A 72,089-nucleotide genomic window follows, 5' to 3' on the forward strand; every position below is an offset into this window, starting at 1 on the left:
AACCTTCTTGGAAACTGGAAAAGGATCCATCTTCTTCCTTAATAAATGAATTCCCGTAGTCTCCTCCCGTGGAGTGGAAATTCATGATCTCGTTCATATTGTTCACACTCGAATTTTGATTGAATTGGGGCATGTTTATGCACGAAGTTTCCGATTGTTGAAACCAACTGTGGATATCTTCTGGAGGTGTGTAAGAAGCAGAAAGTCTTTCATTGTGTCGACGATCGTTGCTAGTATAGTTTGAACAACTTGAACCGTTGAGTACACTTTCAGCTGCTTGAGCTTTTAAATAGGCTAGTTGGGACCGTAAACTAACTACCTGTTCAACAATAAAAACATTAATTATAAATTTATAATGAAAGCAAGCTAGCTAGCTATACAATAAAGATTAGGGTTTTGTTTTGATATAGTTAGAACCAAATTGTACCTGTTGTTGTAGCGCGAAAATATGTGAAACGCAGCCGTAAATAGGATCTTGAAGCCTTGCTTGAGCTTCATACGCGATGGTAATGGCTGCTTCGCAGCGACCGCTAACAGGTAGGTGTGCAAGAAGTTTAGAGACATTGCTTGCACCAAAGACCCTATGAATGGCTGCAAAATGAGCAGCACCTTGTTCATGGCAGAAATAAGGAGCAAAAACACAACCCTTTACACATTTTCTTCTCAAGAACTTGCAAGCACCACAAGGAGAACCTGATCCAGTCATGTTTAGTTTAATGTTTTGGGTTTAATTTTCAAGGAAAATGGTTTGATGATGAGCTAATTGTGTTTGTTCTGATAATGATGCAAATAATCATCATGTTTATAAACACAAGAGGGTGAGGGGTGGATCATATTGTAGTGAATATTTTAACCACAAATGGTTCCCTTATTGGCCTACAGTTGCTAGTATTTAATTTGTATTAAGAAAAAAATAATAAAAAATAAAAAACTTTTGTGCAATTGCACCCCACACTCAACCCCACCTCCCTTCACTGTTTCCTTGATTTTAAATCTAAATAATAACTTCTAATACTCAATTCCCCTATAAGATTCCATTTCAAAATCCTTAAAAGAACACAAGAGTCGCTACAAAGAAGCCCTCCCTCTAAGGCTGAGGGATGTGGGGGTTTTAATGGGGGCTCCAACCAATAATATTATGACGTGTGGCAGAGAGAGAAACTGGATAAGGGGGGTGCTGGAGCCCCCGTTGGAGCCCTTGGTCCTGGTGTGGAGGGGCTCCAGCAGGGGCTCCAGCGAATTTTTTTTTTAATTTTTTTTATAAATATATTCAAACAACTTATTATTAAAAAAACTCATAAATTATTAAAAAAACACACATTAATAAAAAAACACATTAATATCTAAAAATAAAATAAAAATTAAAGTACTAAAAAAAAAACATTATTCTTATTCTTCGGCTTGGTCTTCTTCGATCAACCTCTTTCGGATACGTTCCTTTTGCTTTTCTATTAGCATTTGATCGACCGGATTTAGGTTACTGAAGTCTCTAGTAAGAAAGTCCAAATCTCTCATTCGACTTTTTTCTTTTTTGTCATAAGAGACCACCTCCATGGTTTTGTTGAATTTATTGAGGGATTCAACAAGATTGGCGATGTTTACGGCTTCCCCTCAGCCGGTTTTTTCCCCTTGGCGTCCCTTCCCAATGGCCACCTCCTCGGCGGTGAAGACGTTTCCTCCTCCGCAATGTTTAGGTCGAATCCAACGCGGCAATCTGACCCGGTTGAAGTGCTATACGCTCCAGACGAACTAGTTTTAGTCCGTTTCGGCCTTACTTCCGCATCAAAGTCCGGCGCCACCAGCTCAACCCACTTGGAACACCTTTTCAACCTCTCCCACAACTTTAAATCGTCCCACGTCTTCACCATCCCATACCTCTGCAAACACTCTTGCTTCCACTCTTCGATCGTGAAATTGTAAACCGCCAAATCATCACTGCCACTTGGTCTCATACGACCGCTGTTCCTGTTGAAAAGATTAGTAAACAAGCCGACAAATTTTCTAATTTCGGACCACCGACCCGAAATCATATCGGCGTTCCGCTCTGTACTCCCAACGAGCATGTAGAACGTCTCCCTAACCTTTGTCCAAAAAATCTTGCTCTTTTGGTAGTCGGCTGCAAAATGACTAAATAAATTAGATTTGTATTTAACTTTTTTATTTAACTTTTTTATTAAAAATCATTTTTAAAAACGTTAAAACAATTACCGCAACGCTGATCCTCAGAAATGACTATCCAAGCCCGACACAAGGCTTCCTTCTCATCCGATGACCACGGAGTGGCTTTCCGTTTCATCCTCGGAGTCGAAGCCGGTCCCGACCCGTCCGTTGCAACTTGTTTTTTCCGGTGGACGCGTCTTTTTGGTCCCGTAGCTTCACCGTGTGATTCTTGTGTCTCCGGAACAACAAAGTTAGGAGACGGTTGTGTGTTGGATGGTTGAAAGCCGGATGATTCTTGCGGCTCCGAATAAAACATCGGTTGGTGCGGTGACGACCATAAATCATCGTCAATATAATCTGAATCAAGGTTTGGCAACCAATTTCCAGCCATTTTTTTAAAAAAAGTTGAGAAGATGAATTGATTTTGGTTGAAGGTTTGAAGTTTTGGTATAAAAATGAGTGAAATGGGGTATAATTATATAGGAAAAATATTTTTTTTTTTTGGTTTGTTCGGCTCCCAACGGTCAAAAAACCATCAAAAGTTGTGCAGCCCTCTCTCTTCTCCCGCTAACCGGCTCACGCCTGCATCGTTTTTCGCGTTAGCGCCCTGATGGTGTGGTGTTAGCGTCTGGGGGCGCGAGCGGAGGGGCTCTAGCGCCTCCGTTGAAGCCCCACACCCCTCAGTCTAATAGTTTGATGACTGTAACTTTTCTAGATAACTAGCTAGATCAATAATTTCTTTAAACATACATGCATTTTGTTTTTTTATGTTTATCTTATTTTTTTGAGAAATGTTATTGTTTTTTTTTCTTGCCAGAAACTATGGATTGGTTTATTTAATCTATCTAAAAGCTACCATGACTATTAAACAGCTGTTCAATTGTGTTATAAATACAAAAGAAGTTTAATTTTGTTTTTTATTAGAAATATCAAGAACTGTTTCACAAAGAGAATAAAATTTCACTAAGGATATCTAAAATCAAACAACCAAAAGTCAAATCGTTCTGATTCACTGCATGCTAGTTTTCTCTCCAAAGTTATGAAGTTAGACACAGCATGTAACATCTATGGATTTTTCTTACAAAAACGCTAGTCTTTTGTGCTCGTATTTAATGAAGTTCTCGTATTTATTTCATTGTCTACATTTATTAGTGTTGAATTATGTGTCATTTATCGAATAGCATTATCTTTATATGCGTAATTATATGATTCTATGTTCATTTCATTATAATCGTGCTTAATCATTAATATGACACGTTGAACCGGAATGCCTAGATTAATATTTTATAGCATGTAGCAAAATATTTTGTTATTATTATTTTTATACTAATTATTTAAATTAATTATGTGATTTAAAAAGAAAACATTTTAAAACCTTCTATCTTAACTTTGTTTCTCAAGTTTTACATTATCTATTTAATTTGAAAATTAAAAGAAAAAAAAATTAACAAAAAGTGCCGTGCAATTTTGTTAGCCAAACTTCACATTTTTTTTTAAATTATTATTATTATTATCATTATTATTATTAACTTATCTCTTAAACTTTAAACCAATTTTATCTCTATCTTAATTGTATTCAAACCTTCCACCCTCTACTATAAATAGAGCCTATCATTCTCATTATTTTTTATACCAAATCCCATTCTCTCTTTTCTCTCTAAGCATAATCAAGAGTAAGTTTACATGTTTTCTTAGTTGTTCTTCATATATCTTTGATTTTGATCTTGTTCGTTTGAATTTCTTTTAGTTTGTTCTTATGTTCTTGAGTTTTGTTTTGAATCTTCATAGTTGTTCATATACTCTTATCATGATCATCATAAATTATTAATAAAACTCTTACCTTTTGCTTTAAAAACCTATGATGATCATGTTATTTCAAGGGATCACAATTATTTTCTTAAAATCTTAGATCAAAGTATAATTTTTTCATGAACAACTATTAATATTCTTATGATCTTCAAAAACTCATAAAGTTATCATAACTAAAAATTATATTTACATAATTGGTCCTTTTACTTTCATAAATGTCAATAGATATCCTAAATTATAATATTTATACTTTAAACCTTATACTTTCATAAATGTCAACAAACATCCTAAATTATAATATTTACAGTTTAAACCCTATACTTTCATAAATATCGATAAACATCCTAAACTATAATATATTACACTTTTATGGTTAGGAGGGAGATGTCCGTCTACTTTGGCAGAGTTTGTCGCGTCTGCTTCTCTTACACCGCTTTTAAAACCCGAGAACGGGATCCGACCTATTGCAGTGGGTACTATATGGAGGCGTTTGGTTTCTAAGGTGGCTATGAAAGGGGTTGGCAAAGAAATGACCAAATACCTTAATGATTTCCAGTTTGGGGTTGGTGTGTCGGGTGGTGCGGAGGCCATATTACATAGCGCCAACAGGGTATTGAGTGAGCGCCACACTGATGGGTCTCTTGCAATGCTTACAGTTGATTTTTCTAATGCATTTAATATGGTGGATAGATCAGCTTTACTTCATGAGGTAAGGATCAGATGCCCTTCTATTTCCTTGTGGGTGGAATTTTTATATGGGCAGCCATCAAGACTATATCTTGGGGATGATAATATTTGGTCCACCACAGGGGTTCAACAAGGAGACCCATTGGGACCACTCCTTTTTTTCCTTGGTTTTAACCCCCTTGTGCATCAGATTCGAGACAATTGCAAGCTTCTTCTTCATGCCTGGTATCTTGATGATGGGACAGTCATTGGAGATTCAATGGAGGTGGCTAAAGTGCTGGATATCATTAAGGTGACGGGTCCAACTTTGGGTCTTGAACTAAAGATTAAGAAAACTGAGCTATTTTGGCCTTCTTGTGATGGTACGAAGTCTCGTGATGGTTTATTCCCTGCTGACATTGGGAGACCATTATTAGGGGTGCAGCTTCTTGGGGGAGCTGTTAGTAAAGACACCGGGTTTATTAAGGGTTTGGCAAAGAAGAGAGCTACTAATGCTGTTGATTTGATGCGTCTTCTCCCAAAACTTGGTGACCCGCAGAGTGAGTTACTTTTGCTTCGATCATGTATGGGTATTGCTAAACTTTTCTTCGGTTTGAGAACATGCCAACCTGTACACATGATGGAGGCAGCGGTGTTTTTTGACAAGGGATTGCGTGAGGCGATCGAGGACATTGTAGTTTGTGGAGGTCCTTTCTTTGGAGACCTCCAATGGCGACTTGCTTCCTTACCCATTAAGAATGGGGGTTTGGGGTTGTATTCGGCAGTAGAGGCTTCCTCTTATGCGTTTGTGGCCTCGAGAGCCCAATCGTGGGTGCTTCAGGATCACATTTTGTGAGACAGTGGTATATGTGGGATGGATTCTGATTATTCTTGTGCTCTGGCTTGTCTTCGTGATATGATTCCAAGCTTCGATTTTAGCAGTTTCTTTAACAAAGAGACCGCCCCCTCTAAAGCCCAGCATGCATTGGCGAGCACTCTTTTTAGTAAAATTGTTCACGACATGGAGTCACACTTTAACATGACAAGCAAACAAAAAGCCATTTTTGAGTGTCTACAAGCACCACATGCTCAAGATTTTCTTCTTGCTATCCCTGTAGATGGGTTAGGCCAGCATATGTCTCCAGTGGAGTATCGTAGTATCCTTAAGTATCGCCTTATGATTCCTCTATTTCCGGTTGATGAGATATGTCCTGTTTGTCGTAAAGCGTGTTTAGACTCATATGGGGAGCACGCGGTGCACTGTAAAGAGCTCCTGGGGTTCAAGTACCGACACGATCTGGTTAGGGATGTGCTCTTTGATATATTCGGGCGAGCTGGAATTTCTGTTAAGAAAGAAGCACCTGTGAATTTCCTGACTGACCCGTCGGAGGGAAGATCATCTCTTCGACCGGCTGACATTTTGGTGTTTGGATGGATAGGAGGGAAACACGTGTGTGTGGATTTAACAGGGGTTTCTCCTTTGGTGGGCTTAGGGAGTAGTGGTTTCGCGGTCGGTCAAGCCGCATTAAAAACTGCTTCAGGTAAGGTGGCAAAACATGAAAAGGCGTGTCTTGACAACCAACATGTATTTATTCCTTTTGCTTTTGACACTTTTGGTTTCTTCGCGCCTGAAGCTGTGGAGCTACTTACCCGTGTTCAGCGGGTCATGCATAGTAATGTTATGACTCCAAGATCAGCAAATATAGTTTTTAAAAGATTAGGTTTTGCGATTCAAAAAGGAGTAGCGGCGCAGCTTGTTGCCCGCTTGCCTTCTGTTTCGATGTAATCCAATAAACAATCATATATATAGATGTATGTATATAAATGTACTTTATTATTTATCAAAACCATTCTAAAACATTTTGAGCTAGTATACAAATAGAGTATAAACCGGGTATGTATGCATCTGACAAGCAAACGGTTCTGTCGAAGGCAAGAGTGGCGTAAATAATCCCATTGGACCCGTGACTCTTACCTGGGAATCAACTTGCTGGAGGTCATGCTCTTGGTTTAGAACATTCTAGTATGCGACACAAATAATTTAAAAATCGAACTTAATCTAGGGCATCCCGTAACCGGTTCAACAAACTCTTGTTCGTGTTCGTGTTCATCCGTCAAGCAAGGTGAGTTCATAGCCCCTTTTCATGCTTTTAAACGTTTTATACTTCGGGGTGGAAACATGCAACTTATTTATTCTATGTTTTATAATTGCTATTTGATTTAAGCTTTATTTCATAATATTCGTTATGTGTGATCATTACAAGTGTATACATATATATTCGCATTGACAACCATTAACTAGTTAAGCCCGTGGTAGTATGATGATAGATCTATTGGCCCGACCCGCCCACACAAGCCTCGGGTAGAGGCCTGTGTGTTCAGAATCCGACGATCATTAAACATAATAGTCTAATCGTGGATTAGACGACTCGCTAAACGTGTCAGAGGTTTGGTTATAATCACTAAAGTATACAAAGTAACTAAACGCATATGGAATATTTTCAACATAAAAGTTATTTTTGAAACCTATGTTCTCACAAACTATTTTTAGTTGACACTCTCACATGTTTTTCAGGTGATGAAAATTAAGTTATGAAGATTTTTGAAGTTTTATATAGGGTATGAGTCAGACTTAGAAGTTTAATGAATAATTTGCTATATCATGTTTTCTATTTGGATTATGTTTGGTATGAACAATATGTTGGTTTATTTTAATATGAGTTTTTATATTTAATACCATGTGCATGATTTTAATCTACGCACGCCCTGCATTTCCGCGTTCGAGCGGGGGGGGGGGGGTGACAGATTGGTATTAGAGCCTTGGTCGTAGAGAGTTAGTAACCGACCTACGTCTAGGAATGTCACTTAGGTTGAAATTATGTGCAATTAAATGTCCTAACTTCTTATTTTTAGCATGTCTCTCGATTTCGTCAACTTTTTCATAAATTCCTACATCCCCTTGCCACCGTGGGATGAAGACTACATTGCTGTATCTTTCTTTTATAGCAAAGCATTTGCTTTATTATTCCTTACTCTTTTACTTATCCACCTTATATGATGATTTCTTAGAATGCCTCCTCGTCGCGATGCCTCAAATGACACCAATGACAACAACGACAATAACACCCCACTAGCAACTGTGCTCGCTCAAATGGTTACTCTTCTTCCCGCTATTGTCAATCAACTCAATGGCAACAATAACAATAACGGAAACAACAACAATAATGGCAACAACTACGATCAATCCTACCGAACCTTTGTTGCTTCAAAACCTACTGAGTTCACCGGCTCGGAAGGTGCCACCGGGTTGCTACAATGGTTCGAGAGCACGGAAGCCGCTTTAAGCATGTGCAATTGTCCGAAGAATCTAAAGGTGGAGTATGCTGCTAGCACCCTCAAGCTAGGGGCCTTGACTTGGTGGGGCACTCAAATCAGGACTCGAGGTCATGGGCCGGCCTTTGCCCTACCTTGGGCTGAATTCAAGGACAAACTGACCAGGAAATATTGTCACAAGAGCGAACTTCGAAAGATGGAAGCTGAACTTTGGGGTCATACCATGAAAGGAGCCGATCACCTTGGCTATACCAACCGTTTCCAAGAATTATCCCAGCTAGTACCCCACCTAGTCACTGCTGAGGAAAGAGCCATTGATCGCTATATAAATGGCTTACCTCCTTCAATGAGGAGCATGATCTTGACCGTTGATCCTAGAACCCTCCAAGATGCTATACACCTAGCCAGTACCTTAACCGATGAACTAATCAAACCGGAATTTTGGAAGGATTCGGGGAAGCAAAAAGAGAGAGTTCAAGAATAATAGCTACCAACCTAACAAGAAATCAAAAACCACCAACTAAGCCGCAGTCACCCCTGTTGTGCCCATCCAAGCTGTGGCTCCTACTAACCAAGCCCCGGTTAGGGCAAGGTACGCTGGACCTCACCCCCTATGCTCCACCTACAACTATCATCACCCACCAAGTTTCCAATGCCGAAAGTGTACCAATTGTGGTCGATTTGGTCATCTAGCCCCTCGATGCCGAACTGCCCCTGCTGCTGTTAATCAGGCCATGGTCACCAACCCTGCTCTACCAAACAATAACAATGCTCGTGCTTGCTTTCAATGCGGTGATTTGGACCATTTCAAGAACAACTGTCCCCAATTGGCTCCAAACAATAACCAAACCACTCGTGGTACAGCTTTCACTATTGGTGCTTCGGATGCACGTCAAGATCCCAATGTCATAACCAGTATGTTTCTCTTAAATAACCACTTTGCATCCATACTCTTTGATACGGGCGTGGAAAGAAGTTTTATATCACTTGATTTTGAACCCCTTGTAAAATGGAAACCGGTAAAACTAGACTCCCGTTACACCGTCGAGCTAGCCAATGGTAACACCTCCCAAGCCAATACTATTATGCGTGATTGCACCTTGACCTTTGATGATCACTCTTTTAATATCGATCTAATTCCCTTTAAGCTTGGTAGTTTTGACCTAGTTGTGGGAATGGATTGGTTATCCCGTGATCAAGCCAAAGATGCCTATGCCGAGAAGCTCATTCGTATCCCGTTAAAATCCGGTGAAACACTAATCATTCAAGAAGAAAAACCCGATTGTAACCTAAAAATCATCTCTTGCATGAAGGCCCGTAAACTTTTGAGGAAACAATGCTATGCCTTTTTAGCCAATGTTGTTGACAAGAAATCCGAAGTGAAAAAGATTCAAGACATTCCCGTTATCAAAGACTATCCCGAAGTTTTTCCCGATAACTTGCCAGGACTTCCTCCGTATCGACAAGTTGAATTTCGAATCGACCTTATACCCGGTGCAGCTCCCATTTCCAAATCTCCCTACCGTTTAGTCCCGTCCGAAATGCAAGAACTCTCTAGCCAACTTCAAGAACTTCACGACAAAGGATTCATTCGACCTAGTTTCTCACCTTGGGGAGCTCCTGTTCTTTTCGTCAAAAAGAAGGACGGATCTTTCCGCATGTGCATCGACTACCGAGAGTTAAATAAACTCACCATCAAGAATCGGTACCCACTACCGAGGATTGATGATCTCTTCGATCAGCTTCAAGGAGCCACTTGTTTTTCAAAAATTGATCTCCGCTCGGGTTATCACGAACTGCGAATTCTCTATGAATACATACCCAAAACCGCCTTTCGAACCCGCTATGGACACTATGAGTTCACGGTTATGCCCTTTGGCTTGACTAATGCACCTGCAGTGTTCGTGGACCTCATGAACCGAGTTTGTAAACCGTATCTCGAAAAATTCATCATCGTTTTTATTGACGATATTTTAATATATTCAAGAACCAAGACCGATCATGAGCAACACCTTCGTCTCACCTTGGAACTGTTGAAGAAAGAACAACTTTATGCTAAGTTTTCGAAATGTGAATTCTGGCTTCGCGAAGTTCAATTTTTGGGTCATGTTATCAACGATAAAGATATACACGTGGACCCCACAAAAATAAAAGCCATCAAAAATTGGGAAGCTCCGAAAACCCTATTAGAAATTCGTTCATTCTTTGGTCTAGCTGGTTATTATGTTCGTGGACCTCATGAACCGATTTTGTAAATCGTATCTCGAAAAATTCATCATCGTTTTTATTGACGATATTTTAATATATTCAAGAACCAAGACCGATCATGTGCAACACCTTCGTCTCACCTTGGAACTGTTGAAGAAAGAACAACTTTATGCTAAGTTTTCGAAATGTGAATTCTGGCTTCGCGAAGTTCAATTTTTGGGTCATGTTATCAACGATAAAGATATACACGTGGACCCCACAAAAATAAAAGCCATCAAAAATTGGGAAGCTCCGAAAACCCTATTAGAAATTCGTTCATTCTTTGGTCTAGCTGGTTATTATGTTCGTGGACCTCATGAACCGATTTTGTAAATCGTATCTCGAAAAATTCATCATCGTTTTTATTGACGATATTTTAATATATTCAAGAACCAAGACCGATCATGTGCAACACCTTCGTCTCACCTTGGAACTGTTGAATAAAGAACAACTTTATGCTAAGTTTTCGAAATGTGAATTCTGGCTTCATGAAGTTCAATTTTTGGGTCATGTTATCAACGATAAAGATATACACGTGGACCCCGCAAAAATCAAAGCCATCAAAAATTGGGAAGCTCCGAAAACCCCATTAGAAATTCGTTCATTTCTTGGTCTAGCTGGTTATTATCGTCGTTTCATCTCGAATTTCTCAAAAATAGCCCTACCACTCACCACCTTAACTCAAAAAGGCAATCCATTCATTTGGGAACAAGAGCAAGAAGACGCATTCCAAACCTTAAAGCAAAAGCTTTGTAACGCACCCATCTTAACCCTTCCCGATGGAAACGATGATTTCATTGTCTATTGTGATTCTTTAAATCAAGGTCTCGGTTGTGTACTCATGCCGCGAGGCAAAGTCATAGCTTATGCCTCTCGACAACTCAAGATCCACGAAAAGAATTACACCACTCACGATCTTGAGTTAGATGCGGTGATTTACGCTCTAAAAATTTGAAGACACTACCTTTATGGAACTAAATGTGTCATCTATACCGATCATAAAATCTTGCAACACATTCTCAAACAAAAAGAACTCAACATGAGGCAACGGCGTTGGGTCGAGCTACTCAATGATTACGATTGTGAAATTCGCTACCACCCCGGGAAAGCGAATGTCATAGCCGACGCCCTAAGCCGAAAGAAAAGAGTTAAACCCTCTCGTATTCGAGCCATGGAGATGATTGTTCACACTAGCCTTAAGGCCTGAATTCTTCAAGCTCAAGCCCAAGTGATAGCCCAAAACAATCTCAAGACCGAATTGGATTGTGGAGCCGAAAAGCAATTGGAAACTAAGTTTGATGGGGTTCTTTACTTCATGGGACGCACATGGGTTCCAAATTCTGAATACCTTCGAAATCTTATCCTTGACGAAGCCCACAAAACTCGATACTCGATCCATCCGGGAGCTGATAAAATGTGCTACGATCTTAGAGAATTCTATTGGTGGCTTGGGATGAAGAAGGAGATAGCCTCATATGTTGGGAAGTGTCTAACTTGCTCAAAAGTTAAAGCCGAACATCGAAAGCCCTCGGGTTTGCTTCAACAACCCGAGATTCCTCTATGGAAGTGGGACCAAATTTCCATGGATTTCATCACTAAACTACCAAGAACCACTCGTAAGCATTATTCTATTTGGGTTATAATCGATCGTCTCACCAAATTTGTTCACTTCATCCCTATTAGTGAAACCTACAAAATGGAGAGGTTGTCTCAAAATTACATCAAGTAAATCGTGACACGTCATGGTGTTCCCTTATCCATAATCTCCGACCGTGACAGCCGTTTTACCTCCAACTTTTGGCAATCCCTTCAAAAATCTTTAGGGACTCGTGTGGATCTTAGTAAAGCTTATCATCCCCAAACAGATGGTCAAACTGAGAGAACCATCCAAACCTTGGAAGACATGCTCCGTTCTTGCATAATCGAGTTTGGAGGAAATTGGGATGATCACCTACCTCTCATTGAATTTCCTATAACAACAGCTACCATACTTGCATCAAATGTGCTCCTTTTGAGGCTTTGTATGGTAGGAAATGTCGAACACCCGTATGTTGGACCGAGGTTGGTGACTCTCAAGTTATTAGTCCCGAAATCGTTCAAGCAACCTCCGACAGGATGCCATCATTCAAGAAAGACTTAAGGCCGCTTGTGACCGACAAAAGAGTTATGCCGACAATCGAAGGAAACCATTTGAGTTTCAAGTTGGCGATCGATTCTTACTCAAAGTTTCCCCCTGGAAAGGTGTTGTCCGATTTGGGAAAAAGGGAAAACTCGCTCCTAGGTATGTTAGACCTTTTGAGATTCTTGAAAGAATTGGTCCAGTGGCATACAAACTCAAACTACCTCAGGAATTGCGTGGTACTCATGACACGATGTTTCTAACCTCAAGAAATGCTTAGCCAATTACACTCAGCCTATTCCCTTTGATGATATTCGCATTGATGATAAACTTCACTTTGTTAAGGAACCTATCGAAATCGTGGATCGTGATGTCAAGAAACTCAAGCGAAGTCGAATCCGTCTGGTGAAAGTGAAGTGGAACTACAAGCAAGGACCCGAGTTTACTTGGGAACTTGAAGATCAAATGAAACAGAAATACCCTCATCTTTTTCAATCCAAAGCAGTTTCCACTATTTAATTTCGGGACTAAATTCCCTTAAGTGGGGGAGACTGTAACATTTATGGTTTTTTCTTGCAAAAACGCTAGTCTTTTGTGCTCGTATTTAATGAAGTTCTCATATTTATTTCATTGTCTACATTTATTAGTATTGAATTATGTGTCATTTATCAAATATCATTATCTTTATATGCGTAATTATATGATTCTATGTTCATTTCATCATAATCATGCTTAATCATTAATATGACACGTTGAACCGGAATGCCTAGATTAATATTTTATAGCATGTAACAAAATATTTTGTTATTATTATTTTTATCCTAAGTATTTAAATTAATCATGTGATTTAAAAAAGAACATTCTAGAACCTTCTATCTTAACCTTGTTTCTTTTTTTGAAAAATAAACTTCATTCAACAAAACAAACCACATGCCAGTCCTTAACTCAAGAATCGCATGGAAAACCAGAAATTACAACAATATAATAGGGGAATCGTACCAATCCTTCCATTCTATACATTTGAATTTAGATCTATTTCTAGTCCAAAAAAACGAACTAGCTTTAATCTTCGTGATAACTTCTACCACTTTAACTTTCTTCCTTTGAAAAACCATCTCATTTCTGGCAATCCAAATACACCATAAAGTCGTTAACACAATCCCGTGAACCGTCCTCGTCTCATGTTTCTGCAACTTCAACCCTTTTGTTAATAATAGTAAATCTCTAACCTCAAACGCATAGAGAGGAGGTAGACCACACCAGCTCGCAACCCGATCCCACACCTCCAATGCAAAAATACAAGCAGTAAATAAATGGGCCGATGATTCTGTATAATCGCCACACAACGGGCAATTTATATCTTATAAAATCATACCTTTCTTCGTCAATTCCGCCCTAGTTGGGAGTCTATCTAATTCCGCTCGCCATGCCAAGACATTTCACTTAAAAGGGATCTATCTATTCCATCTCATTTTATAAAAATAATTCTGATCCGAAATAAATAGTTGTTTAACCGCATATACCGTAAAATTAGCTAGGCCATCACCTACCCATTTCCACGAATCCACTCCCTGAGCCCAACCGTAATCATGGATTTGCTCCAACAGCCCAAAAAGTTCTCCAACCTCCTCAGCTGTCATCGATTCTCTTTGCATTTCAAACTTTTAACGGTGCTTCCAAGTCTTAACCTTGTTTCTAAAGTTTTACATTATCTAATTCATTTAATTTGAAAAAAAAAATTAACAAAATGTGCTGTGCACTATTGTTAGCCAAACTTCACATTTGTTTTTTTTTAAATTATTATTATTATTATCATTATTATTAACTTATCTCTTAAACTTTAAACCAATTTTATCTCTATCTCAATTGTATTCAAAACATCCACCCTCTACTATAAATAGAGCCTAACATTCTCATTATTTTTCACACCAAATCCTATTCTCTCTTTTCTCTCCAAGCATAATCAAATAAGTTTACATGTTTTCTTAGTTGTTCTTCATATGTCTTTGAATTTGATTTTGTTCTTTTGAATTTCTTTTAGTTTGTTCTTATGTTCTTGAGTTTTGTTTTGAATCTTCATAGTTGTTCATATACTCTCATCATGATCATCATAAATTATTAATAAAACTCTTACTTTTTGATTTAAAAGCCTATGATGATCATGTTATTCCAAGGGATCACAATTCTTTTCTCAAAATCATAGATCAAAATATAATTTTCCATGAACAACTACGAATATTCTTATGATCTTCAAAAACTCATAAAGTTATCATAACTAAAAATTATATTTACATAATTGGTCCTTTTACTTTCAAAAATGTCAATAAATATCCTAAATTATAATATTTACACTTTAAACCCTATACTTTCATAAATGTCAACAAACATCCTAAATTATAATATTTATAGTTTAAACCCTATTCTTTTATAAATATCGATAAACATCCTAAACTATAATATATTACACTTTTAACCTCGTACTTTATTATTTATCAAAACAATTCTAAAACATTTTGAGCTCTTATACAAATAGAGTATAAACCGGGTATGTATGCATCTGACAAGCAAACGGTTCTGTCGAAGGCAAGAGTGGCGTAAATAATCCCATTGGACCCGTGACTCTTACCTGGGAATCAACTTACTGGAGGTCATGCTCTTGGTTTAGAACATTCTAGTATGCGACACAAATAATTTAAAAATCAAACTTAATCTAGGGCATCCCGTAACCGGTTCAACAAACTCTTGCTCGTGTTCATGTTCATCCGTAAAGCAAGGTGAGTTCATAGCCCCTTTTCATGCTTTTAAACGTTTTATACTTCGGGTGGAAACATGCAACTTATTTATTCTATGTTTTATAAATGCTATTTGATTCAAGCTTTATTTCATAATATTCGTTATGTGTGATCATTACAAGTGTATACATATATATTCGCATTGACAACCATTAACTTGTTAAGCCTGTGGTAGTATGATGATAGATCTATTGGCCCGACACGCCCACACAGGCCTCGGGTAGAGGCCTGTGTGTTCAGAATCCGACGATCATTAAACATTAAACATAATAGTCTAATCGTGGATTAGACGACTCGCTAAACGTGTCAGAGGTTTGGTTGTGATCACTAAAGTATACAAAGTAACTTAACGCATATGGAATATTTTCAACATAAAAGTTATTTTTAAAACCTATGTTCTCACTAACTATTTTTAGTTGACAGTCTCGCATGTTTTTCAGGTGATGGAAATTAAATTATGAAGATTTTTGAAGTTTTATATAGGGGATGAGTCAGACTTAGAAGTTTAATGAATAATTTTCTATATCATGTTTTCTATTTGGATTATGTTTGGTATGAACAATATGTTGGTTTATTTTAATATGAGTTTTTACATTTAATACCATGTGCATGATTTCAATCTACGCATGCTCCGACGTTTCCGCCTTCGGCCGGGGGGGGGGGATGTGATACAACAATTGGTGAGCAAGATCTTCGAATATACAAACGCCAAAATCTGATCAGGACATCTTCACATGAGAATTTTAATTACTTTGTTTTAATGGGTCACACCAAACTCGAACGTACTTTCTTTTATCGGGTCACACCAAATTAAACTCTTGGTTAATCCTGTTTCATCCATGCGGACATCTTAACACGAAGATTATTGAGCACACAAATTCATGTTGGCCGGTCAACCAACAACGAATACTAAACATCATTTTGTAGAAATCAAAATCTATCATCAACCTATGGATCGGGAAGAGAACAACACGATGAAGGCTTTAACCCTACCATAAACTGGTTCTATAAAATTCTTGCTTAGGACGGTATGTTAAATATTAGATTAATATAACCTAGACTGTATTAGATTTGGAACTTAGGATTAAGGAGGATAACCGTCGCACCTTTTACCAAGGGACACATCGGTTAGAATTAGGTTATATATACCCATATATGTAAACATAGGTACTTCCTTTTGGTTGTATCACGAAGAAATACTAAATTAACCCTAGGTAGGCTTAACCTAACATCTCAACCTGGTGGGCTTAGCTTAGTGGTCCAACTGAGTATAAGTGTAGAGTAGATGCCATGAGTTCCGGCTGCCGTTACCTGTAAAACCAAACATCGTAAGCTCGTTACGAGAATCGGAATGGGGGTCTTCTTGTAATCACCCTCCGGCGTGAGAATTAGTATGGTAAGTGATGAGTAAATTCTTAGGGAGAATAAGATTGTGGATCCCTTTTACTGTTGGTTCTCTTCTGGTATTTATATTCGAATGGAAGGAGAAGGATTGGGCCAGCTGCCTCACTCAATATAACCTTCTAATTTTATGGTTGAGCATGATAACTATTTTTGATTGGTTGGAGAGTTGGCGTACGGAGATCGTTGTTGCAGGCATGTACACGCTGACCTTTTCTGATTCGTCCATCGTGCAGTCGTGGGCATTATAGGGATTCTGACCTGTGATTAGTCTTTCCCTTCCTTGTCACATGGTGTCTTGCCCTTTAGCACAACTTATCTTCCGCTGAACTCTTTGAGTTGCTAAGTATTAAGTATTTCTTACATTGAGGATATGTCTCTCTTCGTAGAAGATATTCCGCATGCGGATAGTTATCTCTGCCTTTATAGTATCTCCTCCATGGGGAGTGTATCCTCTCTGTGGGAGGTCTTCCGCGTATGCAAAGGGTTTGTCCTTGAGTTATGTGGGTTATTTGGTACCATACCTCCACAAGTCCCCCGAGTCCATTGTTTCTTCCGCGGTTCGTGTTCGCGGGTGGAATACTGGACTTGTTTTTGTAAGATTTTCTGGTTCTCATTCGTCATTTAGCTATGGCGGTTATTTATAAGGGTATTTAAGGAGATAGCTTTTGACTATTTGTCTGACAACTAGCTGTTATGATGCCATCGCACGTATGGTACTGCCATGTAATTACTCTGGGTGTCTTGTAAATGCTTCTGCAGGGCGGCGCATTAACTTCCCTACTTTCACATCACTTGTCGTCTTCTTATTGGTGCTTCCTATGTGCTGCATACAGATGTTATCTACCACATTTAATTTTAGGAGCATGAATAGGCACCGAGTTTCATTATTCTTCACAATTTTCTTTTTAGTATCTATTTTATGACACCTCGCACTTTCACATTAACATCGTTAACTCAAATCCGTTATATTACACGTCACACATAGCATTTACACGAGTCAGAAACAAGTTACACACATGAGTCCTATTGTACGCGTTGGTGATTAATGTCGAACCGGTTACGTTAATAACTTGTATGATTTAATTATTGCATGATAAATGATTATGTGTTAAATGCATTTCCATATTATAATTAGTTATTAAAATTTTAGTGTAAAAAAAAATTGAGGCGCGTTGGACGTCTCGTAGCCCGAGGCTTTAGCCTACGCGCGGCTCGGGGGACGACCAGGTCGGGAAAAATTGTTTAAAACTTATTTCTCAAGCCCTAATCACCCCATAACCCTTTCCATTCGTCATTGGACGGGAAACATGAGTTCTTGGGTAACTTTGGGAGCTTGTGGGTATTTAGGAAGATTAGGGTCATCATCATCATTGTTTGATCGTTAATTGTAAGTGTTTCATCGATAATCACTCGTTTACGTGCTTGTCTATTGTTCGTGTTGAAAAACCCTAATAAGATATGAATATTTCTGTAAGATGGAGGTTTTATGATAGTTGTGATGATGGTTGTTCGTTTATTGGTGTAGTAGAACATTAGGGTTATCATATACTATAACACCCGGTTTTATGATTAAATAAAAATATACAAAGAGTATATTTAAATATTGTTAAATGAGTAAGTTACAAGCGAAATAACTATTTGAGGTATGAGTTTTCTTAATGAACAATTAGTATTACGACATACACATAAAGTTTAATAACAATTATAATAACAATAATATATTATATAACAATATATAAAACATGAATGAAAAAGAGAAACTGGTGCACGTAGTGTGAAATAATAATAATAATAATAATAATAATAATAATAATTAGTTAAGATTAATAAGAAAATTCATGAGTTACAGTGCACGAGTGTGTGGAAGTAAAAGAAAACTTGAAGATAAGTTTATATATTAATATATTAATTTAATTCATAAAGATCAACATGCAAATTTAATCAATTAATTCTTGAGTCTTGGAGGGTACGAAAGTAAAGCGGACTCAACTTATATTTATAAATAGGTAACTAGAATTTACAATCTTAATACTAACATATTTCTCAATCGTCTCATTATTTCATACTGGTTCCACATAAGGTATGGTATTTTAATATTTAATTAATTAATTTTAGTTATAAAGCAAATACTTAAATATTATTTTATGTAGAGTAAGTTAGGGACCTCGGGTGTAATCCGTAAAGTACAAATTGTACCCGTTTAATATTTTAATGATAAATTACATGAAGACTTAAGGGTAGCCACCCATTATATTAGGTGGTATGACCTTTTCACAATATATTTAGTATGTGCACAACTGGCTTTGTGGTATGGTCTGACCACTTTGGTCATAAATGGTTAAGATGAACCATGAACTATAAACTAGTGGGTATGGTTGTTAACCATAATACTGTTTGGACTTGAATAATTGTGCACGATAATGACAGTTGTTGTGTGAAGGGCCCGTGAGTATTAGGATATTACTTTCCGAGCATGGATAAGTAAACTAGTATATTAAATCATGGATTCAAGTTGAATTGGAAGAGACAAAGTAACTAAAGAAAGTCTGCATAGGTGAGTTACTTAAACTATTTTCAAAACTGTGATACATGCTCATAAAAGCATTTGGACTGTGATTAACCATGTATTTGCGTGGCACATATGGTGTGGTACCCAAGGTGTTATATATATTATAATGATCATTATATTTTCCCGAGTGGACATGCACTTAATACAGCAGCAGATGTGCGCAAAGTCTGTATGTGCGAATATATAATGCTGACCCAGCTTTAACATGAAGCGGGCGGGTAATGATTATGGCATGAAATGCAATGAGCTCATACGTGATTAATAAAGTTATTTTTGTGTCCGGTATATTAAATATGTTAGTTTATGTGACTCACCGGCTTTGTGCTGGCGTATTTTTACACGAGCATGTATTACAGGTTAATGAAGTAAGGATTGTATATTAGCTGCTATGTGTTGGACAAGTTTAAATGCTTTACATTCTGTTGTTAATTGTAATCGTTAGACATGTAACAAAAGTCTTAGTAGTTTTTATATAATATTATGTTTTCGCTACAAGTATGTGCTGACCGGTCGCTGTTAGTGCCCCATCCTGGGTGGAGTGTGACAAGTTGGTATCAGAGCATAACGTTTTAGCAAATTAGGTACCTTTAGTACCTAAGCTTTAACCAGAATACCTTAGGGGCTAGAACGGTTAAGATTTGATTATAATGGAGTATGAATAAGGATTACTGGACCGAATTCAGCGTAAGGTTGTCCATAGAAAGAATACTAAATGTGTGTTGAACTTTGATTGAGGTACAATATGGTAGTTGGGAGTATCATGGTGTGTACCATAGATTGCTTTCATGCCTGGCCGGTATGAAGGTTAATGAATGGTACAACCATGATCACGTAAACGTCGTATTGCACTGAAATCAGCAGATATTAGGCAAGAAAAGGAAATTGGATGTATGAACATGTATATATAATGACCTTAGTTGAAATCCCAGTGTACTAAGAAGGGGCCAAATGATGTGAAGCCTAAATTAAATATCCTAGTTGTGCGAGGCAGGCAATCAAGTGATAACCTGAAATGTCTCCGGTTTACCTACAAAGGGGTCAACGCTGAGAGGCGAGAAAAGGCAGCTGTCGCAGATCAGTGTCTTCGCATGTGCACGGGATCGTAACAGAACAAGCCCCGAAGTCATCTAGAGACAGATTGTAGTACAAATAGGGAAGGCGTACTAAACCACTATTTCCTTTTTGTTGGCTAACTTATCAAATTCACTTTAGAGTTTAATCTAGAAGTACTAAAGTATATAAGTAGAGAAACCTTCCAAAAAAGTCAGTTATACATCAAGAATTGACATTAGATCAACCAAGTGCGCCTACAAAGACTTTGTGTTAAGCAGACCTTTATAGTCTAAAGGAAGTTGGATCCTTTAGAAAGTCAAAGGTAACTATCTTTGATGCATGCCATTGCATAATATTAAGGATACAAACCCAAGAATTACTTTATAATGGATTTTCTCGACGTAGTATCTCACCCTAGGGTGCACAGGTACTATTTATGAAAAAAAAAAATAGAAAGACGGTAGTTTTAGAATATGTATAGGCTGTTGTGTGTTGAATAAGTTAACTATCAAGAATAAGTAATTGTTTCTTAGGAGGATGATTTATTTATCTAGTTACAAGCAGCATGTGGGTTTTATAAAATTGTCCAGAGGTTAATATATCATCAGTTGACGATTAAGAATGAAGACATTCCAAAGATGATATTTCGTACTAAGTACATACATTATGAGCTCTTAGTCATGTCCATTGGGATAAAAAAAAAGATACACCGACTGTAATTATGGACATGATGAATTAGGTATGTAAGACAATGCTAGATAAATATGTAATCTTATTTATCGACGATATATTGGTTTAATCGAAGACACGAGATGAGCATACATGTCACTTATGGGAAGTTGTAGAACCTTTAGGAAGAATAAATTGCACGCCAAGTTTTCAAATTGTGAATTTTGGTTACAAGCTTTGCAATTCCTATGGCATGAAATAAATGCTAAAAGGATATAAATAAACCCCATGAATATAGAACCATTAAATAAATGGTAATAATCCCAGGCACCTACTTAAGAAATTAATTTCTATGGTCTGGATAGGTATTACTAGCGATTCATCTAATATTTTGCTAGGATAGTAGCACCCCTTACAAAGTGAACTAAAACGGATATTAAGTTTGTATGAGTGACAACAAAGAAAGATCTTTCTTCGAATTAAAGAAACGCCTAACTAAAACTAATACAAACCCTACCAGATGGAATTGAAAGTCAAATATACTCAGATATTAGTTACCAAAGATTAGGTTGTGTACTTATTCAACAAGGTCAGGTCATAGCTTAGACCTCTTAACAACTGAAATTCAGCAAGGCTAACTACCCTAATCATGAGCTAGAGCTAGAAACAGTGGTCTTTGTTATGAAGATATGGCGACATTACTTATATGGGACTAAGTGCAGCATCAACACAAATCATAAAAGTTTGAAATATTTCTTTGAACAAAGGGATCTTAATATGAGGTAGTGTAGACGGTTGAGTTAGTAAAGGATTACGACTGTGAAATTCTCCATAATCCAGGGAAATCAAATGTAGTTGCTAATAACCAAAGCCAAAAAAAAAGAAGAAGAAAAGTATTCACCTCTTAAAGTCAGAGCTTATAAGTTGTGCCTAAATTATGTTCTAATGACATAAGCAAAAGCAACTCAAGATGAGGCTTTAAAGAAGGAAAACGTATAGAAAGAGAGGACATTTGGACAAGTTAAGAACTTAATTGAAAAAAAAAAAAAAGATGGTGTCAAGTTAAGGTTTGATGGAATATATATTCCGGGAATAAGAAACTTAAGAAAAAGAATACTAGATGAGACACACAAATCTTATTCTCTCATCCATCTAAGAGCCACTAACATGTACTACGATTTAAAGAGACACTATTGGTGGCCCGGTAAGAATCACGGCATAGTTAAATATATAGAAAAGTGTTTAACTAGCCTAGAAGTTAGGTCGGACACTAAAGAACCATATGGCAAGTTACAACCTATTTAAATCCCTACTTGAAAGTGGGAAGACATGACAACTTTTCACTACTAAGCTACCTCGTACTCTTAAAGGATTCAATTGTATTTGGGTTATAGTAGATTGCTTAATAAAAAGCGTGAACTTTCTAACAAAGCAAGAAACCTACTCTTTTGAGAGGTTGATCGAACATTCAAAAAAAAAAATAATAGTTTACCGATATGGACACCAGTAAGCATTATTTTGGTTAGAGGCACTTAGTTTATTTCTAGATTCTGGAATAAATCCCATAAAAAAAATTAAAAATTAGCACTCCTTTACTTCTAAATACTACATACCGCCTTTACAGATGGCCAAAGTAAAAGTACTATATAAATAAAAGGAATGCTATGTGCATATATCTTGGATTTTCAAGACAATTGGAATAACCATTTATCGTTAGTAGAATTTCTTACAATAATAATTATCACTCCAGTATCATTAGTCCTTATATGAAATATATTATATATATATATAAATTTAGAACCCATATATGTTGAGGAGAGATAAATAAAAAAAAATAAATAAATGATAAAAATAATAAAAAAAAATTAAATTAAATTAAATAAAAATACGCTGACAACAATAGACCCTCCCTCCCTCCCTCCATTGAATTTAAAGTCTAAGATTTAGTCATGCTAATAGTTCTTCTTGGAAAGGGATCATTTGAGTCCGAATGCATTTGAAACGTGGTCTTCAATTCAAAAGACCCTTCAAAATCATCGCATGTGCAGAGAAGATCGCTTATTTTTAGACTCAGCCACTAAATTATAGAGTATTTATAACACTTTTCATATGCTGCGCCTAAGGAAACTATTTAACTGACATGAGTACCTAGGTACCACTAAATGACATAGTAATGGACAACAAACTTAACAACATATAAGAACATGCAGTAAATTTAAAAAAAAATGGTAAATGAGCTTAGGAATAAAGAAATATCGCAAGTTAAAATATGATGGGAACATACGAAAGGAGCTTAGAAAACATGGGAATAAAAAAATGTGAGAGCATACCCTCACTTATTATTTGCATAAATGTTTTCGATGACGAAACCCTCAATTGGTTGTGGATATTTGTAACATCCGGTTTATGATTAAATAAAAATATACAAAAAGTATATTTAAATATTGTTAAATGAGTAAGTTACGAGCAAAATAACTATTTGAGGTATAAGTTTTCTTAATGAACAATTAGTATTACGACATACGCATAAAGTTTAATAACAATTATAATAACACTAATATATTATATAACAATATATAAAAAATGAATGAAAAAGAGAAACAGGTGCACGTAGTGTGAAATAATAATAATAATAATAATAATAATAATAAGAAAATTCATGAGTTACAGTGCACGAGTGTGTGGAAGTAAAAGAAAACTTGAAGATAAGTTTATATATTAATATATTAATTTAATTCATAAAGATCAACATGCAAATTTAATCAGTTAATTCTTGAGGCTTAGAGGGTACGAAAGTAAAGCCGACTCAACTTATATTTATAAATAGGTAACTAGAATTTACATTCTTACTACTAACATATTTCTCAATCGTCTTCTTATTTCATACTGGTTCCCCATAAGGTATAGTATTTTAATATTTAATTAACTAATTTTAGTTATAAAACAAATACTTAAATATTATTTTATGTAGAGTAATCTAGAGACCTCGGGTGTAATCCGTAAAGTACAATTGTACTAGTTTAATATTTTAATAATAAATTACGTGAATACTTAAGGGTAGCCACCCATTATAGTAGGTGGTATGACATTTTCACAATATGTCTAGTATGTGCACAACTGGCTTTGTGGTATGGTGTGACCACTTTGGTCATAAATAGTTAAGATGAACCATGAACTATAAACTAGTGGGTATGGTTGTTAACCATAACACTGTTTGGACTTGAATAATTGTGCACGATAATTACAGTTGTTGTGTGAAGAGCCCGTGAGTATTAGAATATTACTTTCCGAGCATGGATAAGTAAACTAGTATATTAAATCATGGATTCCAGTTGAATTGGAAGAGACAAAGTAACTAAAGAAAGTCTGCATAGGTGAGTTACCTAAACTATTTTCAAAACTATGATACATGCTTATAAAACCATTTGGACTGTGATTAATCATGTATTTGCATGGCACATATGGTGTGGCACCCAAGGTGTTATATATATTATAATGATCATTATATTTTCCGAAGGGACATGCACTTAATACGGTAGCAAACGTGCGTAAAGTCTGTATGTGCGAATATATAATGCTGACCCGCCTTTAACGTGAAGCGGGCGGGTTATGATTATGGCTTGACATGCAATGAGCTCATACGTGATTAATAAAGTTATTTTTATGTCTGATATATTAAATATGTCGGTTTATGTGACTTATCGGCTTTGTGCTGACGTATTTTTACCCGAGCATGTGTTACAGGTTAATGAAGTAAGGATCGTAAATTAGCTGCTATGTGTTGGACAAGTTTGAATCCTTTACATTCTGTTGTTAATTGTAATCGTTAGACATGTAACAAAAGTTTTAGTAGTTTTTAAATAAGATTATATTTTCGATATAAGTCTGTGCTGACCGATCGCTGTAAGTGCCCCATCCTGGGTGGGGTGTGACATATACATTATTATATATCGATCGATCTTTGTTGAAATCAGAATGCTGACAGCTTTGTACTCGCTTATTTTTTCAACTATAACTTGATAATAAACGATGGATTTTAATAAATTCTTGATTCTAGGATATAGTTCGTCGAGTCTATTTTCCAGAAAGTTATGAAATGTAATTTTTGGATATACAGAAGATAGGTGTTATGATTTTACAAGATTGCATGTCTAATCTGATTCGGCAAGATGTTTACTGGTCTAACTTCCCAACATCATAACTTGAAATTGACAAAGCCAAATGGGTTGGTTCCAATTCTGGAACTTAGTATTATGAGTTTAGGAGACAACCCAATTGTTATTGCATAATTTGGATAAATGAGTTGAGAGAACCATGAAAATACTTTTTGTTGTGCAATCTGCAGAACTGTTTGTACCAAATGGCAATGATTGAATTATTGTGAGCTTTTTACACATGATAAAAATATAATAAATATTGTTTGAGAAACCTAATCCATATATTCTACTGTGATAAATCTTTTAGAATTTTTCTTTGAGTTTTGCATAGTGAATAAAATCAGTTTGTACGTGCTAGAATCTGTCTCGTGAACTGAGTGATCATAAGTTAGGTTGTATGATAAATATTTGATTGCTTTGCCATGATATGATGTGTGGATACATGTTATAACTTTTTGGTACAGTTGACATTACTTATTATCACTAACGAGTCATCGGGTCAAGTTTGTGTGTGAGTCCATACGTGAGTCTTAGAGTCTTGTGTTGTTGAACACACTCTCATAACTTAAACAATTGTACTAGGTAACAGTTAACGAGTCAAGTGCATTTTTTTGGCTTTTGAGAAACATCTATTGCATGCGACACCATGTGAGTTCATGTTTTTTCCAACTTGTTTTTTGGATTGAAAACAAAACTATTTTCGTATACTTATTTTTTGGATTGAAAACAACAAAACACTTTCCTTGTTTTTTGGATTGAAAACACAAAACATTTGCCTATACTGGTTTTCTGGATTGAAAACACAGACTTACTTACATACTGGTTTTCTGGAGGAAAACGCAACGACTTATTTTGGATTTATGTATTTCTTATATATCACAAGTGTATACTTGATGCCCTCATATCACTTAAAGTCCTTATATACCTTGAACTGTTAGGATAAGATCGCGGGGAAATTTAAGTAGTACTACTGGGTTTGACAAACCACACCTGCTATAACTCGACTGGAGGTCAGACGGGTGTAATTGTCCTAAATTACATCGCCAGTGTTTTGGGATAGACCTGGTAAGAAGGCATACAGACAGTCAGCTTTGGTTCAAACGTCTAGTAGCATGTAAATGGGTTAGCTACCCTGGTATATTTGAAAAGTGCTAAATCCACATGCACTACTTATGCTACGTATACTATCTGTACTATATATACTACTTTTTACTACAACTTATGAACTCACCAACCTCGTGTTGACCCTTGAGTATTTATACTTGCCCAGGTTGCTAGATCTGCTAAGGAGTGGATTGCATTGCATGCGTCTGGAGTCACACTTGTTGTATGAACTTTTATTTCACATTATTTACATTTGATGGGTTGTGCATGTTCTGAACACATGGTTCATTGTTTTTAAACCATTTACTTTTACGCTTCCGCAAAACTTTAAATTGTTTGGATTGGATTTTGTGTTTTCATGTTTGAATGAGACGTAAATAAATGTTTTTCCTATGTTTCATCGCTGGGTTCTTCCGCGTCCATTCAGACGCTAAAGGTTCCTTAGTGAAAATTTTGAATTGCATGCAACTAGATGCTAACTAAATTATAACTAGGAGTTTTGATATGGATAAGATTTTTCCTCAAGTGGGCCAGACTTATGTGGCGTCGGCGGCGTCCGACACAGCAGTGTGTCTTTTAAACTATCCACGCATCTGTTCTACGCGCCCACTTGTTTTAAATTTTGAAACACCCGTGTAACATGTCATTTTCTTTTCGTAATTTTCATTTTCAACCATGGTCTCCACCGAAGGTTACTATAGATAGGTCAGTTACACTGTCTATCTTCCATTCAATCTTTCTCTCTTCGTCTTGTGGATTTTTATTTAATTTTTCAATGTTTTTCATCTATTTTTTTTGTTTTCCAGCGTTTGCCATCGACTAATGGCGCCTCTTACACCGGTGAAAAGAGTGGCAAGAAGAAAAGTGGCAAAAAAGAATGGTGGTTCGTCGATTGACACCGTCACCATCAAGTGGAAATGGTCTGATTACGAAACCCTAATTTCAAGCAACCACATTTCGCTAGAATTTGGCTGAATTACCTATCGATGTTAGTACTACCACGGATGCCTCGGCTGGTAAATTGGCTTCATACTCTCATTTTTTTGACCATGGTAACTTTCATTTGCCGATTATCATGTTTATCTACGGCATGTTGTCATTCAATAGTTACATATCACTCAGGTTCATCCACTTGGGATGATGTGTCTTTGTTATATAGAGTTTTGTTGCAGGAGTCAACATATAACTCTCTTCTTTCATCTAGCATATCTAGGTTCAAACGCAGCTCTGCTTCAATATCTTCCTCGATTAATAATACCCTCAAAAAAGGTAACCCAGTCTCTGTAGGGTATGTTCTGTAAGTGAGACAGAACGGAGTCTCTTCATGACTAGTTTTCTTTAGAGTCCGATATGCCCATAAGACGTGTGGGATTTCATCTACCCATCCAGCTCGTTTTGTTCCTAGCCTTGGCTTGATTCCGTCTAGAGTACTTCGATTGGTTCTTTTTGCCTGCCCATTGCCTTGCGAGTGTGCTACAGATGTGAATACTTGTTTTACGTGTAGCTCCGCTAGCCACTCTTGGAGGTTTCTGTCAGCAATTTGAGTGCCATTGTCACTAACCAGTGTTTGCGATAAGCCAAACTGAGAAATGACGAATTCCCATATGAATTTCTTGATGGTAGTGGTGCTGATAAATGCTAGAGGCTTAGGGTGCGTTTGGTTCGTGGATTGTATTGGAATTTGGATGGGAAATGGAATTTTTCAATGGAATTTAATGAATTCCATTGAAAATTGATATCTTGTTTGGTTATGCATTTGTTAAAGGAATTGGAATGTGAAGGCACTTAAAAAGACAAAATTGCCCTTTCAAATAAACAAATATAACCAACCTTACCACATAGAAAAAAAAGATCAACTCTCTTTCTCATTCAATCTGCCAACCACCACCACCGGTCACAATCATCAGGCACCACAACTGCCCCTCAGTTACTCACCAACGCCGGTCAACTACCATCCCCGACCACCACTAGCAATCAAAACTGATTAAGGGGAAAAAAACGGGTTGTGTTGGTTTAGATCTGGCCGAAAAATGCGGGTTTAGATCTGGCCGGAAAACGCAGTTTTAGATATGGCCGGAAAAGTGGGTTTAGATCTAGCCAGAAAACGCAAATTTAGATATGGCCGGAAAAAAGCATTGCTTAGCCGGTGTTTCCAAGTCGGAAAAACATGGTTAAGACTCGCCGGAATTGTGTTGGTGGTGGCCGGAGAAAATGGTGGTGGTGGTTGGTGAAGTGGTTGCTTCTTGCTATGGTTATTTAAGTAAATTTTCAACATTCCTTTGAAATCCCATGAAATCCTTTGCAATATGGAAGGAATCTAAATTCCATCAAATAATAAATTTGATTGGTAACTAAATCCAATTCCAATTCCTTCTCATACCTAACCAAACAGGTTAAGTAATGGAATTTAAATTCCAATTCCCTTCAAATCCCTTGAAATCCTCCAACCAAACAAGCCATTAGCTTCTACCCATTTTGTGAAATAGTCTAAGGCTACGACCAGAAATTTTACTCTTCCCGGAGCCTCTGGGAAAGGTCCCATGATGTCTATCACCTATTTTTGGAACGGCCACGCGGATGAAACTTGTATTAGATCATTTTTGGGACGTAGGGTGTTGGGAGCGTGACGTTGGTATGAGTTACACTTACACATTTCTTTAACTGCATCGACATGCATCCCAGACCAGTAGTATCCCGCGTTGGTGATTTTTGCCACTACCATCCTTGGTCCGGCGTGCAACCTACAAATGTCCTCATGAATATCTCGTATCAGATAACTGGCATCTTCCGCGTCAACACAACGGAGTAATGGCCCCAGGAACGATCGCCTGTATAATATTCCATCTCGCAGTTGATATTGTAAGGCTTTGTGCCTTATCTTTTGAGCTTCTGCTTTTTTCTGCGGGAGGATTTCTTCTGCCAAGTACCCTTTAATCGGCCTCATCCATGATTCTTCGGGGGTTTGTGTGATGCGCACTTGTCTCGGTGGAATTGATGGTTCTACTAGGGTTTCTACTCGTATTTCTTTTGCCAAATGTTCAAAGCTTGTGGATGCTAGCTTGCTCAACGCATCTGCGGACTTGTTTTCACTTCGCTTGATGTGTTTCACTTTGCAGGACGCGAACTTATGGATAAGTTTCCTAGCTTGTTCTAGGTATGATGCCATAAATTCATTTTTTACTTCATATGGTCCATTAACTTGGATGGCTATCAGCATTGAATCAACATGAGGTTAAACATGTCGCGCACCAAATTTATTGGCTATGCGTTGTCCTGCTAAGAAGGCTTCATATTCTTCTTCATTGTTTGTACTTTTAAAGTCTAAGCGGATGGCATATGTGAATTCTTGTTTTCCTAGGCTTACTAGTTTCAACTCGGCCCCTAATCCTTCATCATTGGATGCCCCGTTTGTAAACAACATCCATGTTTTGTTTTCTTCTGGCATTGTAGCTAAGTTCTTCTTCTACTTTGCATTCTTCCTCATTTTCAGCCGGTACTTCCGAGATGAAATCTTCTAGCACCAGACCTTTTATTGCAGGTGTTGGTTTGTACTGCAAGGTGTGTTCCCCCAACTCAATAGCCCACTTCGCCAACCTTCCTGGAAGTTCAAGTTTGCGGAGCACGTTGTGAATCTTTTAGTTGGTCAACAAAAAAAATAAGTACAAATACCATATAAAGCCAGCATATTTTATATTTTTCTCGTAAAAGTCTCTCAACAATTTTTGCGCGTTAAATTCCCTCCACATTATGTCTAAGGCTTGATGCAAAACCACTATTGAGTCAGGGGTCTCGCTGGAAGCAGACTCTCTATTCCTATGGAGTAGAGGTAAGGTTGTCTACATCTTACCCTCCTCAGACCCTACCATAGTTTTACTATTGGTGAGATATACTAACTACGATGATAATGATGATGAAATTCCCTTCACATTAAATTTGAAAAAAAAATGACATGGCTTATTAAAAACTATATAAAACTTATTATTTTTCTTTTCTGCTTAAAAAGTTAGTCTTCTGGTAAATGGTGAAAGAAAATAAAACTTCGTTTTTATTATTTTGTTCCTAGTTTCCAAGCGTTTGATTTTTGTTCTTGTGCTTAATTAATTCTTATTATATTCTTTGGTATTTTAATTAATAATCATTGCAGAAGCTAGTACAAGTAACCAATTTAGTGGAGACAGGTTGAACCGAACGGTCGGACGTTCGACCGGGATTCGGTCCGCCGACCGGTCTGATTCTATGTAGCTCGTTCGGTTTTTAGAAAACCGGCCGGTTTGAACCAGTTCACCGGCCCGACCGGTTAACCGGTTCACTATGAAAAAAATTAAATTTTTCTTTTTGAAATTTTTTTTCAGCCTTAACATCATTTTTGGGGCAAAAGTTGTTCTATTGGGGCAAAAGTTGTTCTACCGGTCTAACCTGTTCGACCGGTTGAACCGGTGAGCAGGTTTCCCGTCCGATTCGCTGTCCGATCCGATTATGAAAACATTGCTAGTAACTATGTTAGTGGAGTGTTCAAAATTATGATATAATTGATATTTCATTATACAGTATTGGTATTTTAAAGGATGAAATAACCGATCGTTAATGATATTTATTAGCTTCTTGGTTTAGTAACATTAATTACACTTTGATGTACAAAACAAACCATGTCGACTAGGGTGAGATAGATTTTATAAGTTATATCACCTTTTTAGTTCTGGTCGATGGATTATTGTATTTCCTGGCAATGCGTAGTTTATAAGGTCTATATAGATTTTATAAGTTACGTCGCTTTTTTTACTCAAATTTAGCATGTGGAGGGACTTTAACGTGTAAAAATTTGTTGATTCCCTTTTACGAGAAAAAACAGAAAGTATGTTAGTTTTTTTATAGTATTTGTCCAAAAAATAATATTAAATGTTAATATACATGTGTGACAATCAGCTCCTAGGTCATAACCCACAAGACTATTATTAACTTATGGTTGTGTTAATTATTCAAAATTTAATTGGGATTAGGGTAGGGTAATGATAAGGCTAATCTAATTTACTCTTTAAAGGTTAATTTGGCTTGAAAACAACAAATTAGGGAGTTCTTGCATGCCATTAATTCCGTCCTGGAAACCATTCTCTCTTTATTAATTTGTCATATACTCTACTTCCATGGATGAATAGCTTTGAGTCATGCATATTTGTTGGCCACTTCAGCTAGAAAGTATGAGTGATCCAGGGGACAAAAGGAAGGAATAATTAAAATGAGATTATTATAATAAATCACCTTTAGACAATAATGTAACCTTTTTTGATAATAGCATGTCTAATCACCGGTATTTTAGACTTGGCTTGTGAACTTGTAAGAGCAACTGTAATTGGGTCCATCAGACTCAATAACCCCGATGCAAAGGAGAGAGGGTTGAGGTGAAAGAGGGAGGTCGGCAAACCTAGTGGTTACCCAATACCAGCAATGTAGTCAAAAGATGATTTAAGTGAGAAGGTGAGGATCCAAGGAGACAACCAACGTGGAATTGAGATGCTTACCTATCTATTTTGTTGATACACTTAAAAACTAAAGACTGTTATCCCCATCATTTTAATTACCCAAATAGTCAAGAAATAGATTATCAATTCAAAAAGAATTGATAACAAGAGATGACTCGTTTTAATCCATAAATTCTTGGTTTTAAATCCAATATATACTAAGAACATAATAAACAAAATATAGGTAGTAAACGAGTTGGAATAAGAATTTGAATATCATATAAGTAAATTCAGTCTAGCCTTTTGGTCCGGTTCGTCGGTTCAACTGATACAACCTATTTAGACGAGTGCAATTTAAATAGACTCTACTAGACTGATTATGTAGCTAGTCGGTCCGGTCATGGAACAAATTTCTCTTACTCTTTTTTTTTTCTTCTTTTGATATTATTCCATTTTTTACTTCTTATAAATTATAAAAGCTAGTTAAAAAAATTACTTGGAATGTTGTCATTTTAAATATAAGAGCATTCTCATCTAACCCCTTATTTTGTGAGAGTGATGTTTTTATAATTTAGAGAGTGTTTCAGGGTGTTGTGAGTGAAAAGTTTTTATATTTTAGAAAAAAAAGTAGTGATTTTTTTGTATATTTGAAAAGTTACTGTTCATCCCTTATTATTTTTTAATATATTTTGAGAGTGGTTGTGAGTGAAGAAAATAGAAAAGGTAATGATAAAAGGTATAAAAGGTATTATTTAATTAAAATAAAGAAAAAAAATATAATGAATTTTAGTATAATTTTTAATTTAAATATAGAGGGTAGGATGAGAATGCTCTAACCCATGTCAACTTAAAACACATGCATGTTGTAATTTTATATAATATATGGCGCAAACCCCCATTGTGCACTTCCAATAATGGCACACCCAAATATATATTTCTCTAGCCTTTTTCATATTTTAACTTGGTGTCAAATCAGATTTAACTTTTTATCAAACTTTATTTAGTTTTATTCTAATAAAAAATACTAGTATATAACTCGAGTTTATTGTCATATATGATTGTATTAGAGTTGATATGATAAAAGGTCGACATGCTTTCACTTTTTCATAAAAGGTTGCTCAATCGAATAATTACATGTGAAAGTTTTAAACTAGTTAAAAATAGATAAACCTTTTAGAAAAGTAAAAAATGTTAGATTGATTTAATGTTGTTAGTTTCCTATTTACAAAAAGGATTTTCTAGGGACACCGCCCCAATTGCTAAAACACCGACCTATACGCGACGTATAGGCCGGTGTTTCTAGAAAACCCCACCAATTTTGTCTAATTATGTTTTTTTTTCTTTGTTATTTTGTTATTATTATTATTATCATTATATGTTAATTATGTATTTAATATTTAATATTATTTCGGTGAAAGATAGTTAACACATATATATACTAAAAATCACTGTTATATTGATAATCTGTACAAATAAAAGAAAATACAACTAAAACATAAAAATCTACAGGAAAACCTCCATCCTCATGCCCATGCCGTCTTCATGGCCCCCGAGGCCCGGAACGCATCGGCAACGTTGGCGTCATCCTCTCCCCTGCGCCTCGGCCCCGAACCGTCCGCGGCATCCACGTCTTCGCCCCGTCCGTGTCTCACGCCAGACGTGCTCGCCTCGTGGTCAAAACTGGGAGGGGTGGCGGTGGCACGCTGTAGGGCTGTCCAGACAGCTCCGCTACCCGACTGCTAATAAGCCAGTCGATCTAGCACGATATCTGCCTCATCGCCAACTCAAGGGCCTGCAACCTGGCGTCGGTGGCGGGACCCAGATGCACTGCGCCAAACGTGCTGCGTCGGCCCCTAACAACAAAACAACAGAAATACTTTTAATACGTCTGGACGAATTAAAAGAAACGATAAAACGATAATATATTAAAATGTACCTGAGATGCGCCCGGATCCTCACGTCCGTCACCACCGTCGTCCGAATCCCCGCCGGCCCCCTCCCCCGCGTCGACAGGCTTATGGACAAGCTCTACCTCCGGTGCCACGAGCGGGGGAGGCTCGACTAAAGGCACTGGGACGTAAGGCGCACGTGCCCCCGGCCCCGCCACCAGTCGCTCCTGCGGGCCGTTGGGCCCAGGGAACGAACGCACAATGTGCATGCCTCCGCAACGGAGGTGGTCCAGCTCGCTCGGAAGAGTCGAAGCGATACGCAGGCCGCCCACTAAGGCTCCATGGCCCATAGATATCGCAAGCTGGGTGACGTACCCGCCACCCATCAAGGACCCTCGTCCCTGCCTGAACGGGTAGCCGACAAAATAGTCTGCAAACCCCCTAGCGAGGTTGTAGGGCGTGTGAGTCAGCAGACACCTAAAAACAAACAGGTCGCGCAGGCTGTAGTGCTCCGCGCCCTGGTTGCGACCCGCGATGGACATCACAATCAGCCTGTGAAGGTACCTGTATATTATTAACAATAATATAATATAATATAATATAATATAATATAATATAATATAATATAATATAATATAATATACAATACAATACATTTTTAAGAACGTACATGTGCAGCGGGTCCCTAATAGGCGAGACCTTGGACTTGGTGTCCAAGGGCCTATCCCCGAAGTCGTGATCGCTGATGGCCCGCCACCATACCCGCAGGGCGTCCTCCGGCATCTGGTGCTCTCCGTGTATATCGGGCTGCGAACCTCCTGCTCGGTGTATAAGCCCAGAGCAACCACGAACTCCTCCATCGAGAGATGGACACCACCGACTGTAACGTATCGGCGCCTGACACCCTCATCTGAATCTCTGGCGTACCAGACGCGCGGGGCATGCAATAATATAATATAATATATTAAAACCGTAACAATGTGGAGTAAACTTACGTAACGCGTATCGTGCAGTAAACCTCCAGTGTCAGCTCATGGTGGGCTGATAGTGGCTTACTGAAGCATCGGCTCCAGGGCGTATCCTGTCCAATGTACTCAGCCGCCCGGTGGTGAGCGTCACAAGACTCCAAAAACGACCAGGATATAATCGTGCTGGGAAACGGGTGCATCTCGCGTAGGCGAAGGTATCGTGTGTGGGCGGGAGAACCCTCATCAAACTGCACATGAGGGTAGGTGACCAACACGTCGTCACCCTTAGGGGGTCCGCGGGCCCGCCCACGGCCCCGCCCCGCCCCCGCCCCCGCCCCTGGCCCCGACCCCGACCCCGACCACGGACATAGCCCTGGCCCCGCCTCATCTGCTCGAGCTCGTCCTCAATCTCGTCGTGCACAAACTATAATAATAACAAATAATAATTATTATTATTATAACAATAACAATTACAATAATAACAATAATAATATTAATAATAATAATAATAAATACTAATAATAAATATTTATAATAATATTTATAATAATATTAATAATAATATTTATAATAACAATAATAATAATACTAATAAATACTAATAATAAATATTAATAATAATATTTATAACAATAACAATTACAATAATAACAATACTAATAATAATACTATTAATAAATATTTATAATAATATTTATAATAACAATAATAATATTAATAATAAAACAGAAAATATAAAAAAAAATTATATCAGAAGCGGCGTATAGGGCTATACGGCGCGTCTGATACTCCTTGTAAACCGACGGCCGGACTCCGGCCGACGGTTTTATCCATCCAAACAACAAGATCATCATCAACAATACATCATCATCATCATGTTAACATAATCATCATCATCAGCATAATATTAAAAAATTACCTCCATGTCGTGTCGATGTCGGGTCAAATCTCGTTGGCTCGTGTCGTATTCCGATCGGTGTCCGTCCAATATAGGCTCGTGCGTGGTTGCTCGGATGCTCGGTTGCTCGGGCGGGAGTTTGAAATTTGAAAGTATGTGGCAGTTGAGCAGCCGGCGACTAATATAAGGGGCCTAATACGCCGCGTATAGGCCTATACGCGGCCTATTATGCCTATTTTTTTTATTTAATTATCATTATTTATTATTCTAATTATTATTATTTTTATTTTATATTATTTAGTTATTAATATTAATATTAATTTGTTACTTAATTTTTATTATTTATTTATTATTACTATTATTATTATTAATATTATTATTATAGACTTTTCATCCATTGATACATTGTCTTCTATAAGGTGTCTAGATCTACGTAAGAGGGTTCCATTCGCCAGCCCGTGCGTATCTGTTCGTACTCCTCCATACGTTGTCCGTACAGTGTTTTCCATTCGAGGGCTGCCGGTACGACGCTTCTTTCCCAATTAAGGTTCGGTGTAGACCTATACGCGGCGTATAAGGTACGAGTTGACAACTTAGCCCAGCTTTTGTAGGGCAGGTTGTAATCACACTAATACGCCGCATATAGACCTATACGCGGCGTATTATTCAAACCAATACGCCGCGTATAGGTCTATACGCGACGTATAAGGGAGCTTTTCTAGAAAAACCTACCAGCTTGTCTTGTTATGTTTTTTGTTTTTTTTTCTTCTTTTTTTTGTTATTTATTGTTATTTATTATTAATATTATTTTAATTATGAATAATATATTATTATTCACAATTCGGCAAAGCGTGTTCGGTAGCAGGCCTTATATGAGAAAATTGACATTGCAAAACAACCCTTCAATTTATTGGCTGCTATCGTTATGGACATCTTGAATCAGTTACGATGATTAACTTGGGAAAAACTGATAATGCCAAACGAACCCTTTCTTGGATGCTCTCGGTATCGGCATCTCAAATCCGCCTCTTCGATATCTTCATACTCCAACGGTCTTGACCTTCGTCCACCACCGGAAACCGTAGTTGTGTTCACTCAAACACATATCAGTCGTCACTAAGCTTAAGCTTAGGCTTGTTATTAGTTTTATTTTTAGTTGTGGGTATTCTAAGTTGGTCATGTTGCGTATATTAAAGAATTATCGGCGTATATATATACGTATACATATATAGTAGATGTGCGTTATAAGAATTCATTGCGCCTACATAACCAGCACCAAATCAAGACGCTAGTTTGATGAGTTTCAATCTATCGGATCCACGGTATCCGTTAACGGCAGCGAGAACGTGAGCCCATACTTTGGACAGATAAGTGGAAAATCGGTCATTGCTCCAGCTCAACGAGCACCAGACTGAGATATTAGCCGGGACTTACCTGAACCGGTTGACACGTATGCTGACGTGGATTTAGGCTCCGTGTTGGCGCTCATATTAATACGTTTACATAATACACAATGAAAGCACAAAGTCAAACAACAATCCATACAATAGCAATTCTCTTCAACGACCAGTCAAACAAGAAGAAGAGAAAAATAATGAAGATAACTGCTACTGTATGGATTGTTGTTTGAGTTTGTGCTTTCATTGTGTATTATGCAAACGTGTCAACGAATGCTGTAAACAAACGTGTTAATATCCGGGTCAACACCGAACCTAAATCCACGTCTGCATACGTGTCAACCGGTTCAGCTAAGTGCGAACTAATATCTCAATCTGGTGCTCGTTATGTTGGAGCAATGACCGAATTTCCACCTATCTCTCCAAAGTAGGGGCTCCCGTTCTCGCTGCCGTTAGCGGATACCGCGGATCCGAGGGATTCAAACTCATCAAACTAGCGTCTCGATCTGGTGCTGGTTATATCGACGCAATGAATTCTTATACTGCACATCTACTATATATATATACGTATATATATAAGCCGATAATTCTTTAATATACGCAACATGAACAACTTAGAATACCCCAACTAAAAATAAAACTAATAACAAGCTTAAGCTTAGTGACGACTGATATGTATTCGAGTGAACACAACTACAGCTGTCAGTGGTGACCGGCGGTCAAGACCGTTGGAGTTCGAAGAAATCGAAGAGCCATATTTGAGATGTCGATAACGAAAGCAGCCAAGAAATTGAAAGTTCGTTTGGAAATGCCAGTTTTCCCAAGTAAGCCACTGTAACTGATTGAAGATGCCCATAACGAAACCAGCCAATATTTTAAAAGTTCGTTTCGTATTGTCAATTTTCCCAAATAAGTCCTGCTACTGAACGCCCTTTATTAAATTTCCAATAATAATATGTTATTGATAATTAAATAACATTAATATTAATAATAATCATAAATAACATTAATAATAACAAAAGTAAAGAAAATAAATAAAAAAAAGGAAAAAAAACCATAATAAGACAACACTGGTGGGCTTTTCTAGAAAAACTCACTAACATAACCAGCACCCGTTTGATATAATACAATATAACATAATACAATATAACATAATATAATATAATAATAAAATATTATATTATATTATATTATGTTATATTATATTATATTATACAATACAGTATACGAACGTACCTCCGAATGTCTTGCGTCGCTGCCTAACCCCGGCATCTGAATCTCTGGCATATATCACGTACCTAATAATAATAATATTTTAGTACTAATAATAATATAAAAATTAATACTTTAATACTAACAACTGTATGTTTAGAATAAAAATAATAATAATTAATATTATAATAGTATTTTAATATTATTATTTTAATAATATTTTAATAATAATAGTATAATAATAATTAATATATAAATAGTATTTTCAAATTATTATTTTAATAATAATAATAATAATAGTAGTATTTTAATAGATACAATAATAGTATTTTATTTTATTAACAATAATATTTTCATAACAACAATATCTTAATCATAATATTAATATTTTAATAGTAATAATATAATAAAAATTTTAACAACAACAGTAACAGTGCGGGATATCTATTTTTAAGTTTGGGAGGCCCGGCGAACTAGGGCTACCGTAAAACGGTCGGTGCCTAGACAAATTTAAAAGTAAACCATTCACCAAATCTCTGTCCTAATATCTACAACTATGTCCTAACATGTACTAAATAAAGATAAACGAAACCTGGTTTACCTCCGACTGACCGTTAGCACCGTTCGGCATCTCCTCGTCCGACTCCGGAAACATATATGGTTGTTGGTGTTGGTTGAATGAAGAGGGTGAGGGTGAGGGTGAGGGTGAGGGTGAGGGTGAGGAAAAAACAAAGAGGAAAAGAAATGGTGGAGAGGGAGGGGAGGGAGCCGGGCTCCAATAATAAACAAAACCCAATACGCCGCGTACACCTATACGCGGCGTATTATGGTACGATCCGACAACCCTATGACAGAGCCAGGCTAGGACGTCAAATCGTACCATAATACGCCGCGTATAGGCCTATACGCGGCATATTCATGGTGTGGAGGGTGTCCCTAGCAGGACCCTTACAAAATGGATAAAATTAATAAAAACAACAAATTGTATTAAAGAATTTTGAAACGGAAGGAAGATGTGTGCTAGTGTGAAGTTCTTGCGCGATGCGAACGTAATACGAAATTTAGGGGTTCAAACATAGTATAAACTGATCTTGGTCAATTTTGATTCAAATAAATAAGTACGAAAGGGGGAATATTGGTTCAGGGTTGTCGTTACAGTGATTTTAAATATCGAAATATTGTTGTCAATATAATGATATTAATGGTTTGGTTCAAATAAAAGGTTTGATTTTCATAGGAGTACATTTTGTCCAACTACTTTAATCTCAAAAACCCACTTATTTTAATATCAAAAACCCACTTACATCTTCACTCATCTCCTACAACCATCACCACTCCACCGCCCACCTCAACCACAATCGTCACCCACCGCCACCACCTCGCTGGAAAATCCATCGGAAATATGTTATTCTTTTTATGTCCTTCACCTTATTTCACACTTAATTTCCTCTCCATGAACTAATTTCAACTATCTATATCCAAAATCAATGTACTAAATTATTTTTTATCCTTCTTACAAAAATCATACATCCAATAATAACCTAATCCATGATTTTAAATATCGAAATCATAGTAATAATAAGCATAATATAAATGCGAAACAATAAATTAAATATTAAAATAAGTTTAGAAATTAGTATCTTATGGATTTTAAATTTTAACTACTTTTAGTATTTTTATCATTTAAAATAGTTAAATGTCATTTTCATACAAGTGGTTAGGGGTGTTTAAAGTTGCATATTCGGACTTTTGGATATTCGAACCTTTTAGATAGTGGATTTCACAATCCGAATCCGAAATTTCGGATATCCGAAGTTCGGATACTCAAAATTTCGGATATCTGATCGGATAGTGAACCGAATATCTGAATATCCGAAAAAATTATAATTATAAAAAATTTAAAGAACTAGTTTTCAAAAATTTCGTATATCCGAAATATCCAAAAAATTATCTGAAATAGCTAAAAATTATTCGAAAGAGCCGGAAAATTATCTGAAATATCCGAAATATCTGAAATATTATATATAAAATATCCGGAAAATTATCCGAAATATCCAAAAATTATTCGAAATTTATAAATACTTATTATTTAATAATTAAAAATAATATTTCAGATATCCGAATTATCAGAAAATTTTCGGAATCGCTATCCGAATCCGAAAGTTCGGATATCCGAGATTCGGATATTCGAATTTTTGGATAATTCGCATTCGGATACGTATTTAGACTTGGATTTCTTTTAGAAAGTCAACAAATATGTTATTCTTTTTATGTCATTCACCTTATTTCACACTTCATTTCTTTCTTAAACTAATCTCGACCATCTATATCTAAAATCAGTGCACTAGATTATTTATAATCCTTCTTACAAAAAATCATAATTCTTATAATAACCTAACCCATGATTTTAAATTTCTAAATCATGGTAATAATAGGCATAATACAATACTAAAATAAGTTTAGAAACTGGTATCTTATGGATTTTAAACTTTTTTACTTTTTGTATTTTTATTATTTAAAAGAGTTAACTTTCATTTTCATATATATGGTTTGTTTAATTACATAACTTTAGTACCGTTTTATAATTCATTGCAACTGGATACATGACATTTCAAAAATATGTCATTTTAGTATTGTTTTTCTTTATAACCACATCTATTTTCTCCGTTAAGTCAGGGGTAAATTTGGTAATCTCATTTATTTTATTTATTTATGTTCTCTTTTGAGTCAAGTGTCATCTTCATACATATGGTTTGTTTGATTACGCAACCTTAGTATTTTTTTTTTGAATATATTGTTGCCGGATACTTGGATTAGGTTTTGAGAAATAGGTAAACTAAAAGGGACAATACATATTGCAATTAAAAGGTCATCTATAACCCTAAATGAGCATATCACCTCACACTCATCGATCTTTCAAACTCTAACCATTGTTAATATTCAAATTCAATGAATTACGATATTGTGCTTTCCCCATATGGTTCGTCAAACACGGTTAAAACATCTTTGAGCTAATTGATGTCATACTGAAATGCGCAAAGCTGTGGGTTTGCTACTTGGCTTGATCCTTCGATATATCAAAAAGATATTGTTATAATACACGGACTTTTGAACAAAATTAATGCAAATGCAGAAAATGCAAGAACAATGTATAAGATGAACTCTGATATCTTGAAGTTATTGTAGGAAAATTGAATTCAAGAACAAAATGTTAAAAATTATGTTATGCATTTCATGGTTGTTTTTCATCTTCTAACATGTATTGTATTTTAGTGACCTTTTACTTATAGATGTAATATGAAATGCCTTTTATGATTTGTCTATATATCCAAAACTAATCCAAATATTCAGTTGCAATAAAATCAGGAATGTACTAAAGTTGCATAATCGAACAAACCACGGGTATGAAAACGACAATTAACTCAAAAGAGAAAATAATAAAATAAACAAAATTACAAATTTACCCCTAACTTGACGGACAAAATGGACGGGGTTAGAAAAAGTACTAAAATGATATGTTTTTAAAATGCAAGGTATCCAGTTTCAATAAATTTTAAAAAAAATACTAAATTTATGTAATTCAACCCCTGGATATGAAAATGGCACTTAACTTGATTTAAAAATTCAATTAAGTGATGAAATTATTAAAATATATGTTTGGCAAGTTTCACATGTGCAAACAACCCGCTAGTACCATTACCAATCATTCAAAAGTTATATACGTTTACTTATTTAATGGATTTTTATTATGTAAAATTTGATACAAATACTTGTAAACCAAATTAGAATGCAAAATTTGATTGAAATACCCTTTTTATGGAAAAATAAAAAGAAAATACAACTCATAGTAAAAATATGTTAAAGGCAAAACTTAAAACCAACGGACGTACGACTTAATATAATTCTAACTTTATGATGTGTGTGTATATGCATGTATATTATGCGTGTTTAAACTTTTAGTTAAAACTAGAACCATATAATTAAAAGTGAAGTTCTCAAAATAAAGATGCAAAGAATTATTGTTTTTCTAAGAGTGTTTTCGGCGGAGCTCTATCTTTATTTTTATAATTACATTAAAAATCACTATACTTTTCTTTTCAATTAAATAATATTTTTTATACACTTATCGTTACATTTTTTTTCTCTTCTCTACTCATAACCAATTCAAAAAATATTAAAAAATAAATAGGGGCAACAATGTTCCCCCAAATTTATAAAAAACCATTTTATCTCTTCTTTACTCACAACCACTTTTAACCCTATCCTAAAATTTGCAAAACCAACTCACAAAAAATTATGAAAGCTGTTGGAAATGCTCTAACTAAGTATTTGTTGTTCCAAGTTGATTTATGGAACTGGTACTTAGCTAATTAATTAATTAATAATAGTTAATATTATTTTAAAATGAACCTTAAATATGATTTAAAGCGTTTTGCTTTTCATAAGCACCTGACAACTAGCCTAATTGTACTTGATTATGATTAAACAAATATTTACAGCAAAAAGTCACCAAATGAAATTGCTTCATTATTGAGTCTAGTTTCTTTATAATATAATAATAATTATTGTTATTAGTACCCCAACCAAGTTGAAACTAGTACAGTGACCTAAAAGTTGTCATAATGCCTCCATCTCTACTTAAGAGAAGAATATACTAACCTGATCAAGAAATAGATGTGTTGCAAATTGGCATTCTGGTTCGAATCATATGGAGTGATGGTTAAGGTTTAGAATTTTTGAAGTCTTAGGTTCAAAACTTGATTTAATAGGATTTTTTTTGTAATAGTCGGTTTCCTCCTTGATTATAATTGGGAAGGTTCACCTAGCTATTGGAAGTAGTTCCAAACTAAAGAAAAAAAAATAGATGTGCTGTATAACTTATCTCACCTGTTTGATAAAAGGCTACATACGTTTAGTTGTATACAAATTAAACGGATAGTAACAAACTATATGAAAAGCTTTTTTCGGATGTGTTAGAGCATTGTACTATACAAATTAAACGGATAGTAACAAACTATATGAAAAGCTTTTTTCAGATGTGTTAGAGCATTTACAATAGTTCTTCTAAAATATTGTTCGAGAAATTTCTAACTTTTTTATAGGTTTGTAAGAGTTTGAGAGTAGAAGAGACATAAACTTTTTAAAAAATGAGTAAATTTAAATAATCACTGTTTAGCCTTTACTTATTTTTTGATATATTTGAAAGTAGTTTTGAGTAGGAATGAGATTTTTTTTCCTGAATACCCGTACGCGTACCCATTCATTACCGGTACCGGTACATGTACCTGTACCCATACTCGCTTATTGGGTACGGATGCGTGAACCTGGATTTATTGATTTTAGGTACGGGTATTTTCGGGTATAGGTACAGGTACAAGTACGGGCACGATACCGATCTCATCCCTAATGAGTGGAGGAGAAAGAAAATACGATGAAAAAAATGTAAAAAAAGTATTATTTAATTGTGTATGAGAGAAAAATTGTAGTAATTTTTAGTGTAATTAGAGTATTACCAGCCCGCCTCTCATATTCATCTCTATAATTACATTAAAAAGAACTATATTTCTCTATCATGTTCAATTAAATAATACTTTTTATACTTTTATCGATGGTTAAAGTTTTATTTAAACGATCTTCAAACTATACGGGTATAATATGATAAATATCCAAGCTCTATAACTTCCATTTCATTATTAAAATATGTCAAAGCTCAAGGTCGAAAATGTAATTATTTAAATTCTGTTCTTAAAACAAATTGAAACTTGAGGGGTCATTTGCGTAAAATAATTTAAATTATATTATTTTAATAATTAACTTCACCCGGCCCCTAACTCATACCTGCCGTTCATGCTATTCTTGCCACATCGCCGCCGGCCTCCGGCAGCCCCATTAACCCATAAAACGTGCATTAAAATTCAGTTAATATATCATAACACCTTTAGACCAAGCTGGCGACCACTAATCATCGTTCAAAACACGTATTAACATCTAATAATGGCCGATCTATATGCGTAATCAGCTAGAATATAATGAAAACGTAATTACGACCATTAATCACAATACGCTCCAATTAGACTTATAAATAGAACCTAAATCTTCATATAAACTTGTCCATAACATTAAATTCAATTAATTACTCCTAATACCCAGAAATTCTTCATCAAAAGTTCGTTTTCCGGCCTCCGTCATTCACCCTCAATACATAATGATATCAGATAATAGTTATACGCTTTTGAATCATTTTGAGAATCTAATGAAAACCCCTAACTCTAATTTAATGTACATAGAACATATTGAACGATTAAGAATCTAGGGTTTTTTAGGAAGATGATGAACTTGTATAAGTGTTAATTATATTTTATTTCTGTTATAAACCCAAATAACAAACTGGTCCAATGGTTAACACTTGTGAGTATGAATCCTAAGACCCGGGTTTGAACTCGGGTCCTCACATTTTGTGTTTTATTTTTTTTTTTAAATATTGATTCTTTTATATTAATAATCAATTAAATTGTTAAAATTATTATAAACTATTTTAAATTAAATAAAATCAATTTTAAATTAAATTTTAACATTTTTTTTCAAAACTAACTTTCATATTCGTTAAGCTTTCGCTAGAAACTGTTAATATAATATTATAATATTTATTCATTTCATAAACTTTATATATGCTAGCGTAACCGTTTTCAAGATAAATTTTAACCCGATAAATTTGATGTCCATAAGTATTAAAATTTTCTTATATTAATAATAAATTAGTAATTAAATAATATTAAATCGTTAAAATTTCAGTTAAAGATTAAAAATTAATATAAAAATGCCATAAAATAATAAGAGACATTATAAAATAATGCTAAAGTCCTAAAACTAAATTATTTAACTTTTTAATCCCGTTACTCAGTCCTTACTTTTGTGTTTTAATTACAGTTCGTGAGGTTCGATCATTTTGATTCCTTTGACGCGCTTTCGGATTTTAATTCTCGTTTAATCTTCAATTTCAAAGGTGAGTTTCTCACACCCCCTTTATAGTGCTTTTATATATTTTGGGGGTAGCATATATATCCTACAAATTCAAATCGTTTACTATTTCGTTTAAAAACTACAATTTGTAATCTGAACTTGTGTGTTTACTTGATTACTTGCTCAAAATTACTTGCACGTGGTATCCTCATCCGATCCGGCTTATTACATAAAAACTAAATAAACAATGAAGCAAAAAACCATATGCACTACTACATGAATCTTAACACTCGATAGTCGATACACACTACTTTGAACATTGAATCCCAATTTTTTCTTTCTTTTTCTGTGTTTTTTTTAACTTGCAAATAAACATAATACCTAATACTCTCTATTGATAAGTACCAAAACAAATACAAATACAAAGAAATACCTACTAAGCCGGATCGTCTCGCAAATTAACATTGTGGTTGATTGAATAAGAAGAATAAGACCAAAAATTGTTTTCTAAGGGAACCAACCCCCCGCCTCTCTCATTACCCACGCTCATATGTGTAATATATGAGGCCCAACCCCCAAAACCAACACTCGCGCTCATCCAGACGAGGCTTAAACCTAATTGCCTCTATCACTTTTGCACTCATGCCAAGCTAAGGTCTCGAAATGCATTGATCGCACAAGTTCTAACGGAGAATATCACATCTATCACCAACCTTCACTTTCCCAATACACACGTGTATATGAACATGTTATGCAGGTTATTGTACCGATAACATGCTAACCTTTGCTAGAATACTACATAACCTCGTTTTTTTTAAAAAACAACTAGGCAAACTTGACTTCAAGGGAATTGTGCCATGAAAAGGGACCAAAACCTTACCCCGCCATCTTACCACTTTCCAACTTTTCTTTTAATTTTTAAGATTTTATTTTCAAAAAAATTTAATAACGAAAAATTTCCCATCCCCACACTCGGGATACATTGTCCCCAACGTATGGTTTTGAGAAAATAAAAACAAAGATACTACTAATTAAAAACACCACTTCTTTTTATGACCCATAACACTAATAACAAGTGTTTCATCCTCCTCCCATCCACCCAAATACTAAAAACGTAACAGAAGATAAACAAATATACAAATAATATACAAAACGATGTTCACCTAGCATGACGGAGGCTCAATCAATAGTATGGCGGCTGGGGCGGCCCAAAGATGGACGCCATAATATCAGAAAACTTGCTAAAGTTAAACGCCCCGCTGCCTCCGCTACTGCCTTCTCCTGATGGTGGTGATGGTGCCATCGACTACATAGGATCTACCCACATCGAATGATGAAGAGGAGGCTCGGGATAACTCGCAGTACCATCATGTGGCGGTAAAGTCGTGTAATCCATAATTGGTGGATCTGGTACAACAGGCTCATCGGCATGCCATTGGTCGTGCATTCTTCTGTTTCGATCGTCTAAATACCGCATGTTCATTTCATGCTCTCGCCCATATTATTGAGCGCGGTTCCACATCTCTAACCGATCATGTCTTTCCTTCTCAGCATGCTCATGATATGCCCCCATGAAGGTTTGATGGTCGAATAGAGCCTGAGATTCCTCCGACCAATTATCGTAAGTTGAAGGCCTATGCCTTTCCACCACATCATTGATTGACCCTATGTGGGTCCAATTACTATCATATGACGTATACACCGACGAATAATCCCAACCCCCATGTTGGGAACTACTACTACCACCGGTTTCCATGTCCTCCGGTTCACTCATTTCCTCAATTTCCTCTTCCAATTCTTCACCCGACTCCGGCTCCACATCCTCTCTCAACACTCTCCACTTCACATTCTCATTTTTTAACTGATGGTACCTATCGTCTTTCATATATTTCCAACCCGGGCCCAAATCATCTAACTTATGCTCCTTGAACGTTTTCTTCATCCCAACCTGTAAGGCCCTGAACCCCGGGAACCCCACAGTTGGTATTCATTCAAAACACTTGTAAAAATATTTAAACTTGGAATAATTCATTTCATCAAAATAACCAATTCAGAGTATAATTCAGGGGAAAACATAAATAATAAAATAAGTTCCCAAAACCTCGGGAAATTATGCCCAAAGCCAATTTAAATGTATTTTATAAAGCTTTTTAAAATAAAATGTTCAATAATAAAATCTTCCATCCACGTACGCCCTTCACCGTCCAAGTAGCTTCGTGCACGTCCAAGCGATAAGGCATCCTCCTCATAACCCGAAACTCACACTAACATGCACACAAAGTCAGCTTGAGCTGAGTGAGTTCAAGTTTTTAAATAAATAACATCTATAATAAAAATCATAATAGGCATTCCAAAGGTTCTAAAATATAAAAGGAGTACACCAGTTAAGCCATCATCATTGGTAAATAATCATTCTTATGTATATACATACATACATATAAACATCCTTATAAGTACATTCCTATATATAGATAATTATATATATAACATCCAAGTAATAACATCAGGGTCGAGCAAACGTACAACCCAAACACGTAACATCTCATCAACGTATGCAAACACAAAGTAGGCATACGTAACATCCGTAGTCGATACGACTACAACATCGCCAAATATTGGCCATACAATAATATATATATACATATCATAACATCCCAAGGCCAACTATATACTAGCATGCCTATATAAAATAGTTTAAACGTTTCATCAAGCAATTCGCTTAGGGGTGCATGCTAGCCCAAAACTTAAAAAGAGTTAAAAAGGGGGATCATGAACTCACCTGACACGAGACACGGATACACCACGAGCTAGAGAATCCCTAAGTAATCCCAAAACTCAAACACCTGCCGGTTTAAATTCAATCAATACTAATGACATCAAGATGACTCGTTTATCCTACGAGACGTTCTAACGGAGCTCGGGTCACCTAAAGCCTCGACCTCATCAAACTAAATCACAACAGCCCCCGAGGCCTCACATTCACCAAAACGACCCTTAGATACTCCCGGGAATAAAGAATTCCTAAATTGCCCCTGGAAGCACCAGGTGATACCAATACGCGCGTTTAAGAGTCGTTTAGGCCATTAACATCCAACTCAGCCCCGTGTGGACCCAACATGATAAAATCACAGCCAACAAGTCCACACGATGCTACACAAGTCAAATGGGTCGGTAACTCGCAAGTACAACGCAACAACTATTCAATAAACGCAATTGTGCGTTGTACCGACCCGTTGGAGTAACCGACAACCAATTCAGCCCCTTAACTTATAAAAATGATTTTTTCAACAGCCCGTAGATCAAACCAAGTGTCTCCGAGCTGAATTGGTCGTTAATCACTTCGACACTCGCGTTAAACGCATCAAACTACAATTATAGTCAACCGAACACTAACAATCTAACTACAACTAGTTGGCCAATCTAACGAACACCAATGAACATGATTTTTAAGTATGTTATACTAGACATACCTAGGAGAATTTTGGTGCAAAAACCCCACTCAAAACAGTCCTGGAAATGCTTGTTTGGACAGCCACCCGGTTAGCCTACAACACGCAATTTAACGATTAATACGCGTGATATAACGACCAATTATGGTGTAAAAGACTTGGGGAATCGTAGTACTAACCTTTAATTGATGTTTTACGCTCACGATTTGGCCGGAAAAAAGAAAAACGATGGTGGGGTTGGGGCTGTTGGGCGCCGATCGGAAAAGAGCAAGGGGGGGGGTTAGGGTTTTTAGGTTTGTGTTATAATATAAAAATATTTCATCTAAGCCCCTCCAATTTGAAAGGTATGGCAACTTGAACAGAAAGTTAAATGTTTTAATGTACCGGGATGACGAAACGGCTTCCGGGAGATGTCGGTTAAACCCCGAGAATTGTACATACTTTACAAGTTCTGAATCCTTGAACCGAAATTAACGGGCGTTACAAGTCCACTCCCCTTACAATGGGATTCGTCCCCGAATCCCGATGCGACAGGAACAACTGCGGATAGAGTTTCATCATCTTGTCTTCGGTCTCCCAAGTTGCCTCGGAACCCCTACGGTGCCTCCACTGCACCTTCACCTGTCCAACCACCTTATTTCTCAAACGCCTTTCCTGACGGTCAAGTATAGCAATAGGTTCCTCAACGTAGTTCAGCTTACTATCAAGCTCAATATCATCAAGAGGCACATGGGCCTCCTCGTTAGCTAAACATTTCCTCAAATGGGACATGTGGAAAGAAGGATGAATCCCTGCGAGCTCATCGGCAACTCCAGTCTATATGCTACCTCACCAACACGGGACAATATACGGAACGGACCAATGAACCTCGGACTAAGCTTCCCCCTCTTACGAAAACGAATAATACCCTTCCAAGGAGAAACTTTCAACATAACCCGATCCCCAGCCTCAAACACAATCAGTCTTTGCCTTTTATCCGCATAGGACTTTTGACGATCCTGAGTGGCCTTTATAAAAGCCTTAATCTTATCGAGCTTCTCAGTCGTAGCCTCGACCACCTCCAAACTACCCAACTGTTTCTGACCAATGGAACCCCAACAGACTGGAGTCCTACACCTCCTACCATACAACATCTCAAACGGTGGCATCCCAATCGTGGCGTGATAACTGTTATTATACAAGAACTCTACCAACGGTAAGTGACGATCCCAACTACCACCAAAATCGATAACACAAGCCCGCAACATATCCTCAAGAGTCTGAATGGTCCTCTCGGACTGACCATCCGTCTGCGGGTGATAAGCGGTACTGATAAGGAGTTTGGTACCCATCTCCTCGTGAAACTTCTTCCAAAACCTGGAGGTAAAACGTGTATCCCTATCCGAAACAATAGATACCGGCACCCCGTGCCTAGAAACGATCTCACGAAAAAACACATCGGCCAGCTGCTCAGAATTAAATGTTTCCCGAATCGGCAAGAAATGAGCGCTCTTAGTCAATCTATCAACGATTACCCAAATTGTGTCATAACTACCCCTAGGAGTACGAGGCAGTTTAGTTACAAAATCCATCGTAAGATGCTCCCATTTCCACTCAGGTATTTCCAATGGCTGAAGTTTCCCAAACGGCTTCTGATGCTCGGCCTTAACTTGTAGACACGTCAAACACTTACTCACATACTAAGCCACCTCAAACTTCATCGCAAGCCACCAATAATTCTTTTTCAGGTCTTGGTACATCTTGGTCGCGCCCGGATGAATGGAATAGCGCGACTTGTGCGCTTCATCCAAAATTTTACCTCTGAATCCCCCATACCTCGATACCCATAAACGCCCATCCTTATACTTCACCCCATCCCCGACATCTTCCAACAACTTTTCCTGACCCCAAATACATTCTGACATAATCCATTCCACCTGCAAAGCTTCATTCTGGACGTTGGCTATTTGCTTCAAAATATCGGGTTTAAGAATAAGCTGATAAGATTTCATACGAATATGTTTCGGTCTCTCCTTTCGGCTCAACGCGTTGGTTACCACGTTGGCCTTACCGGGATGGTACATAATCTCCAGATCATAATCCTTAATCAACTCCAACAATCGACGCTGACGCATACTCAGTTCCTTTTGTTCGAAGAAATACTTTAAGCTCTTATGATAGGTATAGATAACGCAAGGAACACCGTACAAATAATGCCGCCACAACTTAAGCGCAAACACAACCGCCGCCAGCTCCAAATCGTGAGTAGGATAATTCGCCTCATGAGGCTTTAACTGCCGTGAGGCATAAGCAATGACTCGACCTCGCTGCATCAGAACACACCCAAGCCCTTGATAAGAGGCATCAGAATAAACCACCAGATCATCGGTACCATCAGGTAAAGCTAAAATCGGGGCATGCGACAAACTGTTCTTCAACTCGAGAAAAGCCTCCTCCTGCTTAGTACCCCAAACGAACTAAACACTCTTCTTAGTCAACTTGGTCAATGATAAAGCAATCTTCAAAAAATCGGGAATGAAGCGGCGGTAATACCCTGCCAAGCCCAGGAAACTACGAATTTCGGATGGAGTCTTAGGAAATTCCCATTCGTTTACGGCGTCCACCTTTGCAGGGTCGACCAAGATACCACTCTGGTTAATAACATGACCCAAGAACTGAACCTCGCGTAACCAAAAGGAACACTTAGAAAATTTCTCATACAACTTGTTCTTTCGCAGAGCTTCCAATATTTCCGTGTGATGACCGGCGTGATCGGATTCGCTTTTGGAATACACAATAATGTCGTCGATGAACACAATAACCGAACGATCGAGCATTGGCCTACACACCTGGTTCATAAGATCCATGAACGCAGCCGGTGCGTTGGTCAAACCGAAAGACATCACGAGAAATTCGTAGTGCCCATACCGAGTGCGGAAGGCAGTCATGGTATCCTCCTCCCAAATTTTCAACTGATGATACCTGGATCTAAGGTCGATCTTCGAGAACCAGATAGCTTCTTGGAGCTGATAAAATAAGTCATCGATCCTTGGGAGAGGGTACCGATTCTTAACAGTGAGTTTATTCAATTCACGGTAGTCGATGCACATCCGCATGCTACCGTCCTTCTTCTTAACGAACAGGACCGGGGCACCTCAATGTGAGATGCTCGGTCGAATGAAGCCTTTTTCGAGCAAGTCTTCCAACTGAGCCATAAGTTCTTTCACTTCTTTCGGCGCTAGACGGTAAGGGGCTCGAGCAACGGGTTTTGCGCCCGGCACAAGGTCTATCTGGAACTTGACCTCGCCGTCCGGCGGCACATCTAACAAATCAATAGGAATACATCCGGGAAATCCCGAACGATAGGAATATCACCGACGGTAGCCATCTCGGTTTTCATATTTATAGCATACGCTAGATACGCCCCGCAACCCCGCTGCATCAACCTTCCCGCCTTAAGCATGGATATGATATGTGGCGTCTCACCATTCCGGTCACCGAAGACCATAATTTGGGTCCCATCCGGGGCCCTCAGATGAACGAGTTTCTAACCACAAATGATCTGAGCATCCACACTCACGAGCCAATCCATCCCGAGCACCACATCGAAACAACCAAGCGGCATCAGATACAACCGCACCAGAAATTTATACCCAGACAACTCGATGGAACAACCCTGAATAGCCCTAGACACGGGAACGGATTTTCCTACGGCGACCTCTACCTTAAACGCATCGACTACGCACTCGGGTGATTTATTCAACGAGAAACAGAAAGCGGTAGACACAAAACTTCTACTAGCGCCCGAATCAAATAAAACTGACGCCTGTAATTCATCAAGTAAAAAGGTAACAGGGATAATGTTATACTACTGCTTAGCTACATGATCATCACATACGATTCCTAAGGAATAAGGAATTATAACGGTGGAATAAAAGCTAAATAAGAAAAAGTACATGAAACAACATCGGCATCATCCTTCGCCTCCCTCTTGGAGATGTTAAAGGCCCTCGCCCTGGCCTTCGACTTCTCTTCCATCTTCCCCCTCGAGGAAGTCCCCTGACCGGACCCCCCCTCCCGCCTTACTGGTAGGACAGTTTGATGCCAAGTGACCGGAACCCTTACAGCGGAAACAAGTTAACGTCGGACACTCGAAATGGGGGTGTCCAACCTTATCACAACGAAAACAGGAGCCAGACCAACTCTAACATTCCCCCTTGTGCGGTTTCCCGCATTTCTTGCAATTACCGAACGCCGTATCCCTCTTAAACTCGGAAGTCTCGGTCTTTACCATTTTCTCAGACGAATTGAAATGGCTTCCCCCGGGCCGCTTACCGAACGAATTTGTGTTCCATGTTTTCCTAGTCTCGATCGGTGGTAACTTCTCCGTCTGATCATATAATGTACCTGCTAGGGTAACTACCGAGTGAAAAGATTTCATGTTGGTGGTCACCACACCCCTACGAATATCTGTCGAAAGCCCCTTCACATACTTTTTAATCTTCTTGGTTTCGGGAGTAACCAAATTGGGACATAAACGGGCCATCTGGTTAAACTTGGTGGTATACTCCCGATGCGTCATATTACCCACTCCAAGGTCATGAATTCCTGTTCAATCTTATCCAATTCATGTGGTGGACAAAACTGGTCAAGAACTAATTTCTTCAACTCATCCCAAGTCATCCTCTTAATCGAATGATCACCCGTGGCCTGCACCAGATTATCCCACCAACACAATGCCTCAGAACAAAAAGAGGAAGTAGCATAAGTCACCATGTCATCCCCCTTACATTTACTGACTCTCAGAACAGCCTCCATCTCCCTCACCCACTGATGTGCTGCCAACGCATCCTTAGTACCATCAAAAGAAGGGGGTCACACTTCTTAAAGTCACCATATGAGCAACCCCGAGTAGACACACTAACAGTCCGCACTTCGTCTTCATCCCCACTCGGCACATTCACCTCTTCCTCCTCATCAACCTGCGTCTCCCTACCCTCCCTTTCGTTACCCGAACTCTTACCAACCATAGACTCCTCCATGGCCCTAACGGCCTCAGCATCGATCTCGGGAATGGCGCTATGGAGCACCTGATAAACCTTGCCCGCGATAGCCACGCGCATAGCAGGATCTAAGGCGGGGTTATCCCCCTCCTCATGAATCGGGGCTTCCTGCTGGAATGTAGGAATCTCATTCTCGGCTTCAGCACGTGGCTTACGACCACGACCACAGCCACAAACACTTGAACCGCCTCTCTTAGCTGCTCGTGTATTAACCATGACTTATCCCAACATAGACAGAATTTTAATATGGTCAAGTACGAGTGGCATTTAGAATTGATGTTTTACGCTCACGATTTGGCCGGAAAAAAGAAAAACGATGGTGGGGTTGGGGAGATGTCGAAACGGCTTCCGGGAGATGTCGGTTAAACCCCGAGAATTGTCGGTTAAACCCCGAGAATGCTTTAACGTACCAGGATGACGAAACGGCTTCCGGGAGATGTCGGTTAAACCCTGAGAATTGTACATACTTTACAAGTTCTGAATCCTTGAACCGAAATTAACGGGCGTTACACAACCGCACCTTCTTGAATGGCCCCATGAAGCTTCAATATAGCTGTGATCAATCGGCAATGTGGTATTAACTTCCTCTTGTTACTCTCTCGACTAATCCAGATGTTGTACATGACCAAGTAACAGAAGGAAATTAATGGTTTCCCACACATCAGTGCATACAAGATAGGAATATCACTATTCCTTACTATCAAAATATCGCCTCTACGGGGCACCACATTAGTTAAAAAAATCGTCATCAACAGCCTTGCTTCAATCTTCAAATATCTTCTCCTTATCTGTGTACTCATACCCCGACCTCCTTTTAAAACTTTGCTACCATAATATGCCATTGAGGATGTTTATCGGGATCCTCAAATAAATCTTTAATCGATGGATATACATACAAGTTAAAAGGCTTGCTATCAAATAAGGCAATTTGGTTAAACGTGTCAAAGGACATTACAACTTGATTTCCACCCACTGTACCAATCAGTTTCATGTTGGTGGCTCTTTTAAACGGTGGACACCTCAAAGTGGCTACACACTCTTCAATATCTCTATCATACAATGTGCTGCTTTTTCGTCTTAGCACTTAAGAGAAACTTCCCACCCTAGTTCTTCAAATCTGTCAAACACACCAAATGCCTCAAAACCTGGATCATTCACTTCCTTCTCACAAATAAATGTTTCACTTCTCTTGGTCAAACTGGTCAATTTGTCTCTAAATAGCCCCGGTTTCCATTCCAGAGTATAGTTTGACAATACCCCGCCCCTCCTGTCGGGTTTGGGAATGTACACACGTGCTTGCTCTTGTTCCTCTTGCATTCGTTGCCTTTTTGCTTGAGCAGCCCGACCACTAGAAGATGTGGCTTTTCCTTTTCCCTTGTCCGACTTTCTACCATCTACACACATAAATCACCCAAACAAACCAAGTTACTTCAATACGTACCTCCCCACACTTGCTTGTTACTATGGTTGTGGATATTCAACCCATTATTCAATTCACTAATATCTCAAAACTCAAGTAAACACTTGATTTCCAATTTTTTTTCAAAGTGAATACAACATGTTTATAACACTTATCTACTATCCGCAACCACAATGTATAAACATTACAACCAATCAAGTAAGTGGGTATGCTTCAAATCAATACTACCTTACAAATTTTGCAATGCGTACAAAGAATTGACAAAGAACATACCTTGGTTGATGTTTAGGATGATAAACTAATACTCTTTCACAAATAAGCAAAAATTCCCAAATTCCTTAAGAGTTTTCGGCACACCAAATGCTCAACAATCGGTTTAAAGCATAGAAATTAGTGGAAATAGGGTTGGTTTTGTTAATCCTCATAAAAATCTACCCAAAGGGTTAAGAAACTAAAGATTTGATGATTGTTTGAGGGAGTTTTGGTAGAAATTAGGGTTTCAAGAGAGGGAGTATGAAGATGAAAGAGATGTTAGGTGGGATATGTGGCTAGGAGTTTGTGAAAAATAATTTTTTTTTTATTTTCTTTTCTTACCAGCCCCGTCGGGTAGGAGTAATCGTCGCACCGTGGGCCACGGTGGGGATCGTGGTCCACGGTTAACCCAAGTCTGATAAACAGTCACGATCGGACCGTGGGCCACGTGTGAACCATGGGCCACTGTCAAGTTAAATCAACCCGGACAGACCACACCGTACCCTGGTATGGCCGTCCACCGTAGACCATGGTTAACCTCACCGTAGGCCATGGTGAGGACCATGGTCCCCGGTCAACCTTAATTTTTTTTAAAGACCAAATTATTTTTAAAACCAAATTATAAAAGCAAGCAAAATTATCTACAAAACAAAAATTAAAAATTACCCTACCCCCATGAAAAACCTGAGTTGTCCTGAACACAGTAAATAAATTCATAAAAAAATTTCCCCACACTTGAGTTGGACACGCTCCTAACGAGAAAAGTAATTTTTAAAGCCAAATTTGAACAAAAAACTAAACAACACTATACAACAAACCTTGACTTTTACAAGGTGGGACCATCCGGTGAGCTTAGAAGAAAATTCACCTTGTCATCTTCAAGCATATTCACATCCTTCCCTTCTAAGTATGGTTTGAGGCGATGCCCGTTCACAAGTTGTTTAACCTGATTTTGCATATCTTCAATCTCCACATCACCAAACCTCCCTACTCTTGTGATGACTTACGGAACCATCCACTTGCTTTTTGAGCTTCCTGGGAAACAATGAAAAGCCACACCTTTTGCCCGGCTTCAAATGTTCACTTCCTTATCTTAGCATCATGCACCCTATTTAGTTTTTCTTTATAATTCTAAGCACATTCATACGCTTCATCCCGGATTTCCTCCAATTCGTTCAACTTCAATTTCCTCAACTCATCGGCTTCAGTGTAATCCATATTCACATTCTTAATTGCCTATCATGCTCGGTGAGCCAACTCTATTGGCAAATGACAACCCTTCCCATACACTAACCGATAAGGAGTGGTACCAATCATTGACTTGTAGGTAGTACGATATGCCCACAATGCATCATCCAACTTAATCGACCAATATTTCCTATCGACTCGAACCGTCTTCATTAAAATTACCTTAATTTGTCGATTGGAAACTTCAACTTGGCTACTCATTTAAGGATGGTACGGCGTTGCAATTCAGTGATTGACACCATAACGTTTTAACAATTTGCCAAATGCGAAGTTCTTGAAATGCGATCCACCATCACTTATAATGACTCTTGGAATCCCAAATCTTGAGAAAATGTTGGATTGTACAAACTTACACACCACGGAATGATCGTTGGTTCTCGTTGCAACTGCTTCAACCCACTTTGACACATAGTCAACCGCAACAAGAATGTATAAGTACCAATATGAGTTTGGAAATGGGCCCATGAAGTCTATGCCCCAAACATAAAAAATGTCAGCGACCAAGATGGGTTGTAAAGGCATTTCATTTCTTTTTTATATACCCCCCATTCTTTGACAATTTAAGCAATGCCGAGCACATTCATTAGCATCTTTAAAAATTGTTGACCAATAAAACCCGCATGTAAGTACTCTATACCCCATTTTAGAGCCACTAAAATGACCCCCACATTCCGACGAATGAGCGTGTTTCAAAATATCTTGCACTTCACTCTCGGGTACACATCTTCTAAGAACTTGATCCGCTCCAACCTTGAAAAGGTTCGGTTCATCCCAAAAATGTATTGCTTGACTTTGGCCATGAATTGTTCTCCTTTTCTTTGACCAATATTCCGGAATCGCACCTGTGGCCAAATAATTAACATAGTGAGCATACCAAAGTGCGGTTGAAACAACAAGCAACTGTTCATCCGGAAATTTCTCGTTTATCCCCATCGGATCATCAACGCCTTCAAGTGTAATCTGAGACAAGTGATCCGCTACTACATTCTCATAACCTTTCTTGTCACGGATTTCAAGATCAAACTCTTGTAACAATAACACCCATCGAATTAAGCGCGGTTTTGCATCTTTCTTTTCCATCGAATATCGAACCGCACGATGATCCGAATACACCACAACTTTTATTCCCAAGATATATGAACGAAACTTATCTAAGGCATACACCACCGCTAGCAACTCCTTTTCGATAGTCGTGTAATTCAATTGTGCCTCGGTTAACGTTTTCCTCGCATAATAAATCACCACCGGCTTTTTATCCGCTCTTTGACCCAATACCGCTCCAACCGTGCTATCACTAGCATCGCACATAATTTCGAAAGGCTTTAACCAATCCGGTGATTGCAAAATTGGTGCTTACACTAACTTTTCCTTCAATAAAAGATTACATAAAGATTTTGAAATTTCACTAAAACCTTTAATGAATCTTTTATAGAATCCAGCATGTCCCAAAATGATGTCACCCCCTTTGACATTTTTCTGGGGTGGCAAATATGAAATTGCTATAATATTTTCTTGATCAACTTCCATCCCCTACTTGAGACCACATGACCCAACACAATGCCCTCTTGCACCATGAAATTACTATAATCTTTGCTTGTCTCAACACATTGTTTTAAAACTTTTTCTAAATCATAAAGACAAGACTCAAAAGTTGAGCCAAAAATGGAAAAGTCATCCATAAAAACCTCAAGTGAATCCTCGACCATGTTTGAAATATGCTCATTTTGCATCTTTGAAAAGTGGACAGGGCATTACACAATCCAAATGGCATTCGTCTAAAAGCAAAGGTGCCATATGGACAAGTGAAGGTGGTTTTGTGTTGGTCATCGGGATGAATTGCAATTTGATTATACCCCCGAGTACCCATCCAAAAAACAATAATATTTTTGACAAGAAAGTTTTTTAATTATTTGATTAATGAATGGTAATGGAAAAATGGTCTTTTGAGGTGGTGGTATTTAATTTTCTATAATCTATGCACACTCACAACCGAGTCACCGGTCGGGTGTCAATTTGTTCGTCGTTATCATCTTTTATTACATGGATGCCGGCTTTCTTGGTTACTACATGTGTCGAGCTCACCCATGCACTGTCTGAGATGGGATAAATGATCCCCGCATCCAACCACTTGTTCACCTCCTTTTTCACCACTTCCCGCAAGTTCGGGTTCAATCTTCTTTGAGTCTCCCTTGTTGGTTTAGCCTCCTCATCTGTAATTATTTTATGCATAACAATAGAAGGACTAATATCTTTCAAATCTGCAAGTGTCCATCCAATAGCCGCCTTATGTGCTTCCAAAACCTTTACCAACACCCGCTCTTGATCTTCCTCCAAGTTAGAAGCAATGATAACCGGAAGGGTTTCATTATTCCCCAAAAATACATACTTCAAATGGTTTGGAAGTTCCTTCAAATCAACCTTTGGTGGACACTCCCAAGATGGTTTTGTATCCAAGTTGATCTCCTTTGGCAAGCTTTCCATTTGATGTGTCCATGGTGGTCTTCCCTCATACATGGCTAAAGCATCTTGTTTTCGTTCCTCCATCCGCAAAGCACACACGTATACCTGTTCAAAGTCATCTCAAACACAAGCTTCCACACAATCCTCATCATATTCATGAGGACTACAATGATCCACCACATCTGCCAAAAAACATTCTTCACCACTTAAATAATTAGCAACGTTTGTAAAAACATTTAAGCGCATTTTTCGATTACCAATTACCATGTCAACGGTACCAAATCTACAATCAATGATTGCATGGGCAGTGTTCACAAATGGTCGACTCAATATAACATTTTGTTGTGACTTGAGTCACTCGATGAATAATCTAAAACCAAAAAGTCCACAGGATAATAAAAGCACTCTACTTTCACAATTACATCCCGCATGATCCAACGGGGAAGTTTATAAGACAAATCGGCCAATAAAACCGTGGTCTCCGCACGTTTCAAAGGACCAAAGTCGTATTGGTCATATAAACCCCTCGGGAGAATGCACACTCCGACCCCAAGATCCAATAAGGTCCTAGACATTTGAAAATCACCCACTTGAATATTAATTAAGGGTGTTCCCGGATCTTGAAGCTTAGGAGGTAGATCTCCTTTTAAAATCGCACTTAACCGCTCAGTTAAATCCACCCGTTTAGGCCCTTTTTGTTGCCTCTTTTGAGTGCATAACTCTTTCAAAAACTTTGCATATGCGAGCACTTGTTTTATTTCTTCAAGTAGAGGTAAATTCACTTTTACCTGTTTAAACACCTCCCACATTTCTTACCCGGGTCAAGCAAAGCCGAAGGAAATGAAACGACATTTGATTCCACTTCCTTGTTTTTATCATTTGAGTTTGAGGCTTGACCCAAAGCTTGTAACAGTTTTTCAAAAGTAATATGTTTAGTGGGTTTGTTGGTTTTAATTTCATCATTATTGCTTTCATTTCCCGTAATATCCTCAACTTCCCCATCAACCAAACCAGGTGATAAATTAGCTTTATATTCTTTACCACTTCTCAAAACGCTAACATGATTAATAGGAACATTACGAGACGAACTATGAGAAGGATTTACCTTGGTGTCACTCGGGAATTTTCCTTTGTTTATATTCAATTCTGCCACTTCTGTAGCAAGTTGACCAGTTTGTGTGGTCAATGATTGGATGGCTTTGTCACGAACTTCTTCCTTTTGCATTCGAGCTTCATCAAGTTGATTTCGTTTCTGCATGTCTTGTTGCATCATCTTTAACATGTCCATTACTTAACTCCCACTTGATGAACTTTAACCCGAAGACCCGCACGCTTTGACTACCACCCGGTTGTTGAAATTGACCTTGATTTCCTTGACTTCCTTGATTGTTCCCACTTTGAGCATTTCCTTGATTGAAGTATTGTTGACAATGAATAATGTGGGTTTGAGAAGTCCCTTGGAAATTGGCTTTGCCAACACAACATTAGGGCCATCCCCTTCATCCTATACTGACCCCGGGGCTGGCTTTTTGGGAAGCCCGTCCCCCACCATGCTCACGACCCGGAAGATTGTAGGAAGAAGCACACTGACCAATAGCAAAGTATCCTTTGAGAATGTGCTGCATGTTGAAGGACTACAATATAATCTGCTCAGCATTTCTCAAGTGTGTGATAAAGGGTATAAGGTTGCTTTTAATGATGCACATTGTTTCGTCCTGAAGCCTGAATTCATAATACCACCAGAAATGATTATGATGATGGAACCAAGGAATGGAAACCTCTATGAACTGAGAATGAAAGATGAAATTTCTAGAGGTGGTGCATGTTTTGTTTCTAAGGAATCTGAAAATGAAACCAAACTATGGCACAAAAAAGTGTGCGATATAAATCTCAAGAATATGAACAAACTGGTGAAAGGAGAGAATGTTATAGGTCTGCCTACAAAAGAGTTCAAGCTGGAAAAAACATGCTCTTCATGCATCAAGGGGAAGCAACACAAGTCCTATCACAAGAGCAAATTGATTAACACCATAGATGAGGTACTTGAAATGCTACATATGGATCTATTTGGCCCAGTAAGTGTCCCAAGCATAGGCAAGAAGAGATTATGCCTTGTAATCACAGATGACTACTCAAGATTCACATGGGTATTCTTCTTGGGAAAAAAAGATGAAACACCTGACTTGATCAAGCGATGTGTAGTCAGAATGGAAAATCTTCTTGAAAGGATAAAGGTGATAAGAAGTGACAATGGAACAGAATTCAAGAATGGAATAATGGATGAATTCTGCACTTCTAAAGGCATATTCCAGCAATACAGTGTACTAAGGACACCTGAACAAAATGGGATTGCAGAGAGAAGAAATAGGACACTCATTGAAGCTGCAAGAACCATGATAGCTTATGCAAATTTACCAGTGACTTTTTGGGAAGAAGCCATTAATACTGCATGCTATGTTCAGAATAGGGTGCTATTGAACAAGACTCACAACAAGACTCCTTATGAGATCATGTTTAAAAGAAAACCTTACGTCAAGTCCCTAAAGCAATTTGGATGTAAATGCTCACTTCTGAACACAAAAGACTATCTCAACAAGTTTCAATCCAAATCCTTGGAATGTTTCATTGTGGGCTATTCATCTCAATCCAAGGCTTACAGAGTATATGTATGTAATTGAGTCCTCAGGCATTGTTTTCAATGAAAATCACCTCAACAATGTTGATGGACCCAAATAGTTGTTTGATCTAGAGAAACTAATCAAGTCATTCAAGATATACACTAAAGATATGGAAGAAAGCCTGTTCAGAACAAGTTTGGAAGAAAAAGGGAAACAAAAACAAATTGATCTGGATAGACTATGGTCTAAGGTAGGATCTGATGACAAGGAGTTTAGTTTTGAGAAGAGCAGGTTTGAGCTGAATGAGAGTGAATATGTTGGACCTGATACCGATGTTGAAATTTCAAATGATGGTCCAAGTGCAGCAGAAAGTGATCAATTGCAAAGTCATTCAGAAGAAACAAACACATATGAAGATAGATTTCAATACACTTTTTGAATCACTTCAAATTGGGAATAATGAAGTATCTACACCAGTGATTGTGAACAACCAAACTGCTGAGAATGAAGAACAGACACAGGTTGTTGCTAATGCAAACATCTCTAACCTGGATACTAAGATTGTGACAAATCAGATCATACAAACTTCCTTAGTTGAAAGAAATCATCCTGCTGAAAACATAATTGGTGACTTGCATGAAAGAGTGACAAAAATTTTCATCTGAAAGGGCAAACATTTGTCTTTATGCCTACATTTGTCTTTATGCCTACTTTCTCTCCCAACTGAAATGGCAAACATTTGTCTTTATGCCTACTTTCTCTCCCAACTTGAAAGAGTGATCAGAATGATGGTGATGATAGTGCTGATAATGAAATTGAAATTGTTGAACCACATGCAGAACAAGTGATTGATGAGCCTGTTGTAGATCAAATTGACCATGAAGCTCACAATGATGAAGAAATGGGTCATGATTTTGAAGTAAATGAACCAGTTGTTGACCCAATTGGTAATGACGTGGTTGTGTTTGTGGGTCCAGAACCAGATATTCATATTGAAAATCTTGAGGGTGATAGTGAACCAGCTGCAAGGGTTGAAGACCCAGTTGAAGAACCAGCTGTGGGTTCTGGTGGAGTGGCAACTAAGCATATAGAAGATGATGTATTTATTACCAATGTGGTCTCCAATGTGACTGATACTATACAGAAGATCGCACCACCAGACTCCCTAGATCCAATTGCAGACAATGAAGACACATCCTCACTTGGATCTGAACCAGCCCATGATACAGTTCATTCATCCCCTGTCACAACTGAACCTTTTGTGTCCAGCCCTAAACCAATTCAAGACACATCCATTCCAATCTCACCACCAAAAGGACCTATTTAAGAAACAATCATTTCTTCACCACCTATCTCACCTCCCAACCAAACTGATCTGGAAACATCTGTTATTACACCACCTGTTTCACCTTTGAATGAACCTAATCAACCTGAACCCATTCCCACATCCCAAGATATTCAAGATACAACTGAACCTTAGAGAGTACCATCACCTGAAACATCTTCAATTGAACCATTTTTTGAGCCTGATGTCCAACCTACTCAAGAAACACCTCCCTCAAGTCCAAACATTTTTGACATTATCTCTAAAAATGCTTAACTAGAATTTGAGAATATCATGTTGAAAGAGAAGAATGACTTTTTAGAAATAAAGAACATGGCCCTAGAGCAAGCTCTGCAACATGCCCTACAACGAATTCAAGCCCTGGAGCAGGCTGAGGTTGAGAAGACCTCATATGCACCAAAACAGGGGGAGAATAGTTAAGAAGCAGATGCTCTAAAGCTAATCAAAGAAAAATATAATAAGGCCAGTGATGAAGATGCTGAAGTGGGAACCTCAAATGCTCTAAAAATGATTAATGAAGAATATGAGTAAGAAATGGAAATGGGAGATGCAACAGAAGAGGGGGAGTTTGAGGATGAAGAAGAAACACCCTGAGCAAGCAGACAGGAGAAGGCAAAAAGGGAAAGGGGTTGCTTTGTCAGAAGGAGATCTCCAACCGAAAGCTACTCCAAGAGTAACCTCTGGAGATGAAATACTGGAAAGAAATGAGGTGAATGACCCTGATATAGCTAAGGCTGAATCTGTCAAGACAATCATAGAAATGATAAATGAAGATGTTGGTGCATAATGTCAGTAGTTCATAGTCTAGTGTCTGTAATCGAGTCTGTAATGTTAATTATGTTTTATATATGTCTTAAGCGAAGTTACTGACAAGTTCGCTGTTTAGGCGAACTTGTTAGTCAAGCGAAGTTATGGACAACTTCGCCTGAACATGCCAGGCGAAGTTGTCGTGTATTTATATACCTAGGTTACGGCTTGGTTTGGAGTCGAGTTCCAGTTAGTTGTTCGTGTTAGTTTGTTCGAGTTGTTACGAGAGCTGTAACGTGTGTCTGTAATAGTGATATCGTATCACGTGTTTGAGTTATTATATAACGTGTGTTCGTTTCGTGTGTTCGTGTGATTCGTGTTCTATACTCGTAACGATCTACGCAGGGATTCCGCACCTGAGTTGATCGAGATATCTCGTGCGACCGTCCAGGGAACCTACAATTGGTATCAGAGCATTTGCTCGATTGTGTGGTTCGGGATATTCACGCGGGTGTAGAAATCGTCCCGTTTCGACTATTCGCGGGACGTGTTTTCTGTGTTTTTGAGTCAATCTTACCTCCTACCATCGTATTCAACCCTTTGCACCGTCAAAAACCTCGTAAAATCCAGATTTCAGATCTGCAAAAACGTCCGTGTTCATCCGGCGAAGTTGCCGTCAGGATACGTAGGGTTTCGGCGAAGATATAAGGTTAAGCGAAGTTATCCACAACTTCGCCTACCTTCTCAAGTTCGCCTAACTCAGCGAAGTTCTCTATAACTCCGCCTACCTCCTAAGTTCCTTACCTTAAGCGAAGTTAATCATCTGCGAAGTTTTTCAGCGAAGTTAATCAGCGGCGAAGTTAAGGCTTAAGCGAAGTTATCCGTAACTTCGCCTACAGTACTTTTCAGAAATTTTTTTTTGATTTTTTTTTTCGGGTTTCTTTGTTTTCGAGAAAGATGTCGTCAATTAACATCTCTGAGTTAGTAAAGATGGAAGTAGAAGCAGGGTCAGCTACTAAGGCCCCAAGGTTGCTGAAGGGAACCGATTTCGTTGCGTGGAAGGATCGGTTCATACAATATGTCAAATACCAGGATGCGAAGATGTGGGTATGCATCCAGGATGGTTATATTCCACCAGTTATGGAGTATGAAGGTCGTGATCAAATCAAAAAGTATAGCAAAATGGAAGAAAAAGAGAAAAAGATGTATGAGGCCGAGAGCAATGCTCATGCTGCTATTACTATGGCTCTTCCACAAGAGATCCTTCATACGTTTAGAAAGTATACGTCAGCAAGAGAGCTTTGGGAAGCTCTTGAGAACAGATTTGAAGGGAATGTAGGAATCCGTGCTTCAAAGATAAAATTGCTCAAAACCCAGTTCTCAGTCTTCAAGTATTTGAAGAATGAATCTTTAGATGATATTATCACTCGATATTACCATCTGATGACTGAATTGAGCAACTATTCAATTTCCTACCGAGAAGAAGAAATAGTTGAGAAGCTTCTAGATGCTCTCCCACCAAAATGGGAGATGTACACTGTGCTGATGAGGGAAGACAAAGACTTTCCCACATATGATCTAGAAACGGCAGTCAACAAGCTCAGAACCTTTGAGCTTAACATGGTCAGAAAAGAGACACCTATGGATCAGGTTCAAGATCCAGGTATGTATGGAGCTAAAGTCAACACTAGCTCAGGATCGAAGACTGAATCTGCTGCCTACCACTCGAAGGGAGAGTCGGGCGCAAACTCATCACATGAGGGTCATGTGTCAGTCAACACAAATGGTGATGTTTGCTATGTAGCAGGTGGATCGAGTGGTTCTCAACCCCAGGTAAGCAAGAGTAGTTACTCTCCAAGTATTCCCAGCAACAACTACTCCAAGATGCCTATGAGTGTCAAGTCTGCTGAAGAGCAGTTTGGTCTCTATACTTCTTTTATTGCTTCCTATGAGAACTACATTCAAGGGAAGATTGTTGATCCAGCTGTGTTGGATGAAGACTATGACCAGATTGATGCTGATGATCTGGAGGAAATGGATTTGCAATGGCAGATGGCTATGATCGTAAGAAGAGTGAAGCGGTTTATGAGAAAGACCGGAAGAAAGTTTGTCGGTGGAAAGCCAGGGTTTGACAAGACGAAGGTGAGATGCTACAACTGTCAGCAAAACGGCCACTTTGCTAAGGAGTGCAGGAATGAGCGTGTAGAACGTGGTCAAGGAAAGTCTACACAGCATAATGAGGGTAGAAAAGATTATAGTGCCATGATGTCCAGAGAAGATGGTGAATACAACTGGAACCTGCATTCTAAAGAAACTTTTGAGCAGGCAAATTTGGCGAAGGTTGAAACTGAAGAAAGTGAGAAGGTTACCGGAGAAGAAAAAGCTTTCATGGCAGATGTTAAAGACCAGCTCTCCGAGGTATGTTCTAAACCTACATGTTCTAAATGTGAAAACTTGTCTGAGCAATTAGCAACTATAACCGATTAGTATGTTAGGTTGGATGCTGAATTTAAAACCCTAAAAGAAGATCATCATTTTACAAAAGCAAGAGAAAATAGCTATAAAGTCAAAATAAAAGCCTGTGAAAAAGATGTTAAAAGTCTAAAAACAAAACTTGCTGAAAAAATTGAAGTGATTGATTTAAGCTATGAAGTTTTGGAAGAAAAAACCAAACTAATTGCTGATAGAGAAAAACAGATTGCTGATCACCAGGTAAAAGTGGTGGAATAAAAAACTAGAGCAGTTCAGAAATTCCTCTGCTATTCTTGATCACCTTGTTAGTGATCAAGGTTCCTCTGCTAAGAGAGGAGGAATCGGTTATCATGAGGTTCCACCACCTTATAATCACAATTACACTTTTAACCCTAGTGTTCAGAAATCTGTTGACTTTGAGGTTGCTCAGACAGTACCAGTTAAAGTAACTTGTAAAGAACCAAATGTTAGTGGAGGCGAAACAAGTTCGCCTGTTTCAAGTGTTAAAATTTCTGATCCAAGTCCAGTCTCATCAGATTCGGATAAGTCATCCGAGTCTGGTAAGGCAAAAGAGGAGGTGGTATTACCCAATGGTGGAGAGAAAGATAAGACGAATAAAAAGAGTACTCCACTAAACCCGTACGTCCCACCATATGTGAGACGAACGGGCGGTAATAAAGCCTCGACATCTAAAACACCGGTTGATAAAAAGGTTGAGCATAGGTGTTGTTTTAGGTGTAATCAATTAGGGCACCTAGTTGCAGATTGCCCTCTGAAGCAGCGATTCAGAGGTGTAAGGCCTACTAAAACTGAGAATAAGCCTAATAGTAATTATCATGCTGCTAAAAATGAAAACCATTCAAAATTCAAAAATGTGACTAATTCAGGTTTTCATAGAAACAAATCTCAGTTTTACACTGCTAATAACCAAACCACAAGCTATAATTCTTTCAATTCACAAAGGTTTGGAAGGCCTCACAATCAATCTTCAAGGAGATATCCTAATAGGACTTACAGGAATTATCCAGAGACTAACTTTGGAAAGCCAAAGTTTGGGATGTATAGATCCAAGACCAATTGGTCTTGGGTCCCTAAATTCTAATCTTTTGCTTTATTGTGCAGGAACAGTTGAACAGGGCTGCCAACAATCTTTGGGTTGTGGATAGCGGCTGTTCCCGGCACATGACGGGTAACAAATACTTGTTACACAATTTGAAACCTGTTCAAGGAGTGAGAGTGAGCTTTGCGGGAGAAAGTGGAGGAAAGATTACAGGAATGGGAACGGTGTCTAACGGGAAGATGACATTAGAAAAAGTAAACTTTGTCGAAGAATTGAAGCACAATCTGCTGAGTGTGTCGCAGATTTGTGATAAGGAGTACACCGTACACTTCACAAAGAATGAAGCAGTTGTGTTACATCCTGGTTTTCAGATACCAGAGGAGTGGATTGTGATGAAGGCTCCACGTGAGAGGAATACGTACATTATGGATATGAGGTCGACTGAAATGGCCACGGAAGAATCATGCCTTATGACAAAAGCGAGCGAATCGGAGTCCGAATTGTGGCATAGGAGAATGGGGCACATTCATCTTCGGAAGATGAACCACATTGTCAAGAATGGACTTGTGCTGGGCGTTCCCTTGAAAAGTTTCAATTTTGAAGACAAATGTCTACCGTGCAAGAAGGGAAAGCAGCACAAGAAATCCCATCACACCAAGAAGGTCAATTCAATTGCCTGTACCCTAGAATTGCTTCACATGGATCTCTTCGGTCCCGTGAATGCAAAAAGTCTAGGAGGTACTTCATACTGCTTGGTGATCACTGATGACTACTCACGATATTCGTGGGTATATTTCCTGAAATCAAAAGATGAAACGGCTCAGATGGTGAAGAATTTGATTACCAAAGTTGAGAACGTTATGGATAAAAGGGTTAAGTTCATCAGAAGTGACAATGGAACGGAGTTCAAGAATTTTGAAATGGAGATCTTCTGCCTTCAGAAAGGGATTGAACACCAGTACAGCGCTCCGTATACACTGCAACAGAATGGAGTGGCTGAAAGGAAGAATAGAACATTAATTGAAGGAGCCAGAACTATGCTGGCTGATTCAAAGCTTCCTGTGGTGTTCTGGGCTGAAGCTGTTGCTACAGCCTGCTATATCCTCAATAGAGTCTTGACGGTTAAACGACTTAATAAAACGTGTTATGAGCTTATGCATGGGAGGAAGCCCAACTTGAGTGGTCTTGAACCATTCGGGTCCCCTTGTTCGATTTTAAAGACAAATTCTAAATTTGGTGAAGTAGCCGATGAAGGAATCTTAGTCGGTTATGTTGTTGGGACACCCAACAGACGTGTCTTTAATACATCGACCAGCAAGGTTGAGGTGGTGTGTAACACCGATATCACAAGTTACCAACCGCCAAAACCAAGCAACGGACCTGCTGAGTTTTTCGACTATGTTAAACTTTTTAAGTCTTTTAACATACCGTATTTGGATATTGCTGAAGAAGAAGAGAGAGTTGCTACGAAGATGATCCTTGATGAGGAAGAAAATCTATTGCAAAGACAGCTGATCGATAAATGTCAACCTTCCTCATCAAATGCTATCGATACCCCTGCTGCCTCGACTGAAGAAGAATTTTTCAATCCGTTTCACTCTCAGCAAGAAACAATCATTGACGAGCTCTCTTCTAACTTGGAAGACAATTTGCATGTCGGTTCTGTTCCGACCACGAGAATTCATAAAGATCACCCTTTGGAGAATGTGATTGGTGATGTGTCCTCCGGTGTACAAACAAGACGTCGCTTGAATGAGCACACCTGTGTTTACACAAGCATTAAGGAGACAGGCATAATCAACGAATGCTTGTACACTTGCTTTATCAGCCAGATTGAATCGAAGAATTATCAAATGGCTCTCAAGGACAGCTCGTGGGTCGAAGCTATGCAAGAAGAGTTGGCTCAATTCAAGAAAATGGAAGTTTGGACTTTGGTTGAAAAACCGAAGCATGTGCATGCGATAGGCACAAAATGGGTTTTTAAGTGCAAGAGAGATGAGAAAGGGATTATTATAAGGAACAAGGCGAGGTTAGTCGTTAAAGGTTTTAATCAACAAGAGGGGATTGATTATAATGAAGTGTTCGCTCCTGTGGCAAGATTGGAAGCCATTAGATTGTTTTTGGCGTTTGCTGCTTATAAGAAGATGAAGGTATTTCAGTTGGATGTGAAAAGTGCGTTTCTGAATGGGAAAGTTGATGAGGTAGTGTATGTTGAGCAACCTCCGGGTTTTCCTGACCCAGACTTTCCAGACCACGTGTACAAGTTAAGCAAGGCGTTGTATGGACTTCATCAGGCACCTCGTGCCTGGTACTCAACTTTATCAGATTACTTGCTTGAAAATGGTTTTGAAAGAGGAAAGATTGATAGCACACTGTTCTTCAAGAGAGAAGGAAGCGAATTCCTGCTGGTGCAAGTCTACGGGATGACATTATTTTTGCTGCATCAAAAGTCTCCATGTGTCAGGAATTTGAGTCTGTCATGAAGAAAAGATTTGAAATGAGTGCTATGGGTGAACTAACTTTCTTTTTAGGATTGCAGGTTGATCAGAAGAAGGATGGTATGTTCATTCATCAGACCAAGTATGTCCATGATGTGCTCAAACGCTTCAAGATGGAGGACAGCACTCCATTCGACACTCCAATCTGCGTCAATCACAAGTTGGGTGCTGAGTCAGATGGTGATGCAGATGTGGACCCAACTCAATATCGGGCTATTATAGGTTCTTTAATGTACTTAACTGCTTCTAGGCCTGATATAATGTTTGCTGTTTGTCTTTGTGCACGCTTTCAGGCAAACCCAAAAGAATCTCATCTGAAGGGTGTGAAGAGGATACTGAGGTATCTCAAGGGCAAGCCGAAGCTGTGGTTGTGGTACCCGAGAGGAGGAGACTTGGAGCTAGTCGCTTAAACAGATTTTGATTATGGAGGGTGCAATCAGAGTCGGAAGTCAACAACTGGTGGATGTCAGTTTCTTGGTGGCAGATTGGTGTCGTGGAAATGCAAGAAGCAGACTTCAGTCGCAATTTCAACCTGTGAAGCAGAATACATGGCAGCATCCAACTGCTGCTCCCAGGTTCTTTGGATTCAACAACAGTTGCGCGACTATGGTCTGAATTTCTTACTTACTCCTATTTGCATTGATAACACAGCTGCTATCTCAGTAACTAACAATCCCGTGAAGCACAGTAAAACTAAACATATTGACATACGTCATCATTTTATATGGGATTGGGCTGAGAAGAAACTGATTGTGCTTGAAAAGGTGGATACGCTTGATAATTTCGCTGATTTATATACTAAAGCGTTTGACAAATCAAGATTTCAAAACCTTATTGAGTTGAATGGGATGATCAATCCCGAGTAACCATGCTTTTTATGTTTATTAAAAAAAATAAAAAAAAAAGGTCACTATCGCTTAGAATTATGTCGGTTGCCTCAGTTTGAAGGACATGTCTTAGGATATGTTTGGTCCTTATTTCTACTTGTAGAATATGCGGATAGCCATTAACCAGATGACTGAAAGTGACCGGGGCGGTTTATGATATGTTTTCATTCTTTCGCTTAAAATTAGTTGATCATACTTAGTTAGAAGGACACATACTAGTATGTGGTCGGTCCAGCTGATCCATTGGATCTTCGGGATAGCCGTTTACCTGAAGACTTTGTTTTGGTTGGGGCGATTAATGTTAAAAATTTTCTTTTTGGGAAATGAAATTATTTTTCAAGTTTACTACTTCGTAAGAAGTTCTATTTGCTATGTTTTAACAGAAAATTGATCCAACCTTGAAAAATGATACATATACTGATTCTGTGTGCTTAACTAGTGAAGTTATTAGGCTTAAAAGGCTTTAGAACAGTCATAGTATGTCATGGTAACTTTTTATGGTGCGTAAAAGTAGATGTGATACAAACTATATCTACTCGATTTTACGTGGAAACTCCTTAAGAGTTTCCCATGTCTTCATATATATCTTTACGAATGATAGGCAGAAAAGCGATTACCCAGTCATACACGAGCCTGTTAGTGTTCTGATTCCCGTAAAGATAGTGTGTGAAGAAACTGCAGTGATCCAGATTCGGGACTTGCAGTTGATTACTACTCTGAAGTCTATGCAAATGTTTATTAAAAAAAATAAAAAAAAATAAAAAAAATAATATATGAGTTATTGAAACACTCTAAGAGCTGAAAATGTCAAGACTTCTCAATCATGGAGTAAGAAAGAGAACGGGAAGCAGATGAAGAGTAGTTACAAACTTAATCAGACACTACGGGTCGAAGTCAATTCGGGGTGACTTGGGGAAAGCCAAATACGCTTTGAGAATAGATAGGAGGCATCATAATCTCTGAGTTGTTGCCCACTTAAATTTTGAGCTTAATTGAACTTAACTCGTATCACTGAAACGATGAAAACCATCTTAAGTTATTTACCTGCTTACAACCTGTTTCTTTATGTCATACTACAGCTAAACACGGATCTATGTGACAGTCACGTAGTTAGTATGATTCCTGTTCGGATCTTTTCTAAAACGTAGTAGTCCCTATCGAGACTGAAATTTGATCCCTTGTACTTTAATTTTTTAAAAGTTTTTCGTACTTAGGTAGTTTATGATTTTTAACTGGTTACTTGGACTTGATCGTGTTATTTAATTCTTAAAGGGAAATTTTAAAAGTTAATTGCAAAATGTTCAAATTATAAGGGTTGATTTTGTAAATATAGGCGAAGTTGTTAAACAGGCGAACTTGTGAATAACTTCGCCTAGGCGAAGTTAACCGTAACTTCGCCTGTATAACTCCGCCCCTATATAAGGATTTTCAAAGGTCAAACGATTCATTATTCACAGATCTAAGCGAACTTATTCCGGCGAACTTAACCAGTTTTCAGCGAACTTGTTGTTTTTTCAATTCCTTGTTCTTTTTTCCAGATTTTGTTTCGATTTCAAGGTTCGTGGTGTCGGTACATCGTGTTGTCAATGCTTATCAAAGGTCGTTTCGACCTGTTTCGATACCTCGGACCGACGGATTTTTGAACCGGATTTTAAAGCGTGTTTTTACGTGTTCATGAACAACCTGATCGTCTAAATATCCTTAATATCTTGTGTTTGGGAGTTCTTAA

General features: G+C 37.9%; 1 protein-coding gene across 1 annotated transcript in view; it reads right to left on the minus strand.

The window, feature by feature from the left end:
• LOC143586550 (LOB domain-containing protein 14-like) overlaps positions 1 to 859 on the minus strand; it is a 972-nt gene extending 113 nt beyond the window's left edge. Inside the window, exons 1-2 of the mRNA XM_077068076.1 lie at positions 428 to 859; positions 1 to 319 (exon numbers count right to left, since the gene is read on the minus strand). The exon at positions 1 to 319 is cut by the window's left edge and continues 113 nt beyond it. Coding sequence (XP_076924191.1) covers positions 1 to 319; positions 428 to 706 — 598 coding nt within the window. The 5' untranslated portion in view covers positions 707 to 859. The remainder of the gene's footprint in view (positions 320 to 427) is intronic.
• Positions 860 to 72,089: the final 71,230 nt, after the last annotated feature.

The sequence above is a fragment of the Bidens hawaiensis genome, unplaced genomic scaffold (assembly GCF_021521415.1).
Source record: "Bidens hawaiensis isolate Kalapana, Puna unplaced genomic scaffold, B.hawaiensis_p1.1 tig00034691_1, whole genome shotgun sequence".
Classification (NCBI taxonomy): domain Eukaryota; kingdom Viridiplantae; phylum Streptophyta; class Magnoliopsida; order Asterales; family Asteraceae; genus Bidens; species Bidens hawaiensis.